At 40.3% G+C, this 72,089-nt stretch overlaps 1 pseudogene; it reads right to left on the bottom strand.

Annotated features, from left to right (window-relative positions):
• Positions 1-57,938: 57,938 nt before the first annotated feature.
• LOC136859355 (5S ribosomal RNA) lies at positions 57,939-58,057 on the bottom strand (annotated as a pseudogene).
• Between the last annotated feature and the right edge of the window lie 14,032 nt (positions 58,058-72,089).

Raw genomic sequence — 72,089 nt, 5'->3', positions numbered from 1 at the left:
TTTCATTCATCATTCACCGTTCTAATAATGTATAGCTTCGGGTCTTAGTGGTCAGCGCAGTGAAATTAATTACAGTGGGCCCCGGGTTCGATTGTCGATTTAGGATTTTAACCACGTCCCGTTAATTCCTTCATCTCGAGAACCGTGTATTTTTGATCGTCTAATACACATCTTCACTTACAACATACAGCCATACAACTACGCTTATTGCTAAATCCAGATATCTGGGAAAATGATCAGGGAAGGAGAAGGAGAATTCAACTTCCTACTAATGATCACAAGATGCGAGGCACTGCTAGTTCCGTGATGTCATTCATGTACAGAACGTCCAGCGAATACAACTCATTGAGCATGAACGTCTAGAAGCCGGCCTGCAATAAGCTATAATTGTACGAATATTTGATCTCGTGCAGAGGTTCAGTGAAGCATACACTATCCCACAGTGACTTTTACTGTGCTTTACAATTAATTTCCGTAGCAATATTACGGTATTTACCAGTAATATTTTTTCAACAGATATATACAAAGTGGTCCAAAAGTCAGCTTCTCCTAGAGGAAACTGCATTGAAACGCGGTATGCAGGATATTTGAGGTCGCCTACGGGAAATTGCGTTTCATGACGTCGGTAGTGTGCTGTTTGTTAGGCTAACAACTATATTTGCTAGTTGGCCATTTGTCTCCTATACGACATAGTGCGTATTTACCAAGTTTACTAAAGAAGATAGAATCTACATGCTGCAGTTTTGGTGGAAATTTGATAACCACACGGCCGATTTTCATAAATAATTCTGCGTATTTCCTTCAAGTCCGTCGCCACCACTAATACTAACGTAATTTCAATATGAAATTTGAAATCAATATTAGCGTTGCGGATGTTCCACGATCGGGGCGGCCAAGTTCTTCACTGACAGAAGAGAACACGGAAATTGTTGCACGAGCGCTATAGTGAAGAAATCAAAGAATCACCGGGAAAAGTATCGGCTGAGCTATAATAATACAGAGAACAAGTGTACACCTTATTCTGCCAATACTTAATCTCCTGGTATTTGACTTGGACTGTTGTTATTTATATGTATCTGATTTTGTATGAAAGGGCTATCATTCTTATATGAGTGTAATGTAAGGCTCATACAATACAGGGAAAATGTGATAATTTATATAAGCCTTGAATGATTTTCGGGAATGATTTTACTGCGGGGAAAACAATGTACTGCGTGGTCAGTGGTGCAATGGCAGCGAAACTCTTTGAACAATTCCGCACACTCTTGCCTTGCACTCATGAGCATAGTCTCCTACAATTAAATGTAAAGAGTCTTAAACATAACATCGAAGAACTGCAATTGCTACTACGGAGACACTGATAAGTTTCAACCTGAGGAAAACTCAAACCTATTTCCAATTACTTCTATTACCTTGTTCATTATGTATTTCGTAATTACGCTCTTTTTAGGGTTGTCAAAAGAGTGTCTCTAACAAGTAGTTTTTTAGTGTGGGTCGTCCGATGTCTTCTTTAGTTTACGGATGCTCATCATATAGCAATAAATCTTCAAACAACTTGTAGGCGCTACGATTTTGGATTTTTGACTGCTGTTAAGAGGCATAACACAGGGATGGTGCCATGTTAATTTAACACAAGTATTAAGGGTTCGTTAGTATTAACGATTCCTGATGAGACAGCCATTATGTTAAATTGTGTGTTAAGTCTAAGAAATTTGTCCATGGTGTATCGGGCTTGTATCCCAAGTACATGGTTTCACACCCGATAGACGTAATCTGTTTTAGAAGATTATAAAATAATAAAAATATTATTTTCTTTACGTCCCACTAACTACTTTTACGGTTTTCGGAGACACCGAGGTGTCGGAATTTTAGTCTCGCAGGAGTTATTTTACGTGCCAGTAAATCTACCGACACGAGACTGACGTATTTGAGCACCTTCAAATGCTGCCGTACTGTGCAAGAATCGAATCTGCCAACTTGAGATCAGAAGGCCAGTGCCTTAACCGTGTGAGCCACTCGGTCCAACAGGTTATAAAATGATGCCATTTGACACGCGAATGTCATAAGATGGCGACGTGTAAGAAATATTTGGCGACACATTCAGTATTTACGCAGCAAAAATAATAATTATTTAGTTAATAATAATAAGTTAATAATTATCAATGCGTCAACAAATTAAGTATTTGTTGCTATTTAACCTGAAAGACTAACGTGGAACGTTGAAATTGACGCGCAAGTATCCTAAAAGTAAAAATTTTAAATGTGAGATAATTTACATAGTGACATCGTAAGACATGAAATTCCTTCTTCTTATTCTCTATTCTACATCTAGGTGGGGTCGTTTTGGAGAACAGCGTCACACAAGTTGACTTAGCCCTGCATTACGGCTTAATGCATATCCTGACACCAAACCTGCAAAAAGGAACGTACTCACTACGGAGTGCTTCTCTGGTGGTTGATAGTGTGATGTGTTATGATTGTACATGAAGATGAATGTTATAATACAAGGACATACACCCAAACACCTCGACAATGGCCATCATCCAAGAATTCTGTCATTTTAAGACTTGCACATGGACTGCGGAATGCATTTTCTTCCAATCTTGAAAACTCGGATTACAACTGACGTGTTTCGTTCCGCGACCTTAATAGGTCCCACAGTTGTTTAATGGGGTATTTATTTATTTATTTATTTATTTATTTATTTATTTATTTATTTATTTATTTATTTATTTATTTATTTTAATAACTGCTGTGTGTCACCTGTTACCTTTACATTTAGCTTCTTAATACTACAGTGTGTTATATTGTGACTTCTAGGTCATATCTTAAATGAATGCCACGCTACTCTATTGTGGACGGAAGTCGGTTCTAAATGGGAGATCTCCTCTTCCCATTACTTCTTCCAACGAATTCATTTCATCAGGCAGTGTCCATCTTCTAATTAAATTGACTGAAGTTACTTCGAAACAATAGCTTTTGTTTCGTTTCAGTCCAATGTCGCCTCTGTGATATCATTACTTTTTAACAGAATGACATGTAACATTCCAATTAGTTCTCTGTATTTTGCTCCCCTTTCTTTATAACAGAATTGTTGTGATTTTTTAAAACTTATATTTACATCTGAGCAGAGAACACTTCAATAGATAGTGTTCGATATTATTCTCATATTTGAATGTTAATGCACAGTACATTGAATTCATCAGCGTAGAGAAAAATAACAGTAATATGCCTTGTGATATTTATTTATTTATTTGATATGCATTTATTTATATATTTATCCCTTCATAAACTGGCGAACTTACGACCCTTCTCCCTCTCGTAAGAACCACATACAAATTTTTACACTTTTACTGCATTATTTTAAATATCATGGTAATCAATTTCCGTTAATGAATAAAATATAGACTTTAAATAGCCAGTAAACAATGATGTAATAACCGTAATGGAAACCGAAGAAATTAAATTAAGAATAAATAATAATAGCAAATATCTAAATTTGTAATCTACCGAGTGAGTTGACCGTGCGGTTAGGGTCACACAGCTGTGAGCTTGTATTCGGTTCGAATCCCACTGTCGGTAGCCTTGAAGATAGTTTTCCGTGGTTTCCCGTTTTCACACCAGACAAATGTTGGGGCTTTACGTTAATTAAGGCCATGGCCGCTACCTTATTCTCAGCAGTAGAATAAATCAGTCGCAGTATTGTAGTACGTATAGTGCTCCCCAGCTAGTGTCAGGAATTTTCTGAAGGATTTTATTCCTTACCGTAACTTTACAAGGCATGCTGGACAAATGCTTACTGAAGGCAATGGTCCGGTAAACAGCTACACCAAGATATCTCGACCGGGCGAGTTGGCCGTGCGGTTAGGAGCGCGCGGCTGTGAGCTTGCACCTGGAAGATAGTAGGTTGGAATCCCACTGTCGGCAGCCCTAAAGATGATTTTCCGTGGTTTCCCATTTTCACACCAGGCAAATGCTAGGGCTGTACCTTAATTAAGGCCACGGCCACTTCCTTCCAACTCCTAGGCCTTTCCTATCCCATCGTTCCCATAAGACCTATCTCTGTCGGTGCGACGTAAAGCCACTAGGAAAAAGAAAAAAAGAAAAAAATACCTCGAACTGGAATTATACCCTATGAAGCAAGCCTTTCCTGTTAATTGATATGTAAAGGGTTGTCTGAGCCTGTGGATGGTTTAGGAGGAAGCAACACATCTCCGTTTCGTTAGTGCTGGGAATCAGACACGATTGCTTGAAGTACCGATTCAGAGTTTCAAGGTCGGCAGTGAGAAATCTCTCAATTTCGTCCATTGTATTGGGTGCTGGAAAACTACAGCAACGTCATCAACATAAGCGGTCCAACGGGAGGAAGTGCTTCATAAGTCGGTAATATACAAATTAAATAGAATAGGAGAAAAGATTGAGCCCTGAAGAAGAACGTTGTTAAGTATCTTTGGTTTACTTCATTCCTCGGCCACAACAATATGGAGGATGCTGTTCGACAGCATGTTAGTAATCGTTCATCAATTCACCCTTTAAGCGTGATTTTTTAAATCACCAACCTTCTGTTCTTCATTATCAATGAACTATAATGTAGATCAGGACCTCTCAAACACCCAAAATCTCGCGTGCAATGCGAAGCGCAGAGTTTCTGAGCACCGTGCATCGTCGGTCCGACTCGGCTCGGTTGGGATCAGCGTTTTGTCTCGCGGCAACTCGGCAAAGTTTGGCTTAACTCTGTTCGGATGGTGGAGCGCTCCAGAGTTAGTGAGGAGGGCCGGCGGGTGGGGGGGAGACAGGCAGAGCGAGCGAGACACCCATAGGGAAAGAGAGAGACAGTGCCATTGCTCAAAATGGAGGAGCGGGGGTGGTCTGCACTGTGATCAGCCTTGTGAAGTCGTCTTTTGCACCTTGCGCAGCGCTATGTACCGGTGCATGGACCCTGAGAGGCCATGATGTAGATAACAAAAGCCAATACGTCGATGAATTCAAAACCATATCGAAGGTTGGAAATGCCAATTGTATATAGCGAAATTTGATTTAAGACAGATTTATCAAAGGTTTAAATGCCAAATCAAATTTTTTTCTTTCAATATATTCATTTTTATAGATATTTAATACGTGGGTTTATCAAAAATATTACTTGGAGAAGAAGTCCTTTCTTTCTGTTGCGATCTTTTCTGCGAAACGTTTCTCCGCTTACCTCTGTGTTGGTGACTCTGCTCTGCTGTCATATTAACGACCTCATTTATGGGACCAACTTACAGATGACTAAAAATGAATCGTTTTTATCCAATACCAATATCTTGTGTATCCTGTAAAATCGCGCCTTGTTTGGTTTGATTTCCAGTGCACTGACACAAAGATGAAGCTGTTTAGAAAGTGAAGTGCCAGAATGAGGTTATTACATCTCAGACAAATTACGCTGTGTAAATAGCTCCAGAATATTTCCATATGTAAACAAGTACTTTTGAGTAAGACATGTATTACCAGCAAAATATGCTCTCTGTGCTGCGTAAGCTATGAATGCGCCATCGTCGTGTCGGTGATGGAACGACAAGGCTCGAGTTAATAAAGATCACAGTGTTATTACCCCACCTCCTTGAAGACTTGAGCAGCAGAAGGGAACGAGCAGGGGCTGAGACTGGTAACTAAATTAGCCGTCAGGTAGAAAACCACGTGAGCTGGGATGAAATTAATTGACTCAGTTAAATTTAGCGGTAGTAATTTAAATAGTGCTACCGCCTGAAGCGGCTCTGTGGATTACATACACGTGGTAGAACATACTTGGTGTTCGGCGGAACGTAAAATAATTTTGAAGATTAGTTTACCCAGCCGTAAGCTATTGCCGAGCTTTCTATGGATTTCGGTTTCAGTTCTTGTTTACGTCTCCGTTATCAATAAAAATGTTAGTCGAGCTTAAGCTAACAGCAACATATGCATGGCTGTGTAGATGTAGTCAATCAGAAACGTTTTCCACACCATAGATGAACGGATTATAGCAAGTCCGCAAAGCGAAGTCAGTGGTGTGTGTGGTGTGCTTGCGGAACGTAAGCATTCTAGTGTTTAATCGTCTTCCTGAGCGAAAACGCTGATACTCCATTTGATTATTATATTTTAAATTGATGGTGATGATGGTGCTTGTTGTTTAAAGGGGCCTAACATCCAGGACATCGGCCCCTAATTGTACGAAGTGAGACGACATGTAATAACAATTAAAAAGTCCAAAATCATCCACCGACTAGAATTCAGAGCGTGATGACGAAGAATGAATGGATGGATGGATATGAATTTATTACAATCAGTGCATCCGACCCTCAGTGTCCTACATTCCCAGAAACCAGCGTGGAACAATAGTATTACTGACCAAGGGACTGCGTCTAAAGCACAATCCTGAAATGATGATGCTTATAGTCTAAACGGGTCCAAAATCCAGGTCATCGACCACTCATAATGGTACCGATCGCTGATCGCTAGGAAAGTGGAACCATGATATTTGCCATGTTGCGGTACTAATCAAAAGTAGCGTAGACCCGCGGTAGTCCACACATTATGGTAGTTTTGTTTTTGCTAGGGGCTTTACGTCGCACCGACACAGACAGGTCTTATGGCGACGATGGGATATGAAATGCCTAGGAGTTGGAAGGAAGCGGTCGTGGCCTTAATTAAGGTACAGCCCCAGCATTTGCCTGGTGTGAAAATGGGAAACCACGGAAAACCATATTTAGGGCTGCCGACAGTGGGATTCGAACCCACTATCTCCCGGATGCAAGCTCACAGCCGCGCGCCTCTAACCCGCACGCCCAACTCGCCCGGTCATTATGGTAGTACTCATAGGTAATGTAATACGTACAGGTAACGCAAACCTATGGTGTTTCTCACATAGGTGTACTGACCACAGGGACTCGCACTATGCTGTGGTGTTCCTTACATATTGGGTACTAATTATAGGCAAGGCAGACCCACGATATGGCTCACCCGTTGTGTCGCACATAGAGTGGTACTAATCACAGGTACTGTAAAACCCTAAAATCCACCCTGATTCACATACTCTCGCTACTAATCACAAACCGATTGTGTACCTAACATAGTGGTACTACGCGCAAGTTAAGGCGACCCATGGTGTTCCCTGCGTGATGGTACTAATTACAAGTAGTCTCAAGGTTCTAATTCGATCATCCCATGGTCGCCCCTTTTAATCGCCTTACGACAGGCAGGGTATACCGTGGGTGTATTCTTCGCATGCGTCCCCCATCCACAGGGGGACGTGTGTTTGGTCCGCGAAAGCTATTTTATATTGCTCAAGTTCGCCGGCAACCAGGTGTGGACCACCCTATCCTCCACCTGGGACGCGTCACGTGGGAGTATCACCTCTCCCCCTGCTATCTTGCACTAAATGCATACCGGTACTGTACCGTACCCAGGGGTAAATACCCTCTAGGACGATGCCTCCATTCCTGTATGAACATCCGACTAACTCAGGGTTGGGCAGAGAGTGGGTTGGTTGTCGATTGGGTCAGGATAAAAGTCGAAGTTCTACACTAAAATAGCAATCAATGACAAGAAATGGAGGTATAACACGAATGAGAAACAATCATAGGGGGTAAGATAGATGTATTAATAAATATCCCCGATCAAATCACATGAAAATAGTTGAATCAAGAAAAATAATAATTTGTAAAAAAATGAACTCAAAGTATTGAAATAAATCGAAATTAGAAACGTTAATTAAATGATTATACAAATTTGACATTAAAAAAAACAAGTTCAACAAAGAACATTTATATAAATCAAGACTGAGGTTCTACTTATAGTCCAATGTTTATGTTGTATGGCAACAAGTGTACGCAAACACTGCCATGTGGTATTTCCGTATGGAGTTTCACACTATCGCATCCCAACGATACGGTTTCAAAGTCAAGTTACTCCCGAGAGTCGCCGAAATTACAATCAAATAAAAGTTACATTATACAGAAAATTACGACGGAAAGAAAAATAATTAAGACGCAATGGACGCTATGTAATTTATGCAAAATACTAGGGGCAAATCCTATACTGTATTTACAACAATTCAAATAATCAAACTAAACATATATATACATCGGATATCGAGTAAAATCTTAAATGCTACACTGATTCTAATGTGAATCCCGGTTCACAGCAAAAGATCTAGACAGAACTAGATAAACCAACAATACTTTAGCACTCGGGCTGTTCCCTTTAAAAACAACGAGACAAGGTATACAATCACAAAAAAAAAATGTAAGACATCATCCTGTAAGGGAAAAACATATAAATAATCCTTGATATCATGAAGAAAGCAATGGGCAACATTGCCTCCTTCTGCTGCGTTTACGCGCTCAACAGCGCGGTCATTCGTCATGTACTTCCGGGTAGATTACGAGCTGCAAAGAAATGTTGAACTCCACTATGCTAAAGATTGGATTTTGTCTCCCGAGGCCGCCACAAGGAAATACTGTCTCCTTCGCACATACAGATAAACACAGGCCAGGAATCAGCTTGCCATGAGATAACGCCTTTCATCAACGACACGGAAACTCACGTATATTCATTCCTTCTTAGCATGCTTGGGCCATTTAACGACATCAGACTCAATAGTCTGGAATTAACACTGTCCATTCTGATCACAATATACACTCAGAAGACACTAGGCAGGCACACACATCTGCACAATACTCTTTATCTTGTCAGGCATACAATCAGCCTGCACCAATACATTATAATTCAGCATGCAATTATCACCTCATTATTCCTCATGAATCCCACTGGCCTTTCCACATAATGAGACGCAGTTCGAGTCCTTGGCAGACCATCAGGCAAACAGAATCCAACTTAACTTCAAAGATCTTATTTTAACAACGACGTTCTGCAGCTCCTTCTGGCAGCTTCTGTAAAACCATGCATCATGCAAAATAGCTATACCTGTCTCTCTGAATAACCGAAATAAAGTAAACTCATACGTGTTTGACGTAATATAAAAATGAACCTGTCGATCTAGCCCTTCTAGCATATATTTAAGGAAAACTCGGAATATCCTACGCTAAGTAATATACACAAATAAACAACAACTGATCCTATCAATCCCTCATTTTCCCAAACATCTACTCATAAAGCAAAATGAAAATAAAATAAACATGCATTATTCTCGTATCCGAATCTATCATAGTAACAAAATTAAAAAAACACATGCCATCAGGCTTACTTTAAATGAAAATAAAAATTATATCTACACTGCCCTAGTACCTTAACATAACTTACATATCACGCCATAAATAATACATGCGCCTTGCTGTATATTACATGACTCTCGGGAAACCAGGATAGCAGCTTACATCCCCACTAATTTTGGGATCTACTCCATGTCAATCACAGCATTAACATGTGTGAATGCACTTCCTTCCTCTGCAGGCGTATCCATCATCTTGCTGGAAAATAATCCACTGGAACACAGAAGACTATAGTTGATAATCTCTTCGCTGCTTAATGCTGCGAGCCGAAATACCCTTCTCTTTACCAGATCAGCTAAACACACTGATTCACATATATATTACACACTTCACTTAAAGGGTAAAAATACAGTTTAAAAAGCAGCCCACGGTTCGGTACGAAAGTTCCACGCGAATACGCGCCCGTCGCGGAATAGTGAAACAATAGCACGTTTCCACTACACTTGTTACACAGCGGTCACTAAACACCGTCTTTATCAATTGAAAATAAACTCTGCCAAAATTATACTATTCATTTACTCAAGTACAGTAAAATATAGCAACTGCACATTTTAAAGTATCAATGAGAACCAGTTACTACTACTGGAATAACACCACGTTAATCACGATCACCAGTCACGGAGTTAATGCATCCGCACTGTTCAAATCTTTACCACAGAGTCACAGAGTTAGTGCATCCGCACTGTTCAAATCTTTACCACTGAATACAGAGTTGGTGCATCCGCACTGTTCAAATTTTTACTACGGAATGACGCTCTCCAGAGCTAGGGTTACTAAGGAGGCTTCGGTGACGCCAATAATACTGGGTTCCCGGGTGTCTGAACCAACCACCAATCAGAGAACGTCATATATGATGACACAATACTTACTGTGATATATTTACAAAACACAGCTCAAACACTAGCAAATCTCTTCCACCAATTTTTATAATACATCTCCAAATACATCTGACTTCTGAAACTGTGGAAAACCGATTACCTACAGAAACTGACTTTATCCACAGAGCACGTTGGTCATCCTGGAATTAATATTTGGCGCGGTGTAGCCTCCAAGTTTGCCAAATCCCTAAGTTCCCATTGGCTGAAATATCTTGCTTGGTCAGCATCTAATACACGTGTCGATCCTTGCCAGCGCTTGGGTACGCTATCCTTTCTCACGGTCATACGGAAATATGAAGCAACATCCAGCGACTTACTGTCTTGCTCAACATCCGGTATCAACTATCTTGGGGTACGATGCTTTAACATGTTAGACTGTAACTTTTATGAATAAATTTCACATATTTGGTCAAATAATATTCCAATTATTATTATGGGCCGGCAGGATACGGCTCAGTACTGTATCTGTCTGGTGGAATGCAAAATTATTTTGTCTGCTATTCTGCTTCTGAGAATGATGTCTAGTTTTCGTCCAGCGTTATGGCGGCCATTCCTTGCCTAGCTTTCTGTTCCGTACAACCTGTGTTTGGGGGCTGTAGAATACAACCACAATGTTCCCTCCTTGTCATAAGAGGTCACTAAATTGGAGACCTGAGGATCTGTCCAATATGGAACATGGATTGGTGACATCAGTTCCCTAGCTGAGCCTGGAATTGCTTCCAGGTATGTGACAGTACCTCCACACTGAACTTCCCCATCCGACCTCTCTTGGTTGAATCTTGTACTGTTCTGACTCCGATGGTATTGAGATTGTAAGACCTCCTGTAGGATGTCTTTCATTTCACGCCCTTCACAGGTATTCGGTTTCTTCTGCGGATACTTTCAATCAACGAAGGATCTGAACTCTTCCATTTTCATACGTGATTTCGGTTAAAAGTGGATGGCTGACCAGTAGTACTTTCTTTTGAAAGAATAATCACCATCACCTTCCCGTTCCATGCTATCCTCCTGTCCTACACACTCGCCTTCACCGCTGTACGCAGGAAATGATGCCCTGGACTCTACATGCTTCCTTAACTCACTGACATGCGATTATTTACTTTCCGCTTGAAAAAGGTACGTTGACTGCAATTATTTATTTACAATTTGCATTGTGATTGTTCCAACCAAAAATATTGTACTTATATTTCCGTTTCAGACCATAATTTGAAGTTTTTTATGCCTTTAAGTCCTTTGGAGGGAAGAAAATTCTTGTTCGAACTCTAGAGTGACTACGGTCCAATCGGTTTTGGCAAACAAATGGATGGCCACAATTGCTTAATGTTTCTGAGCTGCCATCATGCCTATCTTCAAGGAGTACGTTATTTCCCATGACTTACCATCTGTACACATTTTCGTTCTATTAGCAATGAAACAACGCGTCTCAGTACAGAGAAGGGAAGGAGTGGAGTTGTAAGGAGTCACCTTGCTGTCAGAATAACCTCCTACCTAATTTATTCCTATTTTAGATTTCGTTGCGTACGGTCGCTGATGTTTTAACTTTTACGTTACAGACTGTTTTGCTTATTTAATTCACCCGGGGTATTTACTATCCTGTTCATGAGAAGTCATTTACTCATCAACGACAGCAAGACGAGCTATAGGTTTTGTTAAGTCTTATTAAGCCTGTATGCTGGTAGGATCCACAGACTGCAGCACCAAAGGTAATGCGGTTATAGTGAATTCGCAAATACCCATGGCATTGCCATAATGTGGCATACAAGGTATGACGAGAAAGGTATTTTGCCATTTCTGTCCTCACTGGAGCAGAAAGTGTTAATGCAGGACGACTAGCCCTATGAATAGCATCTTCCATAACATCCAGACGCACTAGTTTGGTTCCCAATGCCATTCCTCAACACAGCCCTTACTTGAACAGCTTGCACCGAGTGAGCGGTTGCGTGGGTTTGGTCACGTGGCTGTCAACTTGCATTTGGAAGATGGTGGGTTTGAACCCCACTGTCGGCATCTCTAAAAATGTCATGGTTTCCCATTTTCACACCATGCAATTGCTGGAGCTGTACCATAAGTAAGACCACAGTCGTTTCCTTCCCACTGTAAACCCTTTCCTATCCCACAGTCGTCATAAGACGCATCTCTGTCGATGTGACGTAAAGCAAATGGTAACATTTCCTCGCCATACCTCAGACATCTGGGGGTTGGCATTAAGCCTAGTTTTATGGCCGGATGCCCTTTCAGACGTTAATCCTATGCGTGCTTTTGTGATGAATGATGAATGGTAATGACGTTGAAACAGAGAAAAATTGAACAGAACTCGACATAGGCCTTCTGTCTCTGGTATAAGAACGATGTAGGCCTATTAGGTTAATATTTACAACTGTCCAGACCTAAAGATGGTTTTAGCTTTCTAGAATCCACCCCACTCACACTGAATACCAGATGCACTGATCTACCGCTTCATGCATGTACCAATGCTAACGGGGGGCAAATTGAACATTTCATTATAAGAAAGAGTTTCATGTGGTATGTTGGTTCGTTCTGCTCCTGTGTGTTTCCCATAATTTATGTATTATGCAGAGTTGTATAAAATGAGTTCTAACGTGGGGAAAGCGTTTTCGGACCCGTGTCCATATAAAATGTTTTCTTCTCCTACGTGTGAGAAATGTGTCCTGAAAGTTTCGCCTACCTTACTATTACACCGTGTATAGACCGTATTTGTGATCGAACTTCTGAATTGGCTTCGAAATTGCACGTAGTATACCAACAAACAGGCTGGTTACAGTTATATCTCACATATTGTACTTATCTTTGTTGTTCATACAAGCTGTTGTAGTTGCCATTGACAGAACTATTACTCAGCATTACACGATTACATTTCTCTCGACTCCTCACATTGGCGCCGAGATTATGAGGTACGTAGTTGAAGAGCCTCTCCCTGTCAGCGGCTTTTCGTAGAGTATTCGTTTCCTGGCTCCTTCTGGCCCTGTTTAGTTTTCATACCTTTTCCATTTGACCTCTTCCTTTTAGTACAAAAGCCAATTATCAGGCTAGGATTCAAATTGTCCAGAGAGATGCACAAAACATTTTAAACATTGCTAATGATATTTCCATACAAAAACTCCATAGAGTTAGTCACCGAGTCTTGGGTTTTCAGGCGATCGCCACTGGTACTTCCCGTACTTCTCACTGCATCGGAAAAGTTTCGGACAAATGCATTTGCAAATAATATACTAACTCAGCATTGTCATGAATAATGTTCCTGTAAAACCAACTGTAAGGGAAATATATACAGTTTTGTGTTTTAGGATCTCTATCAAGCCCCCTTCCTGCTGAACAGATTTTATCAAATGATAGGTAAGATCTTACCCATCCTTAATCTAATCTTAATTGCAAACTTTCATGAAAATATCTCTAACCATCTCCTCATAACACTAAGATCTCTTCCATCCTTAACCTAAACTTAATGCGAAGTTTCATGAAAATCCCTCTAACCGTTTTCCCTCAAGACTGTACCAGACAAACACTGAAATTAACAAAAATTAAACTGAACCCGACATAGGCTATAATTGGTCCTGCCTGGTATAAAAACCAAGTATCAATCAGGTTGATATTAAAAAAGTACATTATTTTCGTCACTGAGAGTCCGCGCTTGTTTAGTGCCCTGTTAATTATTATTATTATTATTATTATTATTATTATTATTATTATTATTATTATTATTATTATTATTATTATTAATTTCTTCAAGTGATTTAAAGTGGAACTAACAGATATAAGTTTTTCGGTGACGGAAAGGTGGGAAAAGGATAGGATTGGGAAGCTAGCAGCATTGGCCTCAATTAAGGTACAACCCCAGCATTTGCCTGGTGTGAAAATGGGAAACCACGAAAAACCAGGGCTGCCGACATTGTAATTCGAACCCACCATATCCCGAATGCAAGCTCAGATCTATGGACCCTAACTGTACGGCCAACCTGCTCGATGCCTTTTCATAACGTCCATTACAAGCCCATATAATATGAAATTGTGGAACTGACAATTATATTCAAATGACATGTACAGCATAACCATTCGCAGTAAGACAGATCACCTCTTCGTGCACTCCAAGACATTCAATAATAACAGTGTTATTAGTTACATGTCCCAATAACTACTTTTACTGTTTCCGGAAATTCTGACGTACTAGAACATTTTCCCGCTGGGTTTCCTTTACGCAACGGTAAATCTACCAACTCAAGATTGCTACCTTCAAATACCACTAGACTGAGCCAAAACAGAATTCATCAGCTTGATATCAGAAGGCCAGCGCTGTATCATCTCAGCTACTTAGCCCTCATCAAGATATTTATTTCTCAACTCGGTGACTATTATTTCTCCATGCCGCAACAACCCCAAGGACCTTGGTCTACCAAGCGATCCCTGCTTATTCCGAAGGTCTGCAGGTTACGAGGTGTCGTGTGGGTGGCACGACTGGTCTGTTTCTTTCTAGACCAGAGCCGTTTCCTCACTACTACATAGCTCCTCAATTGTAATCATGTAGGCCAGACTTTTTCAGCTGCGCACCTTTTGAGGCTAGCCCAGTGCAGCAGGACTCGCTTGTCTGAAATGCAGGCAACTTACGTATCACGAAAGAGCACACACACTCGCCACGGGGCAGGCGCTGCGACGTATGATTGTAATTACAAAGCTCTCCTTTCACCATTCAACGAAATGTTCACTGGAATACTATACATCTACTTTACATACTTCAGCAAGTTTCATGCTTCATTTTGCACAGTGTTGAAATGCTATGTGACTTTACCTGTTCACTGAGTTTCTAAAAAAAGTATTTAAAACTTGTCATCAGATATCCCTTGATAATAGCTAGCTTCTCAATAGTGAGTGAGTTTCGTCTCTAGTGAGTACACATGCATTTATTAGTCAAGTACAGCACTGTAAATGCAATAACAAGTAGATATGTAGTATGTCTTTGAATACGTAATCTAACTAATGCTATTCCCGGTAAAAATAATTAATTGGATTGTTGATGAGTTTATCAGCAAAAACAAGCCACAGTTCATCCGCTTTATTCCTTATTACATTAGAGATGTTTCCAAAGCAAATCCATCCTAAAATATAATTGTGAAAATTGTAACTCAGTGCGTCTGAATACAAAAGTATCTTGAGGTACCGGTAACCTCTTTATTGTAGATCCAGTTCATATAGGCCTACGCAAAAAGAACAGGAATAACTAATCTCTTACAACGTAAGTTACGTTGAAAATTACCTGGATTTCTGTCCAGTGGAGATGAAAAAAACTCTATTCCTTAACACTCAAATGACCATTCACCGTTCATTGACCATCGCAGCTTGTGACATAACCACAAGGTTGTTATCGCTGAAGCGCCCATACTGATCGCTCACCCGGTGTCGTGCCAGATGCGACCGTGCCGCATGCGACCCGTGACACTAACGATCGCATAATCTGTAATTGTGCCGGATGCGGCCGATGTTGACAACAGCTGTGTCATCATCCAAGATAAACTAAATCAGAACAAGCAAAGGTTAGAAAATAGGCCAAATATTTATAGCACTCCTTACCGTGTTGGGAATGACATTGTTCTTTGTTCTGTTAAAATAGCCAACTACTATAACCACAAACCGTGCACAACATTTATTATGTACACGGAATTAGTCCGGTAAGACAATTTTAAAAAAATGAAATGGCGTAAAACTTTAGTGCCGGGAGCATCCGAGGACATGTTCGGCTCGCCAGGTGCAGGCATTTTTATTTGACGACCGTAGGCAACCTGCGCTTAGTGATGAGGATAAAATGGTGATGAAGACGACACATACACCCAGCCTCAGCGTCGGGAATCGAACCCTGGACCCATGTGACTAAAGGCCAGCACGCTAACCATTTAGCCATGGAGCCGGAGTCTTCGGTAAATGCAGCCGATATAAATCTTTAAGGAGAACAATTCCCCGACTGCGTGAAAGGTTTATAAATAATAATTAACGAGTACATTTCTATGACGAAAGTTCAAATAAAACATGCATACATTAGGCTATATTACACAAGGTCAAAACCCTAAAAAATGCGGAGGGAAATGTACAATCAGGTAATTCTATACTGAATACTACAATTACACAAGTTCAGTAATATTTTAACGAAGATTATGTTTGTAAATAATAATAATAATAATAATAATAATAATAATAATAATAATGTTGATGGCTTTACGTCCCACTAACTAATTTACGGTTTTCGGAGACGCCAAGATGCTGGAATTTAGTCCCGGATGAGTTCTTTTATGTGCCAGTAAGTCTACCGACACGAGGCTGACGTATTTGAGCATCTTCAAATACCAACGGACTGAGCCAGAATCGAACCTGCCAAGTTAGGGTCAGAAAGCCAGAGTTTCAGTCACCTGAGCCATTCAGCCCGAATGATTCTTGGGGATCATGAAGTTCAGTCCCTGGATTCTCGGGAAACAGAAATGACAGAACAGCATATTCCTAAGTTGCTTTTCAAAAATTTACTGCGGGAAACTGGTAATTTTCTACAACACGAAATATGGTGATGCGTTTACATTTTATCTTACAACATGCCCATGTATAGAATTGCGTTTCCATGTCTGGGAGAAGTTACCAAAACAGGCTATCTGCCTGTTATGGCTGTTTAGGTACACGCCTGTGTTCGAATCCCCCATCGGCCATCCTCGAAAATATTTCTTTCATGGTTTCCCATTTTCATTTCCAGCCAAATTACGGGATGGTACCGTTCTCATGGCCACGACCACTTTCTTAGCATTCCCAGCCCGTACAATTACACGCACAGACATCACCCTCACACAGTAGTACATGTAGCTCACTCCCATGGGGTGTACCGGGTAAAAAAACTACAGATCTGGTGAGCGAACATGTTCTCCTCCCAGCTTTACAAATCTTGCGGGGGGAAAAAAAATTGAAAACGTTCAAGGTAGTCAGAGGAAATGGTAGCAATTATTCAGATACTTCGAAGTTTTGTGAGCCCAGGATATACAACATGAAAGGTAACTGATGCACCAAACGAACACTATAGATCTTGGAGGGAGGATCACAATACCATAATTTGCAGGTCTGTAGCTTGCACCGTTACGCTACGATTTGGGAGAAAGAAGACGAGCTGCTCGACTAAGCGGTATGTTCCGAGTTGTCAGTGGAGAGACGGCGTGAAATGACATTAGTAGACGAATAGGTTTGAGTGGTGATTTTAAAAGTAGGAATGTTCAAAATATGAAGATGAAGTTGGAATTCAAGAGGACAAGTTGAAGTAAATATTGGTTTATAAGAAAGTGAGTTAGGGATTGGAATTTTTTTCTTTCTTTTTTCGTTAATCTCCAGGTTGGGGTTTTCCCACGGATTCAGTGAGGGATTCCAACTCTACCATCTTAAGGGCAGTGTCCTGGAGCATGAGACTTTTGGGTCGGGGTACAACTGGGAAGGAGGACAAGTACCTCGCCCAGGTGGCCTCACCTGCTGTGCTGAACAGGGGCCTTGTAAGGGCATGGGAAGATTGGAAGGGATAGACAAGGAAGAGGGAAGGAAGCGGCCATGGCCTTACGTTAGGTGCCATCCCAGCATTCGCCTGGAGGAGAAGTGGGAAACCACAGAAAAACACTTCGAGGATGGCTGAGAGGAATCGAGCCCTCCTCTATTCAGTTTACCTCCCAAGGCTGAGTGAATCCCGTTCCAGTCTTCGTACCACTTTTCAAATTTCGTGGCAGAGACGGGAATCGAACTCGGGGGTGGCAGCTAATCACACTAACCACTACGCCAGAGAGGCGAACTTGGAATAATTTACCAAGGGAAATGTTCGATTAATTTCCAAATTTTCTGAAATCATTGAAGAGAAGACTAGGTAAACAACCGATAGGCAATGTGCCACATCGGCGATTTCTTAAATACACAACAGTGGTGACTGACTAACAGTTTGGTCCCATGCGGCACGATGCCTACCTACTCGGTCGCTAGCGGCACGATATCAGCGTGGTCGCAACTGGCACGGTCGGTTGTGGCATGTAACCGCTCACCCGCTCGTCCGCCCACTTATATTCTATGTGCTTGCGGGGCGAAGAGACCAGCGTGAGCAACTCTGAGTTGGACCTTGAACCAGCCTTCAGATCCAGGTAAAAGTCCCTGACCTGGCGGCCGATTCGAACCCGGAGCGTCTCGGTAAGAGGTAGGCGCGCTACCCCTACGCCACCGCGCGGGCACGCAGTGTCTGCCTGAGACCTAAGTGTTTGATGATTGTGAGTGCAATTGATCTTACCTATGTTTTGTATACTGATTTTTCATCTTATATAAGAGTTAAACTATGAACATCCGGACTTAATTCTATTTCCAAAATTATGATTTCAACTGTACTAGAGGAATATACTGTGATATGTTTATGTAATTTCATACTGTTTGTTATTTTTGGCCATAATGCCAACTGGGAGTGTATCTAACCCTATATTTCCTGTCAACCGCGCAAACACTCAATGGAATCACCACATGTCAACGGAAAACAATCACGAAACCATCCTGTGGTGCAGAATTACCTTATTTCAAGTGAAAATAATAGGATATTGTTGGGTGGCGGTAGCCAATTCAGCAATTGTGTAGGCTTGTGACAAAGCCTAATTAAATTTTCTGCTCCTTTTGTCTGCATATTCTCGCGAATTGTTTTTAATTCGCTGTGCAGTAGCAATGGAGAGGTTTTTAAATAGATGCATGACATACCCGGTGGACTGGTGGCAGCTGTATAATGAATCAAATTGACAGACATGCTTATAACATACTTGTAGGATTAGATTACTGTGTACTATGTTTTATTTTCTTTTTTGGCTAGTTGTTTTACGTCGCACCGACACAGATAGGTCTTATGGCGACGATGGGATAGGAAAGGGCTACGAGTGGGAAGGAAGCGGCTGTGGCCTTAATTAAGGTACAGCCCCAGCATTCGCCTGGTGTGAAAATGGGAAACCACGGAAAACCATTTTCAGGGCTGCCAAGAGTGGGGTTCGAACCTACTATCTCCCGAATACTGGATACTGGCCGCACTTAAGCGACTGCAGCTATCGAGCTCGGTGTACTATGTTGTAAAGAATACTGACTTCGATCATGGAAAAAACAGAACGAGAAAAATGTGGGTGGGAACATGCGAGTTAATGTCCACTCAGGTTTTCGTGACAATGTCACGCGGCGCAACTGTGATTTCAAGTGAAATGGAAGGACACTTTTCAATTCAATACAATTTTACTTACAACTGGTCGATGATAACTACTGTAAGAGATACTGATGCTAACGACACGCGAAGATGCTTCATTTCAGAATCCTCATGAAATACGGTATATCAGCATGGCTACGCCGCTAACTAACTAGCCCATACAATGTAGTGTCTAAATACGAAAACGAACGTAGAGTCTAGGACGAAACCCTGCGTCAGGGCAAATCAGGGAATGTCAGGATCAGTATAATAGACAATTTATTTAATTTAGGCTTACTTTTCGAAACTGCTCTACTTCCCTAAACAATTCAGAAATTACATTGGAAGACGAATTAGCCTGAGTTAAGTTTTTAAAAGTAAGAAATGTCACAATATGAAGTTAAATCACCTGATGTCGATTTGGCTCGGTTTTACTGACGGATGCACTTCCTTATGTCAAGCCTATCTCAAGGGCTGTGTATTTACGGTTGCATGAGTCTGTACTGACAGGTCATGTGATGTCCTATAAATAGATGATGGGGAGTATAACTTGACCAACACAAAACCCAGACACTGAAACCGTGAAATTAACCATAGGCCGTTTGAAATCATCGACTCGACCGAGATTAGAATCCAGAGCCACCTGAACCGAAGACCAGTTCGCTGAACAATCAGCCGTGAAGCCGGACTTGCTACAACTAGATACGATTTTGATTATCCTTCACTGACAACCTTTGTATTATACACAACCTAATTTTTAAATATCATCCTTGCGCCTAGAAAAACTCCTATGTGATAACTGATAACTAGCAGTTTCCCGCTGGCCCCGCCCGCAATTTACAAACGGTGGTGTTATTCGTTGCTATCCTCACGGATGTTTTTGCAATGTTTCGAGTTAATGAAATAAAGCCTATGATCTGATGCGGTAATATAATGTAATATTATGTCAACAAAGCACTTGAAAATACATCACACAAAGACATTGAATTAAACGTTCCTTGGAACAACACTACGCACCGAACTGTTAAAAATTCCTTCAAAGAACATCATGGAGACAAATGTACTCATAACTTTTCTCAGAATCTACCAATTTAAGTAGTTATAACCTCACAAGATCCACTGTGTGTTTTTAGACCAAAACAAACTGCGTATCTCAACTGGAACCAAAGATATGATTGCTTCAGAGACAAAAATTTGAAAAATCAAATAATTTGAGGAAGGAGAAAGTTAAGTGATTTATAGTACCTGATGACAAATATGTGCATGAATACCTTTCAGTTTTAAAAAGAGTGAAGGGAATCGACCGGATAGAATGGCCGGACTTACTGTAGTTTTCATAATTTTTTAAATATATATAGATATTTCAGCTTAGAACTTTGACCAGAATTGTTCTGTCATTTAAAGTTCAGTATTGCATGAACTATATCAATGATTTTATTAAATTATTGTCTTTACGTCCCACTAACTACTTTTAAAGTTTACGGAGACGCCGAGATGCCTGCAGGATTTCTTTAATGTGCCAGTAAATCTACCGACACGAGGCTGACGTATTTGAGCCCCTTCAAATACTACCGGACTGAGCCAGGATCGAACCTGCCAAGTTGGGGTCAGAAGGTCAGCGCCTCAAAACGTCTGAGCCACTCAGCCAGGCAGATTTTTTTCTACGTGACACATGTGCTGCTGGTAAGTATCACTCCCCTGAACATCGCCACATAACGGCATTTCGAGTTACAACGATGATATACTCCACTTGCTTTTATTCCTTAGGAGTAAGAACCTACTGATTCAGGCGTAGAGTTGAAGTGGCGGGAATAATTAAATACCACTTCATGAGTGAGTTCCATGATATGTAAAACGCGGATTGAATTGTTAAGCGGTAAAAATGTTCTTACATATATCTTGGGCCTGTAGGTCAACGGATTAAAATTTTAAATTTTCAATGACGCTTGAACTCCGGAGAGGCTCAGCTGCAGGTCTTTCGAGGGCGGGGCCCTAACTATGGTGAAATCTAATGTTGAAGACGTAAAATCCACCCAGCCCTCGAAAAAAACGCTAGTGACCCAGCTGGGAATGTAACTCTGATCCATTCGGTTCAAACACCAGCTTGCTTGCCAGTCATCTGATGATAATGATTTGGGTGTGTTCAAACAGCGTGTAAAGCAAAGCAAAGCAAAGTCACCTCCGTACAGGCCATGAAGGCTCTTGGAGGAGTGGAAGGTAAAGGCTTCCACCATTGTTAATACCGGCACGTGATGGGGTAGAGTGGTTAGCTCTATGCCCGGCCGCCTTTGCCCCCAGGAATTAACCTGGTACTCAGTTTTGGTGTAGGCCATATGCACCTCCGGAAGAGGAAATCTCGTTTCTTAAATTTTACGGCTTCCTGACGGGGATTCGAACCCACGTCCTTCCGGGTGAACCGAGCACACTTTTACCGCCTCGGCCAGGCAGGCCCTCTCAAACAGCGTGTACAGTATTAAAATTGCGTCCAGACAAAGGTGATTAAAGTGGCAATTCTAAAGATGACATTCCTCCTCCTCCCCATGGCACTACAACCCTTGAAGGCCCTTGGCCTACCAAGAGACCTCTACTCAGACGGAAGGCCTGCAGATTACGAGGTGTCGTGTGGTCAGCACGATGAATCTTCTCGGCCGTTATTCTTGGCTTTCTAGACCGGGGCCGCTATCTCACCGTCGCATAGCTCCTCAATTCTAATCACGTAGGCTGAGTGGACTTCGATCCAGACTTCAGGTCCAGGTAAAAATGCCTGACCTGGCCGGGAATCGAACCCGGGGCCTCAGGGTAAGAGGTAGGCACGTTACCCCTACACCACGGGGCTGGTTAAGATAACGTTACGTTATTTAAATATATATGTATATTAGTAAGATTGAATGAATGAATGAATGGAATACTTTCTCCCTCAGTCACGGATGACCGTCAACTGGGGAGAGAATGTTCATTTTTAATCATAATTACTACATGCAGTTAACTTTTGTAACACAAAATATTTGCAATATTCCAACTAAGAACCCCCCCATGGCGTAACAGCCCCGAAGGGCCTTGGCCTACTTAGCGACCGACGCTCAGCCCAAAGGCCTGAAGATTACAAGGTGTAGTGTGGGCAGTACGACGAATCCTCTCGGCCGTTATTCTTGGCATTTTAGACTGGGGCCGCTGTCTCACCGTCCGATAGGTCCTGAATTGTAATCACGTAGGTTGAGTGGACCTCGAACCATCCCTCATATCCAGGTAAAATAACCCCTGATCTGGCCTGGAATCGAAACCGAGATTTACAGGTAAGAAGTACGCACGGTTCGATGCCAGCATTCCACGTAAGAAAATGTTACAGAATCATGCATATCCGTATTACTCCAACAAAATGTATCATCTTTGTTCTCACCTACTTATTTCCTCTTATAATGTTACGTAGTTTTTCTGTTCTCCATAGAGTCGTTCATTGTCTCTCTAATAACTTGGCAAGAGTGTAACGTTAAAGCTTATTTTACCTTTCCTATATATCTCTCTGATCTTTCTTGTTTATCCTTCAGTAGGTGTGCAACTTCAATAATTTATCTTCTTCTTCTTCATTATCTGTTCATTCTCCGGGGTCGGTTTTCCCTCGGACTCGGCGGGGGATCCCACATCGACTGTCTCAAGGGCAGTGTCCTGGAGCTTCAGTCCCGGTCGGGGATACAACTGGGGAGGATGACCAGTACCTCGTCCAGGTGGCCTCACCTGCTATGCTGAACAGGGGCCTTGCGGGGAATGGGAAGATTGGAATGGATAGACAAGGAAGAGGGAAAGAAGCGGCCGTGGCCTTAAGTTAGGTACCATCCCGGCATTTGCCTGGAGGAGAAGTGGGAAACCACGGAAAATCACTTCCAGAATGGCTGAGGTGGAAATCGAACCCACCTGTACTCAGCTGACCTCCCGAGGCTGATTGGACCCCGTTCCATCCCTCGTACCACTTTTAAAATTTCGTGGCAGAGCCGGGAATCGAATCCGGGCCTCCGGGTGTGGCAGCTAATCACACTAACCACTACACCATAGAGGCGGACCCATAACTTTATAGTGCATAAAATGCAAATCAATATGAGTACAACAGGTTACAATAGTGGTGGACAAGGCACACTCTACACATCTTATGCATATGCTACACAAAGTTTCTATTGCATGAGTAAATCAATCTTCACAAATCTCATTGGGCCGATTACCTTAGATGTTAGGCCCCTTTAGACAACAAGCATTATCATCATTAGCAACCTAATTATAATATAATCGATCTGTGAATATCTGATGACTATCACAACTGCCCCATGCTGTTCGTACTTTATGAACATCAGCGTACTTCTGCACACTGATAACAGTTACAATATCACAGTTCTAAAAACACGTGGTTACCTTCATTTCAATTAGAAAATATTTTGAGAACAATTCTCTCAGCTGTTATCAGTTGTACTTAGAAACTACTACTTTTTCTTTTTCCGATGCTTTTCCTACATCTTGGTTCGGTCGTGGGAATGAGCAGTGTAACATATGTGGCCGTGGCCAAGTTTTATCCAGTTTTACGGCCGGATTCCCTTCCTGACGTCAACCCTATTTGGAAGGATGTATCACATTTGCATGTTTCTCCGCTGGTTGGTACTCTCTCTCTCTCTGTGTGTGTGTGAATATAAGGAGGAATGTATGGGACTAACATAAGGTCTCGATGCTACCGATTAAGGAGAGGAATCAGATTCCTCAATGCAGTGCCTTCGCGGTCGCAATCAACAAGAGTAAGAAATAGGTGAATAAACAGATGAAAATATTCGTACATCACACTTGAAATATAATTTTAGCTTATTTGGTCGTTCCGAATGCAAATAAGGAAAAATCGCATAGAACAAGAATGATTGAGACTAACGTAGCTCCGTTCAGCTAACATGAAGTACGAAGATTGTTGATTATGTTCCCACTGGTGTCCACCGAGCTGTCAGCAGAGAGATGGCGTGGAATGACATTAGTAGACCAATAAGTTTGAATGGCGTTTATAAAAGTAGGAAAGATAAAGTTGGAATTCAAGAGGACAAACTGGGGCAAATATTCATTTATAGGAAGGGGAGTTAGGGATTGGAATAACTTACCAAGGGAGATGTTCAATAAATTTCCAATTTCTTTGAAATAATTTAGGAAAAGGCTAGGAAAGCAACAAATAGGGAATCTGCCGCCTGGGCGACTGCCCTAAATGCAGATAAGTATTGATTGATTGATTGATTGATTGATTGATTGATTGATTGATTGATTGATTGATTGATTGATTGATTGATTGATTGATCTCTTAGGTATTGTTTGTATTTCCATTTCAAATAAAATGTGGCAGCGAAGGCTAAGTGAGACCAAGTTTCCTCGACAGGAGTGAACTTGGTGGAGTAATGCCATGAATTATCATTTATAAGCTGTAACAGACATGAAAGTAGTGACACTGATTTCTTGTACTTGCAGGTGGGAACAATGTTGCAAGATGGCACTCGTAATGTAGGTTAATAGTGAAAGACAAGTGAATATCGCACTGCATCGGACGTACACTTTACGTACGACTTATAGACCTAAGATGGCATGTGAGGTCTTCACTACTCGCAGCGTGATATTCCTATGTAATCGCGGTTGGTTTGCATGAACAGAATTCGCTATGGTACTCAGAATGTCATTGATATCCTAGACACTCGTTATATTAGTACAGATACGCACTGCAGGCAATTTTCTGACCATCCAATAACATCCCAGTCTTTAATGCCTTACGTTGCTGAGCGTTGCCTTTTGTAAATGCAATCCTGTTGGTACGGTACACGGTCATCCGGCCATCCGGTAAATTTGTCACACCACTACTATTTTCAATCTTTTGTTTCTATATACTACTTCCTAAAGCTTAATTTTTGCTAAGGATAATTTTTCCTAAAATACATTTTAATAGAATCATTTTTCCTAAACTATGTCCGACTTCTTGGCTGAATGATCAGCGTTGAGGCCGTCGGTTCAGAGGGTCCCGGGTTCAATTCACGGCTGGGTCGTTGATTTTAATCGTATCTGATTAACACTTTCGTCTCGGCCACTGGATTTTTTTTGTTTGTCCCAACAGTTTCCTCTTCATATTCAGACAACACACTACAGCACCAACCACCACAACACGCAATAGCGGTTGCATCCCCTCCATATAGAGTTGGCGTCAGAAAGGGCATCTGGCTGTAAAGCAGGGTCATATCCACACGTTCGCCACAGTAAAATGACCTGGTTAGGAATATTGAGTTGAATCGAAAGTACAATAGATGAATTTAGGAAAGTTTTTCTTTTTCTTCTTCTCCCTCTTAATCTGTTTACCCTCCGTTTTTTTCCTCGGACTCAAAGAGGGATCCCACCTCTACCGCCTCAAGGGCAGTGTCCTGGAGCGTGAGAATTTGGGTCTGGGATACTACTGGGGAGGAGGGCCAGTACCTCGCCCAGCCGGCCTCACATGCTTTGCTGAACAGGGCCCTTGTCGGTGAACGGGAAGATCGGAAGGGATATGCAAGGAAGAGGGAAGGATGCGGCCGTGGCTTTAGTTAGGTACCATCCCGGCGTTTGTCTGGAGGAGATATGGGAAACCACGGATAACTAATTCGAGAATAGTTTACTTCCCGAGGCTGAGTGAACCTCGTTCCAGCACTGGTACCACTTTTCAAATTTCGTGGCAGAGTCGGGAATCGAATCTGGGCCTCCGGGGGTGGCAGCTAATCACACTAACCATTACACCACAGAGACGGAATTACAGTACATACAGGATTAATGTCAGCTCCATAACATTCAGTTAGATCCATATAATGATTCTGGTCTACCTAACCTGGTGTGCGTTTAAACACACTTACAAAATGCGTCTTTTATATATCCACAATACCGGGCTGAGTGGCTCAGACGATTGGGATGCTGGGCTTCTGACCCCAACTTGGCAAGTTCGATCGTGGATCAGTCCGACGGTATTTGAAGGTGCTCAAGTACGTTAGCCACGTGTCGGTAGATTTACTGGCACGAAAAAGAACTTTTGCGGGACAAAATTTCGGCACCTCCGAAAACAGTAAATGTAGTTAGTGGGACGTAAAGCCAGTAGCGTTATTATTATTATTATTATTATTATTATTATTATTATTATTATTATTATTATTATTATTATTATTATTATTATTATTATTATTTATTAATCTTCAGAGTTTTAATATACAGGTCAGGAAAAGATCTGATAACTTGAAAGTTGTAAACCGAAATTTGACATTAGGCAAACTAGGAGAATTTTGTTGCAGTTAACACTTATATGAAGGATCATTCACAAATTCCTCTAAAAATTCTAGAAGAAGTGCCACCTTTAAATATGTCTTCAACTGGTTATTGTCCTCCGCGGCTACACAAGGTGGGGAGTGGCGAGTACTGCTGGGTCGATAATCCAGTAACTGTGTGAAGCCCCAACGGAAATTTAGTTCATAACAAGTTGCGAAGCAAGCAATTACTGACTAGTGCTACGTATTTGCTTTCGAAATATCTCTTCGTCTCGTAACAAATGGAGAGAATAGAGTTGTAACTCATTCTCTATTATCATTGAGCAATCGAAGCTTGTTCTGGTTGATACTAGAAAGCAGACTGTGTGATGGAGTTGACGCAGTTGACACAGCTATGAAATTTTGCAGAGTAATGACTTCAGTATTCATCGATTTACCCCAAGGTGAGGGTGACGGTACACTGACTCCAAAACAGTGTCACATAATTTTGGCTTATTTATCGATAATACGGTCCGACGATTTATTCTCTCAGATATCTTGTTCAAATCAAGTCAAGGCAAAACGAATCAAAGACACAATTCAGTATATAATAACTGTGAAATTATAACGTGGTTAGAGTTTGTTCCAAATTAAACATCAAATAGATCGTGTTTGAAAGTAGCTTGTAAGATTTATTTCAATCAGGACAAAATGTACTATGTATGTACGTTCGTTCGTCAGCAGCCAGCATTTAATTTTCTAATCTGTTGACATTATTTCTAATATGGTTTACTAGTTCCTTTTGGAAAAGCATGTCTAATTATTATTTTTTCTTTTAACAATTTGCATTACGACACACAGACACAGACAGGTCTTATGGCGACGATGTGATAGGAAAGGGCTAGGAGTGAGAAAGAAGTGAGAGTGGCATTAAATAAGATACAGCCCCAGCATTTGCCTGATAATAATAATTTCGTGTGGCTATTTCTAGCCGAGTGCAGCCCTTGTAAGGCAGACCCTCCGATGAGGGTGGGCGGCATCTGCCGTTGGTAGGTAACTGCGTGTTATTGTGGTGGAGGATAGTGTTATGTGTGGTGTATGAGTTGCAGGGGTGTTGGGGACAGCACAAACACCCAGCCTCCGGACCATTGGAATTAACCAATTAAGGTTAAAATCCCCGACCCGGCCGGGAATCGAACCTGGTACCCTCTGAACCGAAGGCCAGTACGCTGACCGTATTTGCCTGATGTGAACATGGGAAACCACAAAAAAAGATCCTCAGCATTGCTGATAATGGGGTTGAAAGGCACTACATCCCGAATAGAAGCTCACATCTGCACGATCCTAACTGCATGACCATCTCGCTCAGCTGTTGAAAATTTAATTTCAGTATGTTTATCTTTAGGGTCGATGCTTCTTTCAGTAAAGAAGATTGTTAGCAAGTAACGAACAACGTCAATTTTTGCTTTGTATAATATCGTCCACCTCTGTGGTGTAGTGTTTAGTGTGATTAGCTGCCTCCCCAGGAGGCCCCGGTTCGATTCCCGGCTCTTCCACGAAATTTGAAAAGTGGTACGTGGGCTGCAACGGGGTCCACTCAGCCTCAAGAGGTCAGCTAAATAGACGGGGTACGATTCCATCCTCAGCCATCCTCTAAGTGGTTTTCCGTGGTTTCCCACTTCTCCTTCGGACAACTGTCGGGATGGTACCTAACTTAAGGCCACAGAGGTTTCCTTCCCTCTTCCTTGTCTATCCCATCCAATCTTCCCATCCCCAACAAGGCCCCTGTTCAGCATAGCAGTTGAGGCAGCCTGGGCGAGGTACTGGTGCTCCTCTCCAGTTTTATCCACACGACCCAAAGTCTCACACTCCAGGACACTGCCCTTGAGGAGGTAGAGATGGCATCCCTCGCTGAGTCCGAGGGAAAAACCAACCCTGGAGGGTAAACAGATTAAGAAAGGAAGGTAATTTATTATCTCCCAATTACCTCATATTACGTTGCAATATGTAAGAAATGTTCCAGTTACCGCAACATTAAAAATGTATCGAACGTGATTTTATGTCTGTTAACCAAAGAATATGGAGTCGTACATAACCGCTCTGTGTACCACTGAAAATAAAAGGTAAAATATAAAGGTAAAAGCAATTCCTTCCAACAGCGAAGTGCATATGAAATTGCAAAATTGTATATTCAAGTAAGGAAATCATAAATAAAACAAAAGAGAGATGTAAACATGGACATCAAATGTGAAAGACATAAAAATCTCTCCTGTTCGGAGAACTCCGTCTCGTAAATGACAAGTGATGGAGAGCGATCTTCAAAATGCGATTCTACGCAACAGCTGTATTGACATTTGATTGCAGCCATCTAATAAAAATACAAGATCGCATTTTCTGAGCCATGATATAGCAGATAGCGATGGTTTTATCAGTTCATGTTTCACAAAGAACTTACCCGTGAAACCTGTTCGCCGTCTTACTCGGAAGCATGAGGACCCAGGCAACTTTGAGAAGATGAATCTCTTAAATGTCGTACATGTTTTATCGCCTCCGGCCATATAAACTATAAAATTTTCGAAAATAAATGCATTGCGTGTAGCATCTTATGTGCGTTTTTTATGAGTGCGGACAAATCATATGGTCAATAAAACACATTTACAAGCTTTTGCAGTACATGATGTCAGTTGTGAAATGCAACACTTACGGCGTAAAATTTCAGACAGTATGATTTTCTATTCCTCAACTGATGACCGCCTTCAGTAGTTGCAGTGTGCTTTCTGGGAATATTTTCTGGAAATACACGGAAAGTCTATAAATATAACCAAAAACGTCCTTACTAGAGAAATATGCCAAGCTGCCCACTTTTTACTGCAGAATCAATGGCCTCATTGGTCATTCATATGTTTTAGAATGGAATGTATTTACATCCTAACGAAAGCATTTTCAGGAGTATCAATTGAGACTGTGTTCAGTGTTATCATCCTGGAAACAACGCCATGACTAACTTACGTATGGCTCATAATGTCATTAAGAGAATGCTGATATCCTATCTTCTAATATTACGGCTGGAGTTGCGAATGTACCTTCCAGACGAAACTCTCATTCTCAGATACAATTTTTCTTCGAAGAAGGCTCGAGTTGGATAAAAAGTTCATAATAACGTTTGGTAGAACAGTGATTTCCACTTACAGTAGTTGGCCTCCAATCTACGGGTATAATTATTATTTATTTATCGTTTGGCTGTACATATCAACATTAGTCAAAAATAAAATACGTATTTACATTATTTACAGTTTGACTTTCAAGTTGTTAATAAAGTCTATTACAGCTGGACCTGCTTCCACAAAGTTGCCACTATAGGAATGCGTCGGACAGTCATTCACTGGGAGTAGCACAACTGCATTCTGGTGAACGTATATGTCCCCACTCGTAGAGGATATCTGCACATCTCTCATGGTTTGTTCTTATCCTGTTCAGCGTTGACCACGTTTCCTGGGGTAGGTTAAAGCCACTTGGTGGTGTTGTGGTGCTTGTGATGTCTTGCAGCTGACATGGAATGTTTTTTACCAATTATTCCTTCCAGGTTTGCAAGAGGTTGAAATTATTGTTCACCAGGTGCCTCGCTGTCCGGATGGAGGGGTTCCGGGAACGTAAACGTCTGGCTTCAGCAGCAATGATGTTCTGGTGTATTGGTGGCTGGTCATTTCATTTATCTTCTTTTACTCCCGGAGTAAGGCGTGTTTGCTTTGTTTGAGTTCCGCTGGTGGAATGTCACTCAGTGCTGGTAACCAGAATGTCGGTGTTAATTTTACTGTGCCAGATACACTTCTCATTGCCTGATTCATTTGGGCATCGAGAAGTTTGGTATAGCTGCTATTGAGCCACACCAGAGAACAGTACTCAGCTGTTGAGTACGGGTAGACCAAACTGAGGGCGGTGGTTCGTAAAGTTTCGGCTGACGAACCCTATGTAGTGCCACACAGTTTCATAAGTAAGTTGTTTCTAGACTTCAGTTTTTCTGCCGTTTTCTTAAGGTGTTTCTTGAAGGAGAGGGTTCTATCTAATGTCATCCACAGATAGTTTGATTCATTGGTGTGGATCAAGCGATTTTTACCCAGGTACACTTTTAGTTCACGGGTATAATAGGAGCAAGAGATCAGGCAGCATATATACTTTTAAAGGCTCCGTACACACAGTTTTTCTGACATCCTTGCACACTATATATTTTAATTAAACTACACGCTCTCCTGATAAGATACCATAGTTACCACCATCACGAGCATCATCCCCACTGTAGCGTCGCCATCCTGGACGGTCCTCAATTTTCCTCAAAGCACATTGGAAAGATAAGTCGGTGATAGCTTCACTTGTGATTGCAGTCCTTCGCCGTGTCTGTTCCGTAGAACATCGATGCACTGTCCGGTAATTTTACATAGAGTTGATCTCAGTCATCAGGAGGTGTGGCACATACCGAAGAAATGACTTAACATGAGAAAAATTGCGTCCTGTTGGGTTCCACATAAACTCACCAGCATACAGGAATGACACCGGTATGCACTGGCTGGCATCCACCTGGACAGATATCACAATGAAGGAGACGCATTTCTGCAGCGTACTGTCGCCAATTATAAGACCTGGGCATGAGCCTACGGGCCTCAATTAAAACGTCAATCGAATGAATGGCGTCACCCAAGTTCGCCACGTCCACATAAATTTCGACAGGAATCCAGCCGGGTGAAGCTTATGCTGATTGTGGAGTACGACTACGACGGTATCATTCTTACGCGTGCTGTGCATGAGGAACAAACCGTCAACATTGAATTCTGTTGCCAATTACTGGAGCAACATCTGCCTCCGGCTATGCGGTGCAAAAATCTACGTTTATTGCGAGACGATCGCCTTATCGTGTTGCATGGCAACGCACGTTGTCATATCGCAAGCGATGTCAAGCTCGTATTGCAACGTGGCATTGAGAGGTCTTGGAACACCGTCCGTACTCACAAAACATGAGTCCTTGTAACTTCGACCTGTTTCCGAAGTTGAAAGAACCCCTCCGAGGCCACCGATTTCCTGACGTGGCATCTGTACGCCACGCACTAGGGCGCTCCGTTGTAGTCATCAACAGAGTACGCCTTATAACGGTCTCCAAAGGCTTCCTGACATTTATAGCATGTGCCGTGACTAAAATGAAGAAATGTAATGCAATTGTACTTGTTCATTAAATAATACCTTCTATCTATATTTATTTACATACATACATACATACATACATACATACATACATTATCATTATAGACTGTTATGCCTTTCAGCGTTCAGTCTGCAAGCCTCTGAGAATTTACTAAACGTCGCCACAATCCTCGATTTGCAACTAGTGTTGTGGCCTCATTTAGTTCTATACCTCTTATCTTTAAATCGTTAGAAACTGAGTCTAACCATCGTCGTCTTGGTCTCCCTCTACTTCTCTTACCCTCCATAACAGAGTCCATTATTCTCCTAGGTAACCTATCCTCCTCCATTCGCCTCACATGACCCCACCACCGAAGCCGGTTTATGCGTACAGCTTCATCCATCGAGTTCATTCCTAAATTAGCCTTTATCTCCTCATTCCGAGTTCCCTCCTGCCATTGGTCCCACCTGTTTGTACCAGCAATCATTCTTGCTACTTTCATGTCTGTTACTTCTAACTTATGAATAAGATATCCTGAGTCCACCCAGCTTTCGCTCCCATAAAGCAAAGTTGGTCTGAAAACAGACCGATGTAAAGATAGTTTTGTCTGGGAGCTGACTTCCTTCTTACAGAATACTGCTGATCGCAACTGCGAGCTCACTGCATTAGCTTTACTACACCTTGATTCAATCTCACTTACAATATTACCATCCTGGGAAAACACACAACCTAAATACTTGAAATTATCGACCTGTTCTAGCTTTGTATCACTAATCTGACATTCAATTCTGTTGGATTTCTTACCTACTGACATCAATTTAGTCTTCGAGAGGCTAATTTTCATACCATACTCATTGCACCTATTTTCAAGTTCCAAGATGTTAGACTGCAGGCTTTCGGCACAGTCTGCCATTAAGACCAAGTCGTCAGCATAGGCCAGGCTGCTTACTACATTTCCACCTAACTGAATCCCTCCCTGCCATTTTATACCTTTCAGCAGATGATCCATGTAAACTACAAACAGCAAAGGTGAAAGATTACAGCCTTGTCTAACTCCTGTAAGTACCCTGAACCAAGAACTCATTCTACCATCAATTCTCACTGAAGCCCAATTGTCAACATAAATGCCTTTGATTGATTTTAATAATCTACCTTTAATTCCATAGTCCCCCAGTATAGCGAACATCTTTTCCCTCGGTACCCTGTCATATGCTTTCTCTAGATCTACGAAACATAAACACAACTGCCTATTCCTCTCGTAGCATTTTTCAATTACCTGGCGCATACTGAAAATCTGATCCTGACAGCCTCTCTGTGGTCTGAAACCACACTGGTTTTCATCCAACTTCCTCTCAACGACTGATCGCACCCTCCCTTCCAAGATGCCTGTGAATACTTTGCCTGGTATACTAATCAATGAGATACCTCGATAGTTGTTGCAATCCTTCCTGTTGCCTTGCTTATAGATAGGTGCAATTACTGCTTTTGTCCAATCTGAAGGTACCTTACCAACACTCCACGCTAATTCGACTACTCTATGAAGCCATTTCATCCCTGCCTTCCCACTATACTTCACCATTTCAGGTCTAATTTTATCTATTCCTGCTGCCTTATAACAATGGAGTTTATTTACTATCCTTTCCACTTCCTCAAGCATAATTTCACCAACATCATTTTCCTCCTCCCCATGAGCTTGACTGTTTGTAACACCACCATGATGATTTCCTTTTACATTGAGAAGATGTTCAAAATATTCCCTCCACCTCTCCAGTGATTCCCTGGGATCTGTTATGAGTTCACCTGAATTACTCAAAACACTGTTCATTTCCTTTTTCCCTCCCTTCCTAAGATTCTTTATTACTGTCCAGAAAGGTTTCCCTGCTGCTTGACCTAGCCTTTCCAGATTATTACCAAAATCTTCCCATGACTTCTTTTTGGATTCAACAACTATTTGTTTCGCTCTGTTTCTTTCATCTACGTACAAATCCCTGTCTGCCTCGGCCCTTGTTTGGAGCCATTTCTGATAAGCCTTCTTTTTACGTTTACAAGCTGCTCTCACTTCATCATTCCACCAAGATGTTCGCCTTTTCCCATCTTTACACACAGTTGTTCCTACGCATTCCCTTGCTGTTTCTACTACAGCATCCCTGTATGCCACCCATTCACTTTCTATATCCTGAACCTGCTTACTGTCTACTGCTCGAAACTTCTCACTAATCATATCCATGTACTTCTGTCTAATTTCCTCATCCTGGAGATTTTCTACCCTTATTCGTTTGCAGACAGATTTCACTTTCTCTACCCTAGGCCTAGAGATACTTAGTTCACTACAGATCAGATAATGGTCTGTATCATCGAAAAATCCCCGAAAAACTCGTACATTCCTAAACGATTTCCTGAATTCAAAGTCTGTTAAGATATAGTCTATTATGGATCTGGTACCCCTAGCCTCCCATGTGTAGCGGTGAATAGCCTTATGCTTGAAGAATGTATTTGTAACAGCTAAACCCATACTAGCACAGAAGTCCAGCAAACGCTTCCCATTCCCATTAGCTTCCATATCTTCCCCACATTTACCAATCACCCTTTCGTATCCTTCAGTTCTATTCCCAACTCTCGCATTGAAATCGCCCATTAGCACTATTCTATCCTTGCCGTTGACCCTGACCACGATGTCACTCAATGCTTCATAAAACTTGTCAACTTCATCCTCATCTGCACCCTCACATGGTGAATACACGGACACAATTCTTGTCCTAATTCCTCCAACTGACAAATCTACCCACATCATTCGCTCATTTACGTGCCTAACAGAAACTATGTTCCGTGCAATGGTATTCCTGATAAAGAGCCCTACCCCAGACTCTGCCCTTCCCTTTCTAACACCCGTCAAGTACACTTTCTAATCTCCTATCTCTTCCTCCTTATCTCCCCTTACCCGAATATCACTTACTCCTAGCACATCCAGATGCATCCTTTTTGCTGACTCAGCAAGTTCTACCTCAGCAAGTTCAGCCCCATTAATATTGATAGCTCCCCAGCGAATTCCATTTCGTTCGCCAAGTTGTTTCCAAGGAGTCCCTCGCCTGTCAAATGGGAGTGGGACTCCATTACTCCCATAGGTCCGAGGCTTGCTTAAAGTGTTCTGAGCTCGGTAAATTCATGAAGCAGGATGCTGCCCTACTTGCACATAGTCCAAGTGAGGATCTCTCCTCTAACGGGTTATGGACCACCGGTGAATTGTGTAGTCCTGGCCGCCTGAGCACAAGGAGGGCCACGACTCAGAATATGTCCGAGATGCCCACTCCCATTCCATAGCAACTGGTATCCCGACTCTCAGGACCACTTACTAGGCCACTCAGCCGTTGCCCATGGTTCACGAACTAGGACGTGACTACAGTAACCCACAAACATGAACCACAGCCCTCGTCAAAATATTCTGAAGTCAGTGATGCTTGTCTGCAATTATTATTTATGGAAGAATCTAGTTTCTTGTCTTATTATCCACAACACACCACTGCACCCATATGCATACTTCATAAACTCAATGGATCTAACAGTTGTTGTGGAGTATTTTGAATTAAATGATACAAACTTTTCAATGTATCTTAAATTGCTTTCTTCTCATCTGTTTAACTATCAAAATGAAAGATGAAATAACATATTTTAGTACAATGACACTATTAGACTAATGATATTTTAAAATGGTCACAATGGCAAATAAAGCGCAAACGTAATGTCTAGAATATTATGAATACAGGCTTCACAAGGAGTAACAAATACCGTTCTGGATAACGGCAATGAATGAGTGGCAAGGTACCATGCACATCAGAATAGCTGCCTCCCAAGGCTTTATGGATCGTCCAAAGTGGGGAAAAAAGTTTTAACTCGCAAAGTCCCAATCACGGAAGAGGGAATAAAAATGAGTTGTACCGACATCGAACTGTGACTCCAAAAATTATCTTTAGGAAGTATAAATCTCATGCCATTCAGTAGACCCATGTTATAACTTATGAATACAATTACAATTTCACCTATGGGTAGGGGTGGTAAAGTACATCGAGAGTATTCCATACCTGTCGTGAAAGGCAACTGAAAGTACATTCCTGTGTCTCTCAATTTGGAGCGCGGATTGACAACCATATTAGCCTCTAGCTGAATTTGGCATTACTTCCACTTATTTGTGAGAGTCTATTCAATATTTCATTTTCCTATCTGACCTCCTATTATCAGCTCTTGTTCTTCCTACCCCGACAGTAGTAAGTTTGCTAATCCTAGGGAGTCTTTCGTTTTCACGTCCCTCGTGCCCTTTGCCTATATTTAGCCAATATCTTTTTCCTTTACAGGTTTATACAGCTTTCATGTTTCCCTCGAATTAGAATTAAGAGACCGAGCTCGATAGCTGCAGTCGCTTAAGTGCGGCAAGTATCCAGATTCGGCAAATGTTGCGGCTGTACCTTAATTAAGGCCACGGCCGCTTCCTTCCCACTCCTAGCCCCTTCCTGTCCCATCCTAGCACTAAGAACTATGTGCGTCTGTGCGACGTAAAGCAATTTGTAAAAAAAAAGAATTAAGAGAGGATGGTTTCCCAGTTGACTGCAGAATCAATGGCCTAATGAGTCATTCGTCTGTTTTGGAGTGGAATGTATTTATATCCTAACGAAATAATAATCACCATTACCACGACTCTAATAATTAACATTCTCTAAATATTTGCCGAAAGTGAAATTATATCTTCACTGTATCTTTAGTGGACAGCTAAGTGTCGGCAGAATACATTTCGGGAAATGATGTCGGTTTGCATCATCTGAAAAGTTGTCTTTCAAAGTGAGTTAGGATCACTGGTTCAGGTAGAAACCTTTTCATTATGGCCTCAACTACACGCCGCGCACACTGTGTGGTATCAGGATAGGTGGGTTGAGTGGTGAAGCATTACATTCAGTGACAAGAGCAGTTTCTGCCTCGATACTAATGATGTTAGTCTTCATATGGACGTCGTTTGCGTATGCGTCGTGGACCAGGCTTTCTGTATCTTCTGCAAAATAAACGGCAGCGACACATATAATCACTTACCGTTTGTTATTTTCACTCACTGTTGTAAGTAGCAAAGCAAAGCAAAGCAAAGTCACCTCCGTATAGGCCATGAAGGCCCTTGGAGGAGTGGAAGGTAAAGGCTTCCACCATTGTTAACCTCGGCACGTGATGGGGTAGAGTGGTTAGCTCTACGCCCGGCCGCCTTTGCCCCCAGGAATTAACCTGGTACTCATTTTTGGTGTAGGCTGAGTGAACCTCAGGGCCATACGCACCTCCAGAAGTGGAAATCTCGTTTCTTAAATTTTACGACTTCCTGACGGGGATTCGAACCCACGTCCTTCCGGGCGAACCGAGCACGCACTGTTGTAATACTCTGGCCCAATATAAGGAATTTCCTTCAAAGTGTCCATTCTCAAGGAAGGTATTAAATTATAAATAAATGAAATATACTAGTATACTGAAATGTCAAAGTCGTTAATGGGTATTTGTATTTGGTTATTAATGCCTTTGCTGGCGGGACCTAGTGTTTACAGTGCACTAAGTATTCTGGTATGGGCTAGAGCAATTTTGTTACTTTCATTGATCTGTCTCTGTCTTACCCTTTGCTTTGACACTATGAAAGTGACTGAGGTATGAGCGATGCTAGTAATGCCATTCCTTATGCAGCCAGTCCCTGCTATGAATGGTGTGAAAATGTTGCTCATAGGGTCGGTTGGTGCATACATTTCAGTGGGCTTGGCAGACTGATATGTAATACCGACTTCTGGCTCGGTGAGGAAAGCAACGGGAAACTACTTCACTCCTCACTTCCCTAGTACGCCTCTTCAGTGATGCCTAGGCCATCTATGACAGCTGATGGCGGAGCTGCTGAGGATCCAACCAGCCTTAGGGCTGATGACTGAAAATACATCAATAATTGCTCAAAGCCTGAGGCAGAGTGCATGAGAGGTGCATGAGAAGTTCACTGTGTTTCCGCCGACGACTCAACGAGAAGAGTGGCCATCATTAAGAGAGAGAATAAAGCGATAGTGTTAGATCCTACCATTCGCTTCGAAAAGAACTTGTAATAAGTTCAGGATGTTGATCTGAAAAAACAAGCCATTTATATGTCATTTCTGCTATATCTATGAGCCAAATATAATATTCCTCTTGGTCAGTGGGTTGTCAGAGGCCTTTTGTTTGGATCCAGAGGTATTCTGCAAAAGAACACAGCCATTACCCTCCAAAATTTGAAAATTCCATTTTATGACGTAGAGAAAATCTTATTACAGATAGTAAGAGATTCTCTACTAATTATACAGTTGCTTTTATACTAAGTATATTAAGTATAAAGTCATTATCATAATTATATACTGTAAGATATGTATTCCTAACATTTTTGGTCACCGTCACTGGAGGACGGATGATTTATTTCTAATAAATCTTATTGCTACAAAGGACTTGTATTATACCTTTATATTAACTAATTCCATTATTGTAAATGATAAGAATTAATTAGACGGTTAGCAGTGTAGAGCATAACTTAATCCATGCAGGTAGTGAGTTGAACGGAGTAAATCACAGCCTCAGAAAATGAACTTTTAAATTAAAGGTAGAAGAACGCTGAAGCCGTAACCCTACCCTGTCGTCTGTACTTGTCTATGCGTCAGGTACAGAGCAGCAAGCTCGGAGTTAATTCTGTTGCTTCAGCGCTGGGATTTCGTTGTGGAATGAAAAATGAAAGAAACGACGGATAGCGAATTACTCTGCATCCATTAAAGAGGAATATCAACAGAATACGTTCAGAGTCGAGCAGATGGACGTGATACTGTGTGCAAACTGAAGTAAATATTGTTTCAAAAACTCATTGGAATTGAAACTATGGGTTTTTAATAAGCGAGCAATGCTTGAAAAATGTTTTATTTTAGTTACTTTGGTTACAAACAAACCGTATGGCACAAGAGCTCAGAAAGCCCATGGCCTACCAAACGACCGCTGATCAATCCGAACGTCTTCAGATTACGAGGTGTCATGTGGTCGGCACGGTGCATCCTCTCGGCAGTTATTCTTGGCTTTCTAGACCAGTACTTTGGTTACAGTACGTATTTTCCACCAATTACTACCAGAACTCGGTCGACTGAATTTGTTTGACTTCAACTTCATTTCTTCGCGTAAACAGATAATGACACCATCCTCGTGTCGTAGTGGTAGCGTGCTTGCTTCTTACCCTAAGGCCGCCAGGTTCGATTCTATACCAATCCATGGATTTATATTCAAGGCTGAGGGCAGTGATAGGATTCACTCAGATCAGCTAAGGAGCTATCTGGTACGAACCGCCATCGATCTTGGTCAAGAAATCCAAGCAACATGACTCCGATAATGTTTGTGTCACTCTAGGGCATGCAGGTGATCTAGCTGGGCAGCAGTCCTCTTGGTAGGACAAGGCACTACTTCACTACTGTCTCCCTTTTTTATTTTTGTAAGCAGCACTGGAGATGTTATACATATCGACATCATATACTACAGAGTGCCGATTTGTATATTTCGAATTTAAAAATCTTATTCCACCGGGTTTGAACCACGAGCATGGGATTAGGAGGCCAATACTCTTATCACTGATCCACAGATTCCTTTCCTGGGAATCCTAACAACGGGTTAACAGAGGCTGGAAATTTTACACTCACAAAATATGGAGGATCTAAACAGTGCAATTCAAGTCGACTACAGTTATCTAAACCCATGAATACAGGCATAATCACATAACGTGAACATGTGAAAATTCTATCGCAAGAAGAATAATGAAGTTACGAAGGAAGCAGGTTAATCTTAACACAGAGTAGAAAAGAAACTGAATGCAGCGTAGAATAGACAACTGTTCATGTATTATTGGCGATACTGAGTTAGTAATGCGGTAGCTTAGATGTAAATTCCAGAAGTGACTCGGCGATACATTTTGACGATACATTACATAGTAATATCACTTTTATAGTTCTCGTTGAGTTAAACCAATCGAGACAAGTTTAACTAAAGATACGTCCTTTTAGGACTCGAGGACCATATTTATGGACAAATGATATAAATTTATGGAGTTTCAATGTTTTTTTTTTTTTTGGTTCCGAAAACTTGTGAAGTTATAAGAGCTTGGACGGGACAAAGTAAGCTATAATAATCGGCAGAAAAACGTACTGTCGATATTTTCAACTGTAGCTGCAAATTTTGCCCGTACTGAATATTGTAATTCTTCGGAACGAGGTCGCTTTTCGCCTCACAAATTCTGTAATTTCACCGTTCCAAACAGAAAGTATTTTAAAAAAATGTCTGTGAAACTGAACTCTGTACATTCACTTACTCGCTGAGAGCTTGTATTCGGGAGATAGTGGGTTCGAATCCCACTTTCGGCAGCTCGGAAGATGCTTTTTCGTAGTTCCTCCATTTTCATCACAAATAGTGGCCACGGCCGATTCCTTCCCGATTCTGGCCCTTTTCCATCCTTCCGTAGCCGAAACCCTTCGATGTGCTATTGCGACGTTGAACAAACTTAATTCACTCACTTCTAACATCAACCCAACACCCATGTGATGTATTCTATGCCCAAAATACCTGCAACCGTGGCTTCAACGCAGTCTGCGCTTATTTCCTTCTACTTTGAGACTTACTACTATAATTCGACCGAGTACAAACAGACTTTCTTTTCAAGTTAATGTTTTCTCGGACTTAAGTTTATTACCAAGAAGAGAATTCATTGCTCGGGTTTGAGGCTTTTTTCAACAGCCAGTGTCCATGAATGCATGTTTCATTATAGAATACGATCGTTGCTACCGAAGCTACAACCATCGTACTGCGAAACGGGTAGGTATTGGCAGCTGTCAAAAGGGCCTGTGCAGCTTAACAGGTCACCAAGTGAAACCTGCCAATAATAAAAGCTATCAATAATACACAATGTGGTGGACTGATCGTACAGATTCCTGTGATTAGTTTGATCATATTTTACGTAGTGATGTTCCAGCGTCGGAACAAAGTCCACTCTGGAATAAAAAATAGGATTCAGATTGTTTTCATTTATGCTCTCATGGGAAGGGATATTTGAATCTTGGGTCTATGTTGTGTGAAACGAAACAAACTGAAAAAAATGTGTATAATTCACGAACCAATTTCTTTGCATAATATAAAAGTAATCGTTATTATTAAGAGTGCTCTGGGTTAAGCCTGATTAAGTATAGGAAAGGGAGTACATCCCTTTGCCTCGATAAATAAAACATATTATCTTATCATGGAACTATTCAGTAGTTTGGCTATTTCTTGGACCCATAAATCATAATATCACCATCACTTTCTTTCTTTCCTTCTTTCTTAATCTGTTTACCCTCCAGGTTTGGTTTTCCCCTCGGACCCAGTGAGGGATCACACCTCTACCGCCTCAAGCGCAGTGTCCTGGAGCCTGAGGCTTTGGGTTGGAGGGATACAGCTGGAGAGGATGACCAGTATACATCGCCCAGGCAGCCTCACCTGCTATGCTCAACAGGGGCCTTGTAGGGGGATGGGAATATTGTAAGGGATAGACAAGGAAGAGGGAAGGAAGCGGCTGTGGCCTTAAGGAAGGTACCATCCCAGCATTTGCCTGGGGGAGAAGTGGGGAAACCACGGAAAACCTCATCCAGGATGCCTGAGGTGGGAATAGAACCCCCTCTACTCAGTTGACCTCCCGAGGCTGAGTGGACCCCGTTCCAGCCCTCGTACCACGTTTAAAATTTCGTGGCAGAGACGAGAATTGAACCCGGGCCTCCGGAATGGCAGCTAATCACGCTAACCACTACACCATAGAGGCGGATATTCTTCTTCTTCTTCTTCTTCTTCTTCTTCTTCTTATTATTATTATTATTATTATTATTATTATTATTATTATTATTATTATTATTATTGTGCCCGTTGCATTTTCGGACGTGTTCAAAAATGGTGCCTAGCAAAGGTATAGACCACTCAAACTAAAGAGAGTGTACAACGAAGTCTTAATATTTAGATACAACAGGAGGCCATGACTAACTTGGAACGACAACATTTCAAAGGCGGTGCAGAACAGAGCAAGGTCAAGCAAATTGTTTCAAAAAAACAAGTAAAATAGAATAGATTATTGTAAAAACTTACTTGGAAAACTGAACTCGCGGGAATAAGAAGTGAATTGCTGTTGCTCTGTAAAAGTAAGAAGATTGTCAAGATTGTGGCGGAAATTTTGAGGAAAAACGACTATGATTTAGAAGAAGACGGTAAAACAACCTGTTAAAACACTGTGGAGGATATAAATACGGCGAAATATACCATAATTTATTCAAATACGTATACTGATAGACCCGAGGCGCAAGATCAGCGATACTTCAGAAAACGTAAATTGGAAGCCACAAAAGGAGGAAAGAATAGGTGAGAATTACACCATTAAAAGAAAAGAAGAGGAAGGAGTAATAGTTTTGAAAATTAAATCATATAAATTTGAAGATTTTCGCAAGATAAGGCGAAAATATCTTACGCGGACTTAGAGAATTGGTCGATTATATCGCAAATGAAAACTAAAAGAATAGCTTAAAAGAAATATTAATTTAACAAGAATATAAAATGAATATTTACTTCTCGGAAATATTTGATCTTATTGGCAGTTATTCCAAGAACATGATGATCTTCTAAGCAAGCACCCAGATGGACCAACCTGGAGGGAGATATCATCCGAATAGCTGAACCTACCCGAGATGAGAGGAGGAATTCACCCAGCCGAACCAACCTAAGATGAGATAAGGAGTCCAGCCGAACCTCGAACCATTGCCGATGAACCAGCGATGTGACGAGCAGAAGGAGAGCAACTGACGGCCGATATGATGAAAGACGAGCTAAATGTTTACGATAAGTAACATAATTCTTAGTTTAATTTGGCATATGCCGTAGAATAGAATATTCTAAGGATAAAATATTTAAGTGTGCAAGTGAAACAGTGAAGTGCACTATATTTAAGCTGCTAATGTTATATTAAGTCAGTGTAGAATTAGATAGATATCTCGTGAAGGATGACTATGAAAGAACAAGTAATTCAACGAGGTAGTTGAGAATACGATTAGGAAGGAAAGTAATATAACAGCTGATCGCAAAGGTTGTCATATGATGAAGAATGTCTATGAATCTCCACAGGGGGATCGCGTGAAAGAAGTGATTATGAAGAGTCGAGTTATTCCTTGCAAAGCAATATTGTTGAATGCACAAATACGGCATTTAAGATTATGTATCGTAATTTTTGGAAGAGAATTGAGCAATGTAAAGGAGTATTTACGTACAGAAGAATGTTATGTCTCAGTAGTTGCAAATAATATGAAGAAGGTTATGAGTAATGAGAATAGATATTTAAGAGGCAGTTGAAATGGAATTAATTGAAGGTTGTATAAGGTAATAGGAAGTTATGTGAGTTGATTTGAGTATTATAATGTGCGTCGTGGTAATCATGAGATGTATGGATGATAGACATCAAATATGAATTATACTGAATCAGTTAGACGATGCAAGTACTGGAAAGGAAATACGCCGCGGGAGTGACTTGAAATAAGGTATGGATGGTGAATTTTCGTATATATTTGAGATTTATGAAGTGATATAGTAACAAATACAGCTGTTAATATATTGGTATATGAGTTTTGTGACGTATTCTCAAAATATATGAAATGTGAGGTAGGCAAGAAGTTATATATAGTGGAGCCGACATATAAACATAGTGTTGAGATATCATATCGCAGATACTTGTTGAAATTACTTGCACACACGATATATTTGAGTTAAACTTAACGGATGAAGGCATATCGAGCCAGACTGCAATAAATTAAAAATTATGTACATAGATATAATAGGGAAATAGATTATTTTATTTGAGCATTGTTTTATAATTTATTATATAATTTTTAAATGAGAAGATAGTAGATTAGGAGCCGTGATTTATGAGGCAGTAGGGTCGAAAACCTTAGCACCTCAGTCGTCATAATACAGTTCTCCAGAATGATATTCTACGTTAACGAATTCAGATTTCAAGACATATAAATATATAAATTATGAGGAGGAATTTAAATTTTCCTAATGCTAATGGAATTGTGTCACATTGATGCATGTGAATGATTAATTTGATTTCTCAAGGATGACTATAGATAATTTGACTTCATTTCAGAAAGACTGAATTCCTAATATCATGTTATTTATTAATAAACCAGCGCTGACTTAAATATTGAATTTCACGATTTATTAATTTGAACAACAATTGTGGAAGTTCATAATGATAATAGTTCTCATTTCTTTCAAGATTTTCTTAGTTTAATAAATATGTTTCTTCATTATTTTATAATTCAGTGAGTGATAATTTATAGTAATTGTTAGTAGATTGGTTAGTTTGTAAGGTGATTTTCATATGATTTACGTTAAGAAATTGTTGTTGGCGATGAAGTTATAGTTTATATGCGATAGGATGGAGACGTTCATCGGTCATTATTGCGTACGGTCGCCTCGTCTTTCTCGGAATTCACGTAAAGCCTAACCTACAGAAGAATTAAATATTTTTCTTATTCGATGGGATATCCTGAGATTACATCTGACTAGCGGGAGTGATAGCTGTGTCGTACCTGAACGCGGGAAAGGCTCATTATTATTATTAAATATTGAATTTTCACAGTCACATTTTATCGAAATGAACTTCCATGTTCAGTACAAACAGTATGTATCGAACGGATGTTAAGTACAGAACAAAAATGGCCAACTGGATACCAACCTCTAATCTTCCGATGTCGCGTCGAATGAGCTCGCCAACTGAGCTATGGTGGCCTAGGTCATATATGTAATGTTGGAAATTGTTTATATGGATAAAATTGTATAAGGCCAATAGACAAGGTGATCATCATTCCTAAATTTAAGCATAAATGTTTATATTACATTACACGCTACTTACAGAACGAAATGTTATTAGAGGTTAGTTTACAGCTCAACAATGATCACGTGCTACTCTCCAAATATTCCATTTGCACTTGAAATTTTAATGGCAAGTATATTTTTATTTTTGCAGTTCTTTTGAAGTGACGTCTATGAAAGCAGGCTATATGCATTCGAACCTTCGTGTAACGAAATCATGTACTCACATTCCGACTTATATTTCGGAAAGTGAATGGTTGAGATACTCTTTGATTGAAGAAGTCAAAAATGAGAGCAAATAGGACACTCCACAACCCTCACTTAAATTCGCCTGGTGGGAGTGGGGCAATTAAATACTGACCACTTCGAGGTATTATTTTCCGTGATTTTCGTGGACTTCCCCTTGCTTTCGCTGATACCTTTATTCTTGAAAAATCTTATTTCTCTAATAAGTAGAGTTTCGTTCAATATACCGGGTGGGCAAAATAAAACTGGCCCAGAAAATATTTACGTAGGACTGACGCGGAATTGACCCTTGTTCATGAACATCACAAAAGATGCCGGAAATGGCCTCATCTGAAGAAATGAAAAACTGAGGATGAAAGATTTCTGACACAACTTCACTCTGAAACCACCGGCAGAATCACCATGCGAATATTTGTCTGGACACTCTAACACATGCACAACAGTAAATTTGTGAGAATACAGTTGCAGGTTCTTTCCGATAATATTTCGCCTCGACGATCTTGTAATTCCCGCTTGCACAGATAAACAGCGTGGAGATTTCGTTCCAGGTTTTCCTTTACTCAAGCATGTTTTCTTGGTTATCGAACTATTTTCGGATAGTTATGGATTTTATTCACTACAGTGCCCGTTTTACGCTATTTCGCCTCTAAGATTTACATTGCAGACTTTGTTGGAGGTTTTACCAAAACATTTCGAGTCTTAAACTCTTGCGCAGGTTTTCCTCGAATCGTGCCTCGCATAACACTCGACAATGAATACCCGCTGTTTTATTATGAGCACAATTTTGTGTTGCATTCAACTGGTCAGTAAACAGGTCTGCTCCTTCACTCACCCGTAATGACACATCGACGCACTCGTGAGATGCGGAGATGTGCACCTGCAGACATGTGACAGTAACTGATTGGTGAATCGAAATCACGGTTTCCAGTGTTTCCTGTGACTGGAAGTCCTCTTATTCTTTAACAAGGATCAATTCCGCGTCAGATAAAAGTTTTTCCAGCCAATTTTGTTTTACCCAACCGGTATTTTGCTTTAGAACCATGATCGTTTCCTCTACACCATTATCTTCCCGGAAACGTTTTCTAAACAGCCTGTCTACAATCGCACCTTTGAGTGTCAATGCAGTATAGAATACGGTTACTAATCATTCTTCCTGTGCTAGAATGGATTAACATCCTTGTCAAGAAATGCGAGTTGTTTTACTGGACCACCAACATCATTGAAAGCTTTCTCCACTGTACCTCAAGCCCTTCTCCTTCTTCCAGTTTGTTTCCTCGCGGTGTTTAATTGAAATTATCAGATTATTGAGACGCTTTAAATTTTCTCTTCATTGTTACGGTGTGAAAAAGGAACAATTCCTTGTTGAGCTGTGAGGTTTATCACTGCTATCAAAGCCAGGCGCCAAGACATTGTTTGTACCTGTCTAAACACAATGAGGCTTCACCTCGCTGAGCTCCACTGTGGGTTGGGTTGGCTGATTGACTTGGCTGATAAAATGTGGATGGAACATCCGCATACTGAGCAGAGAGGCCGCTCTATTTTATACTCTACAGAGACAAATCCTATTATTCTCATTAATTGGAGTATATGATATTACTTTGATTTTATCGTCGTGAATTTGAACAAATCGTTCAAAAAAAGAATTTATCTCATTATTGTAGTACAGTACAAGTAAATCAATCAAATTTGTGAAGTTGTTCTTCAGAGTTCTGTTATTTGTTATTTTATTCACTAAGGTTCGGATGTTAAGGACAGGTTACATTTCATTCCTGCGGTCATTTTACTTGAAACCTGAAATATAACTGTGAATGATGGATTCCTAACCCCATTTAAAGCAACCTTATGATGCATATAAATGCATATTTGGGCCATTTTTGTTTTTGCTTTAGAGCTTGTTTTTAACAAAGTAGGTATTATCTGTGTCGATTTTCTATCAGAGGATTTCAAACTAATTCATAGATGTATTTTGCTTCCTTTTCCAGAAATAGATAGGTAGCAGGTTTAGAAGACATGACTCCGAGGAAGAGATGCTGTACGAATTAACGTAGACATATACCAAAAAGTATGTTAATATTTAATTTTTGGTTTTTTCAGGAAAACAGAATGAGGACTATGATACAGTTTTCATGATTAAATGTGTCTGCTGTATTATCACTAATCACTTTTTGACACGTGTAATGTTAGTAATACTCTAATACTCGCTACCTATCCCTAAATACCGGGCGAGTTGGCCGTGCGGCTAGGGGCGCGCAGCTGTGAGCTTGCATCCGGGAGATAGTGGGTGCGAACCCCACTGTCGGCCGCTCTGAAAATGTTTTTTTTTTTTTGGTGGTTTCCATTTTAACAACAGGCAAATTGTGGCTTTTCTTAAGGCCACGGCCACTTCCTTTCCATTCCTAGGCCTTTCCTATCCCATCGTCGCCTTAAGACCTATCTGTGTCTGTGCGTCGCAAAGGAAGTTGCAACAACAAAACTTACCCCTAAAATGCTTAAGTCATATGTTACCTATATTAGGTCATTTTTAACTAAATTTTAGGACAAATTTTGTTCTTCTTTAGGTCGAAAAATTCTGAAGCTTGGTAATCAGTATATCACTTATGGGCGGCAATAGTGGCGCAACTCAAAATCTACGAACTTGGAGTTAATGCACTCTCCAACATTGCATATTGGTCTTCCTTCCAGTAGCAACAGTGGAATATTTTAATGTTCAGTATTCCACCAACAAATGGCTGAAGTGCCAGTGTTGCATTCTCTGCTTTCTTGTTTAAATTGGCTGCAATACTGGTGCTGCGCAGTTTGCACCTCTAGCGCGACAGTCGCGTAGCGCATTCTGTTCTTCAAAAAGTGACGCATTATAAGCTGTGCCAGTGTTGCAGAAGAATTTAATTACCGTATTGTCTGCGGTCCGCCAGATGCTTTGAAATAATTTGTCTCAGAACGTGTTTTAGAGTTGTGCCACTATTGTACCTCACAAGCTATATGATTCACTGACAGACCATGAAAGGAAACTTGTTTTCTTTCTCGTGTATTGTATGATATTGTTTTGTACATAATGTAGTTTTCATATACTTTATGTTTGGAATAGATAGTATTCATTTTATGAACTCCCTATTTTCCGTATAAATGGTCAACGTGAAAGTTTACTGCCCGTTTGAAATGGCTGTTTAGTTCGCAGTAGTTCGCAGTTTTCTCCTATTCAACACGTTGCCAATTTTCCGTGGTTTCCCATTTTCACACCAGGAAAATGCTTAATTAAAGGCCACAGCCGCTTCCTTCCCAATCCTAGGCCTTTCCTATCCCATCGTCGCCATAAGACCTATCTTTGCCGGTACGACGTAAAGCAAATAGCAAAGAAAAAGAAATATATATTTTGTCCAGTATATAAAATATTTGGACGGATATTTATATTACACCAGATGTGACATATCACGTGCCATATCCGGTCATTTGGACTCTAGCGGTTACAATGGTGAAATTCGTATTGTTCGGCTTATGAAATAGCAGCTGGACACTGCATGCGAACATCATCCAGCAATGAATATTGCACACGCCCCACATCGTGCTGACATCAAATTGCCCTTGTAAAATAAATTTCAAAAATTGTATTTGATTCTTCGAATGAGATAAATTTCAGAATTCGTGTATCCATATTATACAAGGGTAAGTTCTGACCATACTTTGTCGTAATTCAAAGTTAACTTTATCACACTATTAAAGAGTTCACATGCTTTGTAAAAGCTGACTTCCTTGCTTCAGTTCGTTAATATTTTCTTCATCATGATCAAGTTGAGTGGGCGGTGGACACTCTCCTAATTTAAAATATCTTCAGATAAGTATTGTCCTAAACCTCCCATTGATAAGTAAAGGACTGGAATATATTAAACAACCCTCGGTACTTATTCCCTGAATATTCTACTTCACGAATAATAAAATATTAGTTCAAGTATAATGGCAGAAGCACCGCAAGGCAACCTGTTCAGTTCCTGCACATTAAATAATAAGAATTTTATGCAACCAGGTGGCCATATAATGGGATGCAACAATAGGTTTCAAGGTTACGAAGTAAGCATGAAATATTGTCACACAACATACTGCGATTTACAGATGCTCGAGGCGGTTTAGTTTAGTCTTTGCTATAGTCAACTATGCTCTTTTCCCTCTTACTACACAGTGTTATGTGGTATTTGTCACATGGATTCTCACACAGAGAGCATATACATTCTTTGTTCGGTTCATGATATTTTATGTTTTTGTAAATTTTGTGATGGAAGCCGTGTACGGCGAGTCTAGTGATTACGTATCTTAGTTCCTGATTTTCCTGTGTCCATCGTCTATCGGTCATTGCTTCCGTTGCGTAAAAATCCAGTGGTATGTCCTGTTGCTTCAGATGCCTCTGCTCAAGTACCTTCTCCATTTGCAGGGTAGATGGCAGGTGTAGTTTGAATCGGAGGTCTTCTATATAAGAAGGTTCCCTTGCTGATTCATAGATTAGTCTGGACGATGACGATCTTGCCACGCCCAGTGCTCTCTTTAAGAAATCGTGCTTTCACTTTTTCTGTCGTGGTGAGGTCTGTTGTGGTTAGTCTTTCCCATAGTATCTCTAGGCCGTATGAGATAATGGGAGCTATTTCGGTGTTGAAGAGTGTCATTGCTGTTCGTAGTGAGAGTTTGGTTATGTTTTTCAGATCGTATATTCCTCTGATGGCAGCTGTTGCTCGTTCCTTTATGTGGTGTCTGAAAGAGTGGCACGTTGTTTGCAGGGTGACGTCGAGGTATTTGTAGGTATTTACCGACGTGAGTTCTTCTTATCTGAAACCATATAAAAAGTAGAAACCGAATTACCGTGCTTCAAGAAAGCGACAGGTTTCCACTAGCACTACAACAGAATCTGATAATTTCAGAAATAATGAACTACAGTAGTTGTTGAAAACCTATGGTACTCTAATGCAGTTTTCAAGTAGAGTCAATGCAATACAAGCATTTATTTCATGAAATTTAAAAGTATAATTCGTAAAAATAACAACGATATCCATCAGACCTAGATCCGTGACCAAATTGAAAGACAGCAGGTAACGGTATCCCGTAATATTTTCGTAGTTAAGCAATATTTGGCGTTGTAACTGTTTGGATGTGACACGTGCTGTTAGATAAAGGTATAGTGAAACAAAAACTGAATGACACTGATCCATGGCCCTATTTCCTAACTGAGACCACAGACTGGGCCACCAACGATCATATTGGGATAAGGTACTACCATGGAGACCTACATTTCGAATTGAATTCGTGATTATTTTAATGCAGAGAACTAAATTCTAAAATATAATGAATATGATAGTTTTGGATCATGAAGATATTATTATATCGGCCATTTTCCACCGCATTAGCCTCTTGAACGTCCATTAAAAGCGAGGCTGTATGCAGACTTTACCCAAGTAGAAACAAGAGAGAGAGAGAGAGAGAGAGAGAGAGAGAGAGAGAAATTTCTGATGAATACGTGCGTATGTGTGTGAAGCAATAAAAAGTCGTCATATAAACAACATTACTGAGATGTGACTGCTTCTGTGAGTCGTAATCAAGTTTCCTCATGCGGGCGTTATTAAAGGATACTGCATCTAAAAATGTACATACTGTTTTAAAGTCCCGACTTAATTTTACGCTTGACTTTGTCCCTTTCCACTACTTCCCAACACATTTTCTGTTTCATGGGAGTAGAGGAACTCTCTTGAAGGCGTTCTTAAAGTGGATGGCAGGGGGAATCTTTCCAAAGTATTTTCACAGGAAAGTTATAATAGAATATAACGCATCAAAGGAAACGTTAAAGGTGTATGGTAATTGTTCTCATGTGGCACAATCATAGGAAAGGAGTGAAGTGACTCAGATGAAATGATGCGAGATCGGCACAATTTTTTAGAATTTCATTTTCAAATACAGTGTGGGATGCTTTCACGTTACCTCACCGATGGTAATTGATACATTATGAATATTTTACAGAGTAATACCATTCCAATACTAACAGTTTTCAAATGTTTATTGGTTGTGGGAGGGATCGTACAGACTAAATATTGAGATATATATGAATTATAGGTTATTTGGAACGTTGCTGAAAACTGTCCTCGTAAGTCCAAAAATACTTTTTTTTTTGCTAGTTGCTTTACGTCGCACCGACACAGATAAGTCTTATGGCGACGATGGGACAGGGAAGGGCTAGGAGTGGGAAGGAAGCGGCCGTGGCCTTAATTAAGGTACAGCCCAAGCATTTGCCTGGGGCGAAAATGGGAAACCACGGAAAACCATTTTCGGGGCTGCCGACAGTGGGATTCGAACCTACTATCTCCCGAATACTGGATACCGGCCGCACTCAAGCGACTGCAGCTATCGAGCTCGGTCCAAAAATATTTAACAAAGATTTTAGAACAAGGTCATTACTGCATGGAATCTTAGCCTACATAGTTAAAAAAGTGACTAAAAGCAGAGCAATATGTTCTCAGCAAAGTTCTTCCTTAGTAGTATCGAACAGCCTCTTATGTCTGACAGTAGAAATACTTGTAAAGTGGTTGCTACGAAATTATTTATCATCAAAGTAAGGGATGTTAAAACCGTAGACATACGTGTGAAGTGGTTGCTACGAAATTATTTATCATCAAAATAAGGGATGTTGAAACCGAACATGTATAAGTGAAGAACTCGCTCATAGGAATCAAATGACACCTCATACGCTACTCATATCTTACTTCAATACCACTACGACCCAGAGGAATGGAAAAGTATCTGATTATTTGTCTTGCCTTGCACGTCTCATTATTGTGCCACCGTCAGATTTTTTCGGTTTTCCTTTAACTTTATCATCTTTGATGATACCTTGAGGATCTAACCAGCGTCTTGGCTCAAGACTTAACAGACTAATGACAAGTTTTGATCACTCATTGAGGAGAATAATAGAATAGTGGCGAGAACGTTATTTATTTATTTATTTATTTATTTATTTATTTATTTATTTATTTATTTATTTATTTATTTATTTATTTATTTATTTATTTATTTATTTCTCTAAGGACACAGTATCTAAATTAAGTCATATGGGTTCTGCACGGCAGTGTTACTAAATCTACACGTAAAGACAGGCTCGAGAGCCATGCTGAGAAATCAGCATCAAACACAAACACACCAGTGGTTTCAGCCAGTGTCACCGTGGCGTACTTGCTTTGGGACGATCCTGTAAGCTGAGAGGTCTGTATTCAAACCACTACCATGACGAAACGTTATTCTTCGACTGGTGTCCTCATGCCGGTCTTAGAACACCGCCAGGAAAAGCCCACTTGAATTCGCCCGTGAAGACATCTGATTGGCTAAATTTAGCAGCTGATGAAATGACGATGAGTGATATTGAATTATTTCTTTCGACACCTGATTGGCTAAATTTAGGGGCTGATGAAATGACGATGAGAGATATTGAATTATTTCTTTCAAATTATTTATAAAAGTGAACAACCATCTGAAGCTTACATACTTGATTCACGTTTTTCCCAGCACCCTGGCCTATATATGATTTCATGTTTGCGTACGCTGATAAAATATGGCATTTGGTTGACGGACAATGATATTACATACCACATGTTTTATAAGATTAGTAAAGATGAATAGTACAGGAGGTCGCATTTGTGTGACCCATTGTGAAGCAATATCCGAATATACCAAACACTGGCTAACTCCCATAAAACCTAATTAGATATATACAACCGGCTGCAAATAAATAGACTCGAAGGTGGAATTATAAGTAAATGATCCTTACTTGGAGACTTCATTTGTGAAGTAAGCGTCATGGCTTTGGTATTCAAGTTACCAAACATAATTGGACGGTAAAAAGTTTCTACTCTTCTTAAAAAATCATCTCTACTACTATAGTCTTCAGGAGAACTAGGTGATATTTTCCCCACATTGAACATTGCTGACAACAAAAACTGAAGTTCTCAAAAAATTGGTACTGAATTTTGAACATACAATGAAATCAGATTAGTCGATATACGAGGGCCATCCAGAAATTAAGTTTCCCTACTTTTTTAAAAAAGACAACATAGTTACATGAAAATCTTTATTGGCACCTGATACAGTAATGTTGGAGCTATTTTCCGACATAATCACCACCAGAATTTAGGTAATTATCATATCGTAGGATCGACTTTTGAATGCCGGTGTCATAGAAGTCTGCCGCCTAGGAATGCAACCAGCGTGTGCCATTCGCCTTCAGCTCTTCGTCCGTATGAAATTGCCAACAGGAGGATAGGAATTTTGTTTACAAGTTGCTGTAAGTCGCACTGACACAGATGGGATAGGAAAGGCCTAGAAATGGGAAGGAAGCAACCGTGGCCTTATTTAAGGCACAGCTCTACCATTTGCCCGGTGTGAAAATGGGAAACCACGTAAAATCATCTTCACGGCTGCCGACAGTTGGGTTCGAACTCACTATCACCCAGATGCAAGCTCACAGCTGCTCGCCCCTAGCCGCACGGCCAACTCACCCGGTTGATAGGAATTTCTTGAGGTGCAAGAAAAGATTAATAATAATAATGTTATTTTCTATACGTCCCACTAACTACTTTTACGGTTTTGTGAGGCGCCGAGCTTCCGGAATTTTGTCCCGCAGGAGTTCTTTCACGTGCTAGTAAATCTACTGGTACGACTGAACCTGCCAAGTTGGGGTCAGAAGGCCTTTCTTTTTTTTCTTTTTTCTTTTTTCCTTTTTTGCTATTTGCTTTACGTCGCACCGACACAGATATGTCTTATGGCGACGATGTGATGGGAAAGGCCTAGGAATGGGAAGGAAGCGGCCATGGCCGTATTTAAGTTATACCCCCAGCATTTGCCTGGTGTAAAAATGGGAAACCACGGAAGATCAGAAGGCCAGTGCCTCAACCGTCTGAGTCGCTCAGCCTGGCAAGGGAAGATTAAAATCACTGGGAGCAAGATCAGAACTGTACGGTGGATGAAGAAACACTTCCCAGCTGAAGTCCAGCAGAACGGTAGCTGAGTGCCTAGTCGTATGTGGGTTAGCATTGCCGTAGAAACTTTATCACAGACCGAACGTCATAGGCGGCGGGAAAAGTAATACGAGCCGCCATTTCGAACCACTGCTGCTGCGCTGCTGACACCAGGCGGAACTTGTACGGCCGGCATATGATTCCTACGTCATAGATCTGTCGTGCATTTCCGGCTAAATACGTTCGATTCTTAGGAAAATAAATATGGAGACTTAATTACTGGATGTCCTACCTGTACCTTCCCATGCCTTCCTACTTGTTCTTGGGTAACTCCCTTTGTATCATGGATATCTTCAGTTTCCTCCTGGCTATATTCTTCCAAGAAGGGCCAGACCGTCGATTGACATATTTTAAATTTTTGTCTCTTCATGTAGCTAATTTCACTCATTTTTCGTCAAAGTTCTTCAATTCTTAGAGCCACTCTTAGTATCAGTGTAGCTAATTTCATTCAGTTTTGGTCAAAGTTCTTTATTTATTAAAGACACTTACAGTTCCTGTGCTGCACTACATCCCATGCTAAATTCTCCAATGACCTAGGAAACAGCTATGCCTAATCTTTTGAATGATACGAAGACCTCATTTGGATATTTTCTCCGTATCAATGCATGTCTGGTTTCATATGCTTTTAGTGCAGATCTTCGTCGACTTCTTGAAACAAATTCCTTTGAAGCCAGTCTCCTGTAGCTATATAGGTAAAATTTTGAGTAGCACTGATGCGGGAAACTGAATACATTTTTATAGATGTTAAGAGTCAGCCCAAAAACGGAGGTGTGATACAGAGATTATTTGGCCGTGCAATGAGCAACTTACTCAGAAATGGACGCAATAGTACAAAATCAACTTTTTCGGATACAAGAAGAAACTGAAAATCTGAATATGTCATCCATTTTCACCAAGAATGTGTCCGTAGGTCCCTGGGTCATGCATACGACGAAAATGTAAAATATGATGCTGAATCAATTATTATCAGAATATACGATCTGCCATAATACAAGCACTGCGCATCAGTTCTCCTTTATGGAAATAATAATACGCACCCGCATCACGGCTGTATAGTGTGTCTCTCATATAAAATAGACCGAACGCACGTTGTTTGTAATCTGCGCTAGGGCAGCTGCCTCAGCTGAACTTAGTTAACTTAATCAAAAATGTATGAAATCTTACCTAATGAAAGATGCTGGAAGTGTCATCCTTCTTATGTTAGGTACAGAAGCACTGTATCTGGTAACTATATTCTGGTTGACGCGAGTGAGTTCTGCCTCTGTAATGTTTCTCATTTCATTCGTAATGTTTTCTTTCAGTTTCTCCAATGCGTGAGAATTTGTTCGATACCTTTTTTCTCTCAGTTCACCCCGCAAATAAAAATCATACACTGTTAGATCTGAAGAACGAGGGAGAAATAGACCAGCACTGATCACTCTGTCTGCAAACACTTTCGAGATTGTAAGAAGGGAATCTTATGCTGTATGAGCTTGGGCTGTATCTTGTTGAAACCACGCAAGCGATTTTTCTTCCGTTAACTGATGGAGGAACGGTATCAAAAATGTCATCTTGGTACCTCTCTGCTTTTACTGTCGTCTCGAAGAAATTAAGCCCAATTATTTGTCTCACACTAACAGCATACCGAACACCAATCATCCTACCATAATAAGGGACTTCATGAACACCATTAGGATTTTCTGCACACAAATATCGAGACTGTTCACACGAACATTAAGGTGAAACCAGAACAGAACACAAACAGAACACAAGCTGTGGGTCGAATAAACGATCATTCAATGATGCAAGATACCACTCACAATATCTCACTCTAGTGACTGAATCAGCAGGTTTTATACAATGGACTCGTATAAACCTGCACGGTTTGACGTGCAACAGCTTTGTAGCTCTGTATGCAGAAGAAACCGAAACCCCTAATTATTACGCTAATTTTGTGAGTGATTTATACGGTGACCGTTCAAGATTCGCACCAATGACATCCCAGCTTTTCCTCTGTGCGCGTATGTATTTTATTGAGAACTGGGCCAGTAATTTCAAATTGATTTACAATTACGCTAATTTGTGCTCGTGAAGGTGGCACTTCACAAAGAAATTGATGAACAAATGCGTCACGTACCCGTCGAGCTGATTCGTACTTAAAATAAATTTTACATACGAAAATACGGTCTAGCAGAGATAACTATCTCACCATGTTAACAACTGAGGTTCAAACTGGCGACTCATGCTTGCCTGGTCGTACATGTGCAGGCTGCTTGCAAGGTCAAGAACTATGCGCGTGCCTTCCACACTGCAGCTGCCGTAACGAGAGTAAAAACACCGTGAGTTCGGTCAGGATTTATGCGAGAGACCCTGGATATACACAGTAGCTATTTGTTTTGTGTAAAAGTAATACATCGAAGGTTTTCGGCGACACGCTGATAAAGAGGGGCTAAGATTGGGTAATTAGTGGCAAAGGCCTTAGTGAAAACCCAGCTGAAGGATTTATCTTCTGTGAAAATAAGAAACTACGGAAAACTATCTTGTCGACGGTGAAAATCGAACCCACTTCTTCAAATTGCAAACGCTGTAGCTTCGAGATTCGAGCCGCGCAGCCAAACCACCCGGTACACCGAAATATGTACAATGAACAAATTGTGAAGGATTAATGCAAAAATCATTGATATTCTACAGTTGAAATTATATTAGTTTCCCAAGTGATGAATGTTCTGTTTTCTGTATAGGTTATGAATACATATGTATTTTAATTTTTTTAAATATTGATATGTTATGTAGGGGAAAATTCTGGATGATTTCCATAGCACTCCATACAATGATACTAACATGTATGGAAAAACAATAGCTTTAGACAAAGGTTTGGAATCCTATTTATCTACGACGATGAGTAACATGTGTCGGAATTGTCCTGGTAGGATCGTTTACTCCTTCTGTGTTTGTCCTGTGTTCCAAGTCTTTGATCACCTGTATAAACTTTCCTTTCTTTTCCTTCCTTCCAGCTTTCTTATTATCCTGTACATCTCACATCAAGACTCAACGTCTGGCGATGAGTGTTGATGACCGTCCTCTTGATGAATGTAGGAAGCAGAAACGAGCTCATTGGGTGCTGAGAATAAATGGATGTAAGGGAACTCGGATTGAAGTGGAAAGAGAGCCCGTTTGTATGGAACGAAAATAGCATGGAGATGTGCAGATTGTAGATTGTTCTTGTACTTTAGTGTTTTCATCTTCGTCCTTTTATCCTCTTTCTCTTCCTTTACAAAATTGTAATTGTGTGTATGCTAGAGCTGTACCTTAATTAAGGCCACGGCCGCTTCCTTCCCACTCCTAGGCCTATTCTATCGTCGCCATAGTGTCAGTGTGACGTAAAGCAAAATAAAAAATAGGGGGGTTGTATACTACTGCGTGCTCCTCCTCATGTTCTGATCATTCTATCTAATATGTGGTGTATCACTTACCATCATTTCTATTCCTTATATTACGGAATTGATACCTCCCTCTGTTGATCAGTGGTAGAGTGTCGGCGTCAGGATTCCAACATTGCGTGTTCAAATTCTTCAGAGGTAGTCGCATTTTTGAAGGGTGGAGAAAAGTACTTTGACAATCGATTCTGTACGATGTCACCAAGTAAAGGATCTCTGTTGACATATTTTTAAAAATTCATGGCACCACAGCCCTTGAAGGGCCTTGGCTACCAAGCGACCGTTGCTCAGCCCGAAGGCCTGCAGATTACGAGGTGCCGCGTGGCCAGCACGACGAATCTTCTCAGCCGTTATTCTTGGCTTTCTAGACAGGGGCCGCTATCTCACAGGCAGATAGCTTCTAAATTCTAATCATGTAGGCTGAGTGGACCTCGAATCAGCGCTCAGGTCCAGGCAAAATTCCCTGACCTGGCCGGGAATTGAAGCTGGGCCCTCCAGGTAAGAGGCAGGCGCGCTACCCCTACATCACGGAGCCGGCAAAAGAGGAATTGAGCCAACGGCACGTAGTGTTCCCAAGCGCTCACCCGTCCAAGTACTGACCACGTCCAATGTTGCTTAACTGCAGTGATCGGTCGAGAACCGGTGTATTCAACATGGTATGGCCGTTGGATTGACATATTTAATTAATAAATTTAATTAACAAATTAACAAATCGTCGGACAGAGATACGGTTTATTCTTCCATCTCATAAAGTACAGCAGAACGTCAAAACTGACGCCTAGTTGGCGTCAAATTAAAATATCTCCACACAGCAGCTGAGACCATACATTATTATTATTTTACGTTGTACTTATTCAGTTCTAACTATCAATAATCAAAAATTGTAAGCTATATAAATACGTTCTCCAATTGTCTTATTTTCAAATTTCTAACATACACATTACAAAATAATTATCTTTTCTTACAGTTTGACTGTTATCTTCTTCATCAGCTTATTGGTGAATTACATGCCTCTGAGACTTAAAAGCTCCTTTATGTATCCTCTACATCAAATAAGATACAGCTATAAGAATATACAAAAAATTATAATATTAATTTAAAGACAGTAAATCATTAAAATGAATTTTGTTGGGGTAGGTGGCTCAGGCGATAGAGCGGTAGTCTTCTTAGCCCAATTTGGCGGGTTCGATCCTGACTCATTTCGGTGGTATTTGAAGGTACTCAAATACGTCAGTCTCATGTAGGTGGATCTGCTGACACGTAAATAGCTCATGCGGGACAAAATTCAGGCACCCCGGTGTCTCCGGAAACCGAAAAAGTAGTTAGTGGGATGTAAAAGAAACATTAATTGCAAAATTACTTTCGAACTAGAGAATAAGACAAATTGTTTAAGAAATAAACGGCATTCTGATTGAGGGACAAATGTTTTGTTAAATATTTTAAGAACTGCTGTAGATTATTACAAGGGCTGCCTGGCCAAGTAGTGCTCGGTTCGCCCGGAAGGACGTGGGTTCGAATCCCCGTTAGGAAGTCGTAAAATTTAAGAAATGAGATTTCCACTTCCGGAGGTGCATATGGCCCTGAGGTTCACTCAGCCTACACCCAAAACTAGTACCATGTTAATTCCTGAGGGCAAAGGCGGCCGGGCGTAGAGCTAACCACTCTACCCCATCACGTGCCGAGGTTAACAATGGTGGAAGCCTTTACCTTCCACTCCTCCAAGGGCCTTCATGGCCTGTACGGAGGTGACTTTGCTTTGCTTTTGTAGGTTATTACAGTTAAGTCAGAGATATTTGTGATATTTGTTATACGGTGAAGGTTAAAGGCGTTAAGGATACGCGATGCCATGAAAACAAGAGATTTATTAAGTGTATTAATACGATAGATGGGAATTTGAAAATTAACCTTTGTAGACCTATTATCTCTGTAATGCACTGTCTTCAGAGGTTTAAATACATTATAAAATTAGAAAGGAGTTTATATTTTCGGAATTGTGTGCGTAGCAATCCCTATATTCCTCACGACTGTCACTCGTAAAGTAACGAACATGTGCGGTTTTTATCCTCTCTACCTAAGTAGTTTGATATTCGAAAAATGATATAAATTGTCACATACATCTGAACCATATTCAAGGTTCGGAATATCAGACTCTTAACGAGTAGCTTTCACATTTAGAACGATATAGGCCTACATGGGACGTTACGTTACTATTATGCATAGATGACACAACTTTTCTGATCACATTTGACGTAGGATAAGACCATGATTAGGTTATATTGAAAAATAGACATAGATTGTTAACGGTGTCGTTATAAGGGATGCATATGTTTAGAATCGTTATCGCAGGAGTGATGTGAGATCAACATTGTTCAGGAGTTTGGTGTACCCTATCGGTCTTAGCCAAATTTAATTGGAGGTTATGTTTTACACTTATTTTCCTCAAGCTCGTGGTAGCGAGATTAATTTGTTAGAAGATTTGAATTATTGTAAGGAAATATGTATAGCGGAAAATCCGAGCCTTGAGGTGCTATGATTTCAGGTAACACCTATCATAAGCCAGGGTTGGGGGACTTTAAGTCAGGAGTGATATTCAACGTCATAGAGTTGCTATTAACGTCAGTTTGTCGCTTCATACAAATTGGAGTGCCTAGTATTTGAAATATCGGCAAAATAGCAATATGTAAAGACTGTATAAAAATTTTTCGATCACATGACTCATTCAGGGAATCTTGGGAAACTTAGAAATACCGTGGACTAGAGTAACAGACAAGAAAACAGAATTATGCACGTTGTTTTTGCTATTCACGTGAGTGTAAGTATAAACTACTGCACCTTAAACTGTGAGAAATAATCAGTAAATCCGCCACGTTGAACGGAAAATTATAGGAGTTACGATGGTCAGGATTATCAGTTAGAAATATTGATGTTCTTCACGGTAACTTTAACATACATTTCATTCTACGATTTATAATACAGACTGTTGAACATAGAACCAGATACCCTATCATTATCGTGTATAGAGACGCTAATATTGGACAACACAAATCATAGAAAATTGTATACTTCATGCTACTTATACAAACCATGTTTCCCGTGTGTTCCGAACATCCGCAAAACGAAATTATTTGCCAAAACTCGCACACCAGATACCATGATTACGTGAGCATAGTAAAGATATAAGTTTATTGATATGAAGGCGATAGCCGAGCATGGTGAAATTACTTCAGCCTCTGTAGAGGTTTCCTGTACTAAAAATTATTCCTTAGTAAACTATCTCTCAAGCCGGCCCCGTGGTGTAGGGGTAGCGTGCCTGCCTCTCGCCCGGAGGCCTCGGGTTCGATTCCCGGCCAGGTCAGGGATTTTTTTCTCAACCTGAAGGCTGGTTCGAGGTCCACTATGCCTACATGATTAGAATTGAGGAGCTATCTGACGTTGAGATGGCGGCCCCGGTCTCGAAAGCCCAGAATAACGGCTGAGATGATGCGTCGTGCTGACCACACGACCCTTCGTAATCTGCAGGCCTTCGGGCTGAGCAGGCTAAGGCCCTTTCAAGGGCCTTAGATGCCGTGGGGTTTGTTATTTTTAAAATATCTCCCGTAATTCATCTAAGATTTCTAGCATAGCAACTTCAAGAGCATTGAAAGCTCCAAGGCTATTCAGAAGTCTAGAAAAATGAAATTAATATTTACGCCTTCCATTATACATTACTTAATCATTTTAAAACGCAATAGGAGTCTGAAATTCGAACCGTATTAGTAGTTCATTAAACCTTTGTGATATATGCGAAAATCTGTTACGTTTTCCTAACACTTTAAACTGACGTTATGCAGGCATATGCTTTGAATATCACTATTTTTCAAATTTACCAAAGATTATTTGGAAGAACTCTATGCTGCCAGACAATCGTATGAAACTGTCTTTAGATCAATTTTATTTTCATTCCGACGTTGCAGTATGGGAGTAAAATATGGATGGACTCAGAATATCTTATTCATAAGTTGTAACATACACAAAAGGAGCGAGAATGATTTATCATACAAACAGGTGGGAATAATGACAGAAGGCTACTAGAAATGGGAAAATAAGGGCTGTTGTGAAAAAACTCTCTGTATCAACGGTTATTTGGCGATATGATCATGTGAGGCGAATGGAAGAAGATGGGTTACCGAGGTGAATAAAAGACTGCGCCTTGGAGAAGAGGAGAATGAGACGAAAGCACGATGGCGAGATTCTGCTATTTTCGCTTCAAGATACAGAGCTGAAAATACAATATTTGCAAAATCATGTTTAAAATATCGCATAATAGTTTAAAAAATGTTGATATCTATTCATTTTCCGCTCAATTGCCCCTAATCCGCTGGAAAAATTAAGCTGACATTTTGCATGCCTACTGTATATCCCAAATTTCAGATCAAGTTTACAACAGTTAACCTTTTCCAAATAGCGGCCACATATACGTTTACTGAAATTGCGAATGTTATGAACGCTAAACCTAAAATAATGGACAAATTTTCAGCGTTATCTCCAACTACGACAGAGCGAATTTTCTTTCTAACTTCAAGGTTTTCCAGGATATTCGGCTTCTCGCGTTCCAGAGCATTCGCTGGACGAGCGCAACCCGGTTGCGTATTTTGCCGGTTATTGGTAGATTCTGCTAATTCGTCTGAGTTTTCGAAGATCGCTGCTTAAAAACGAAGAGTACAAACGGAAGTCAGTGACATTACCAATATAGGCCCGTCAAACACGGGCACGATTTGCTAGTGAAGTATAAAATACAAAAAACATAGCTTCCAAACTTACGATGAGTTTCATCAAAAACGAACAGAATACGAGAATCCTTAATGAAATTCTGGAAAGTGGGAAACCACCTAACATAAAGTCATTCTCGTAATCGAAGAGTAGAAATGATGGCCGTCTATTGCCTTCAGTAGGAATATGACGTTTCTCTTTCTACTCATCCATGAAGTCGACATCATTTCGTATTTTTGTGCAAACATTGCATTAAATATATACAAAAAGTGTTTAAAAATATTTTCGAGTTCTAACAGAAGACAATCAAACACGTTAGAAAAGTGGCTTACGGTTCATTTATTTTCCTCACGAATCTCTGTCAGAACTGGTGACGTATAAAGGGACACGTCACACATTGGGGTAATTGCTTGGAGTGGTTAGACGTGATTTGAAAGGAAAGGAAGCTACTTTCAAAATTAATAGGAGTTTCAAGGAAAGGGAAATGGAGCAGATTTTAAAAGTCTATTAGTTTCAGATTATGAGCTCTTTTGTCTCCTGATTACGGTCACCATGTTGACAATAACATGTAGATGGCGTACTGTTCGCAAATATAAATTTCCCGTTGTGGGCTTAGAATGGCAAATTAAAGGGAAAAGTAGCAGAGGATATCGAAGAGAAGAGAAGGGGATTCACAATTCAAATCGAAATTCCACCGGGCGAGTTGGCCGTGCGCGTAGAGGCGCGTGGCTGTGAGCTTGCATCCGGGAGATAGTAGGTTCGAGTCCCACTATCGGCAGCCCTGAAGATGGTTTTCCGTGGTTTCCCATTTTCACACCAGGCAAATGCTGGGGCTGTACCTTAATTAAGGCCACGGCCGCTTCCTTCCAACTCCTAGGCCTTTCCTATCCCATCGACGCCATAAGACCTATCTGTGTCGGTCCGACGTAAAGCCCCTAGCAAAAAAAAAAATCGAAATTCTATGGAAAATAAAAGAGAAAAAAGAGGATAGGAAAGAGATCTGAACATCTGGTGGGTCTCAATAAAACGTTACTGGGCGAGGTTTTAAACGACTCCCTCCTAGAAAAGACAGAAAACGAATCAATGCAGCAGGGAGAGGCATACTGAACCGTAAACAAGTGGCATTGGTTATAGTCCGTAACGAATAACTGCTGTAATTAGACAACAAAGGACTCTTCTTCATAAAATGAATGAACTAATGTTATAATTGTGTCGCAGGGAGTACCGTAGACATTCGTGTATTAGTTACTCGTGTCAGAAGTTCGGCAATATTTACTGGCATTCATGTGTAATGCTGATCCCTCCTTTCATTATCTTCCTGGACTTCTAATTAGAGGAAACTTTGGCTGACTAGTGGACCTCGGTAGATTGTATTGATGTGGTCATTAAACAAGGAAGTGTGACCAATATTAGATAGTAAAATAATAATAATACAAAAATAACAGACTTGGATTTTGACATTTGTTGATGTTTGTACAATAAAGTAAATTTGCACAAGTTTAATCTTTCTGTTCGTAAATTCAGTTATTTGTCTCAGTTTTGAAAGGATTGACTGAATATACGATGTGGAATACAGATGATATCTATCAATTTTTTTTTTTTTTGAAAAATTTAGTCTGTCATTTGGTTTGGATTGGATAAATGTAAAAACTGCTAACCCGTTATTCATGAAATTTGCCAGGATCGGAGACATCCATAATTTCTTTCCGTTTAGTAAAAACGGGGGCATTACATTTTTAACCTCCGGAATACCGCCTCTCAGACAGAAAGAAGCAATCAATCAGCGTCTTCACTCACGGGCCACTAATATCACGCCCAGGTCTACAGCACTGTTGGTACTTGCTAACGATAGAGGTTGTTTTCGGTACTTTCCTGCTTTCTGTTCGCCATCTAACGCACTTTACTGTAGCACCACATATACTGTCTTGAGACCTCAGTTCTAGTGGTCAACCACTTGGTGGCGCCGGTATTATTTCTTGCCGATTGTGGTGTTATGTGCCCAGTTTCAGTGATTTTCTATGTGTTGATTGCTTTAACTGCTCCTACTGTCGTCTTTCTAAAATTATTCAACTTCTCACCACAAATCAAAGGAGTCTAAACGTTTCGTATATTACTGAATACAATTTGATACAGTTTCGAATGTTCATCAGATCTACGTACAATGGCCACAAAATCCTTGCATGAGAAAAGATGATAAATTCATAATATTAATAACGATAATGATAATGATCGTATGGCCTTATCTACCGAATTTCAGACCTTCAGAAATGCTGTCGTCTAGATGGGCTTCATACGAATCTTGAGATTACGATTGTAAAAAGGACCGGTAAACAGGTACAGTGTCAAACGGAAATTAAAAATTGAACAGTTGTCTCATCACGTTGAATGAGTGGAAAATAGCGACGATGTATAAGTGTTAGTGCTTCTTGTAGGGACCAACGATCTTAGAAGAAAGGTGGCAGTAGACTATTTAATGGGAAAGGTGTATGAACTGACGAGTCCAGCGAACAAAATGTTTATGAATGCGAATATCATACTTAGTGGCGCAATACGAAGTAATAACGTACGTCTACGGCGGGTGAAGGTTTTGGACGATCGGATGGACTGGGTGTGTCAGGAGCTGGGCTTAGTGTATGTGGAAAAGGGTTGCTGGATAGGAGACCGGGACATCGCGCGGAACGGACTGCACCTGAACAGGCGAGGTTCCTACGAGTTAGGAAACCTGCATGACAGTCACTGAGTCGTGCCGGGAAAGGTGAGGAAGATTGGAGTCGGAGTAGGGCTGCCAACTGGTGCTTCCGACGGGCAATGAGCAGCCACGGATAGAGGTAAGGCCCTAAGACTACTGCAGGTACATTGTCAAAACGTGCAAAATAAAATAATTGAATTTTGGAATCTTACTGAATCATACCATGTGGATGTTGTCATTTATACAGATTCATGTCTGAATGGGAATGTAAATAGTAGCGAAGTAAATCAGGGTGATTTCATTATATGTAGAAGGGACAGAGAGTCTAGAGGTGGCGGAGTATTTATCTGTGTGCGAAAGAACATACGCAGTGGTTAAAAATGGGTTGATGGGGATCAAGAAACCCTGTGTGTGCAAATCATGATCAAAGGAATGTCAATCCCATTCAAATAATAGGAATGTATAGGGCGCCTGGTAAAAACTCCTCAGTACTCGGTAGGCTGTACGATGTTACGTGTATAGGCAACAATATCCACAAAAGTTTTGTAATTCCGCACATAAACTGGTCTGGCGAGGCTATGGGATGGCGCTGCGGTCAGGTAGCGGTAAACCAGCTAATAGGGATGGTGGGTTTACCCAAGAAGTGGACTTTCCTACTAGACAAAACCACGCTTTAGATTTTCATCTTGTAACACCCGCTTATTTGCACATTAGCTGTATGGTAATACCAGGAATTAGCGACCACTCTGCTGCATAATCAAATATTAGATATCGCTCAAACACTAAACTAGATCATGAGAAGAAAATAAAAGTGTACCAGTATATTAAAGCTGACTCCTTTAAGTTCCAAGAGTTTCTATGGCAAATACTTCCCAACGGGGCATCACAAGGCGGGCACATAAACGTAATGTGGGATAATTTCCTTAATATTATGAATAGGGTTTTTGAGCAGTTTGTGCCCCTTAAATTACTAAAACATAACCCAGATCCGGAATACTGCAATAGAAAATTACGAGACTTAAGAGGAAAGTAAGGGAAGCGTACAACACAATTCAATTTAGTTCGGAGCATATGAATAGGTTTCAAATGCTGCCCAAAGAACTGGCTTTTGAAAAGGAAGCTGCTCATGACAAATATATTTCAAAGGTATGATTTTTTTCCAGGGAAAATGGGTGGAAAAATATCTGTAAGTATGTTAGGATAACGAAATGAGGCATCCATATTATGTCAATGGTAATGTTCAGAGAAGGTGAGGTAATTACTGACAATCTACTAATAACTAATGAGCTCCATAGCTAAATGGTTAGCGTGCTGGCCTATGGTCACGAGGGTCCCCGGTTCGATTTCCGGCAGGGTCGGGAATTTTAACCTTAATTGGTTAATTTCGCTGGCACTGGGGCTGGGTGAATGTGTCGTCTACATCATCATTTCATCCTCATCACGACGCGCAGATCGCCTACGGGAGTCTAATCAAAAGACCTGCACCTGGCGAGTCGAACTTGTCCTCGGACACTCCCGGCATTAAAAGCCATACGCCATTTCATTTCAATAACTAATGAATTAAATCATTTTTATGGGAACTTATTTAATAACCAGAATACCTTGGCGGTAGACATTATCGATAACCCCGATTGTTCTCCCTTCTAAATTAGCCATAGAAAAATTCAGGAAAGAATTAAGAACTTAAGGAGAAATAAGTCGACAGAGTCTGATAATATTGCTCGGGAGGTTCTGATACTGGGGGGTAAAGCTATTCTACTAAGGTCGTATGTCTACGGTGGGTGAAGACTGTTGACGACTGGATGGACTGGGTGTGTCAGGAGCTGGGCTTGGTGTATTTGGAGACGGATTGCTGGATAGGAGACGGCAGATCGCGCGGAACGGACTGAACCTGAACAAGCGAGGCTCCAGATGACTGGAAGAAAGCAACTGTAGTCTTGATTTTTAAAGGGGGAAACAGGCTGCTAAAGGACAGCTATAGACCTATTAACCTTACGTCTATTGTATGCAAACAAATGGAACACCTCATTTCAGAATATCTAAGGGAGCATTAGGAGACCAGTTCTTAAATTGATATCATTCAAAATATTGTCTTGGATAGGACGCTGTGGTAGAGAGTGACTCGTCCAAGTACCTAGGAATCCACGTAAAGAGAGATAAATGGGACACCCACGTAGGAAATGAAATTACTAAATAACACGGTTATGTTCCAGGTATAATGCCTACAGGAATAAGCCAGTTTGGGGAGAGTAGGATAGTCGACTAGAAAAGCCCTGTTACATAAGCAGGACAAATCACCCACATAATGTAAAAGGTAGATTGCAGAAATCTAACTATGGTAAATATTCGTTTGTAAATAGGGAAATTGATGATTGGAATTCATTACCTGCAGCTGTCTTAGAGCCAAAAATGTAAGATGCTTCAAGAATAAGACTCCGGCATTCAATAAATTGAATGTAAATTTCTACTGTATGTTACGACGTCATGTTTTAATTCAGCGCTCAATCGACTGTAAAGTGTAGTATTAAGGCACCTGCATTATTTTTTAATTATTATGTGAATTTGTATATTAACGTGCTGTATTTACAGTGACAATATAATAGAAATTGGACTGCACAATGTACTGTAAATCATAGTGTAAACTTTTGAAATACTTTAGGTACGGACAAATTTGTATTTGACAGTGTTTTAAGGTCAAACTGGTAGTAAGCACGACCTATATTATTGCAAACCGTAGTGTTAAGCACTGGATTCATAATGTTAAACTGGTAGTAAGCTCGACCTGTAGTATTGCAAACCGTAGTGTTAAGCACTGGATCACGAATCTTAAACTGGTAGTAAGCTCGACCTGTAGTATTGCAAACCGTAGTGTTAAGCACTGGATCACGAATCTTAAACTGGTAGTAAGCTCGACCTATAGTATTGCAAACCGTAGTGTTAAGCACTGGATTTATAATGTTAAACTGGTAGTAAGCTCGACCTATAGTATTGCAAACCGTAGTGTTAAGCACTGGATTTATAATGTTAAACTGGTAGTAATCTCGACCTATAGTATTGCAAACCGTAGTGTTAAGCACTGGATTTAGAATCTTAAACTCGTAGTAAGCTCGACCTATAGTATTGCAAACCGTAGTGTTAAGCACTGGATTTATAATGTTAAACTGGTAGTAATCTCAACCTATAGTATTGCAAACCGTAGTGTTAAGCACTGGATTTATAATGTTAAACTGGTAGTAAGCTCGACCTATAGTATTGCAAACCGTAGTGTTAAGCACTGGATTTATAATGTTAAACTGGTAGTAAGCTCGACCTATAGTATTGCAAACCGTAGTGTTAAGCACTGGATTTATAATGTTAAACAGGTAGTAAGCTCAACCTATAGTATTGTAAACCGTAGTGTTAAGCACTGGATTTATAATGTTAAACTGGTAGTAAGCTCGACCTATAGTATTGCAAACCGTAGTGTTAAGGACTGGATTTATAATGTTAAACTGGTAGTAAGCTCGACCTATATTATTGCAAACCGTAGTGTTAAGCACTGGATTTATAATGTTAAACTGGTAGTAAGCTCGACCTATAGTATTGCAAACCGTAGTGTTAAGCACTGTATTTATAATGTTAAACTGGTAGTAAGCTCGACCTATAGTATTGCAAACCGTAGTGTTAAGCACTGGATTTATAATGTTAAACAGGTAGTAAGCTCAACCTATAGTATTGTAAACCGTAGTGTTAAGCACTGGATTTATAATGTTAAACTGGTAGTAAGCTCGACCTATAGTATTGCAAACCGTAGTGTTAAGGACTGGATTTATAATGTTAAACTGGTAGTAAGCTCGACCTATAGTATTGCAAACCGTAGTGTTAAGCACTGTATTTATAATGTTAAACTGGTAGTAAGCTCGACCTATAGTATTGCAAACCGTAGTGTTAAGCACTGTATTTATAATGTTAAACTGGTAGTAAGCTCGACCTATAGTATTGCAAACCGTAGTGTTAAGCACTGTATTTATAATGTTAAACTGGTAGTAAGCTCGACCTATAGTATTGCAAACCGTAGTGTTAAGCACTGTATTTATAATGTTAAACTGGTAGTAAGCTCGACCTATAGTATTGCAAACCGTAGTGTTAAGCACTGTATTTATAATGTTAAACTGGTAGTAAGCTCGACCTATAGTATTGCAAACCGTAGTGTTAAGCACTGGATTTAGAATCTTAAACTGGTAGTAAGCTCGACCTATAGTATTGCAAACCGTAGTGTTAAGCACTGGATTTAGAATCTTAAACTGGTAGTAAGCTCGACCTATAGTATTGCAAACCGTAGTGTTAAGCACTGGATTTATAATGTTAAACTGGTAGTAAGCTCGACCTATATTATTGCAAACCGTAGTGTTAAGCACTGTATTTATAATGTTAAACTGGTAGTAAGCTCGACCTATAGTATTGCAAACCGTAGTATTAAGCACTGGATTTAGAATCTTAAACTGGTAGTAAGCTCGACCTATAGTATTGCAAACCGTAGTGTTAAGCACTGGATTTAGAATCTTAAACTGGTAGTTAGCTCGACCTATAGTATTGCAAACCGTAGTGTCAAGCACTGGATTTAGAGTCTTAAACTGGTAGCATTTCTTGTATGGTTTGATTTTCATAGAATTGCCGTTGTACTCTTGTTGTTGTTGTTGTTGTTGTTGTTGTTGTGTAATTATGTTTTTACTTTACTAATGTAAGTGATCATCGCCACAGGTATATTTCTCAATTGCGATGTATTCGTTAATAATAATAATCTACAAGCGAAAGTTTAGTTCAAATTTAGGGATAATATGGCTGAGTTATTTTAATTTTTTCGAGTAACACTGAATGCGCTACGTGGGATCCTTAACATACTAACAACAATGACTGGGTGTGTCAAAGATTTTGCCAGTCCTACGGAAGTGAATTACTTCAGTAGGGATCGAACTCACAAACTAAGATCATGAGTCGGATGAGTGTGATCCATATCACACAAAATCTTTGTAAATATTTACATCCACTGTCGGCAGCCCTGAAAATGGTTTTCCGTAATTTCCCATTTTCACACCAAGCAAATGCTGGGGCTGTACCTTACTTAAGGCCACGGCCGTTTCCTTCCCACTCCTAGCCCTATCCTGTCCCCTCGTCGCCATAAGACCTATCTGTGTCGGTGCGACGTAAAGCAACTAGCAAAAAAAAAAAAAAATTTACATCTGCTAAGCACTTGTGTGATTATCTGCCAGTAGATATACCTTGTTTTATTTTATTTAAAATCTTTCTGTAACAAGTACAGGCTGCTAAAGACACAGAGTACCGTCGACTTTTTTGGAAAACTTTAATGGATCATTTACACGACTTTAATTTTATAGTTCCACAATAGCACAAAACGATGAATATGTGTATAACATTGTTATACACACTTTTTATTTCTCCTAATGTGCAAACTTCTCTGTAACAGGACTTGATGCTTGTTGTTATTGTTGTTGTTTGGTGTTTAATAGGGCCTAACAGCTAGGTCATCGGCCAAACAGGGACTTGAAGATCAATCTACGTCTCCGTTTACTTCGGTGTTATGTATTTTCTCTCTTACTTTGTAGTGCCGAGACTTGGACCCTAACAGAGAACACTACCAAACCACTTCGATCCTTTGTGATGTGGTGCTACCGACGCGTCCTCATAATATCATGGGTTGGTAGAATACGTAACAATGAAGTTCTCCACTGCCTGAACAAAGAGCTCGAGGTCATGCATAACATCATAAAGAAGAAACTTGAGTACTTTGGCGATAACATTCGAATTGATAAATGCAGATTCCTTCAGCTTATCTTACAAGGTAAAACTGAAGGAAGAAGAAACCTGGGTACGGAATTTTCGAGAATGGTTTGTGCTCACTACCCCCACTTTTTTCCGAGTTGATGAGAACAAGAACCAGATTGTCCTGATGGCAGCCGACATCCAATGAGGATATGGTACAAGAAGAAGGAGAAGAATGATTTAGAACCTTTGAAAACTACGGTAGCATTATCATATTAAACATATAGACATATTTTCTCTGTTGTGAGGTTTTATAGCTTAAATATTAATTTTCCATAAAATAAAGCAATAAATCAATTAACCAATCAATCTGTATTCACAGCTGTCATCCAGATGGAAGGTGCCTTAAAAATTGTTTTTCTAGTCCTTTCTCAAGAGAGTTCTAAGAAGATAGAAATCTCTAATTGATCTTTCTCTAATCAAATATTTCCCCAGTATGTCCTCTTGAATTTCAACTTTATCCTCATAATATTACGATCTTTCCTAACTTTGAAACATCCACTCAAGCTTATTCGTCTACTAATGCCATTTGCCTATGTCTATTCTTGTCTTTCCATTAATGAGCGAATATTTATGCTGAAATATAATTTTCTATGACCATATTTACATGATGTTTTCAAACCCGGCGGAGATATACTTTTGACGGTGGAAAAACATTCACTCGGAGCTCCATGTCATTCGATGTCGAAATGTACGACATGGAGTGCCGAGTGAATTGGTGTTTATCTGAGAAAATTAATTAAAACTAAGCAAGCAACCAAAATGGCGTCTAATAAAAATGCATGCACACGGTGAAAGAGGTCATAAGATTATTATTATTATTATTATTATTATTATTATTATTATTATTATTATTATTATTATTATTTATTATTATTATTATTATTGTTGTTACATGTTCCTTTAATTGATATTTTGATCCTATGTGAAACATATCTAAATTGAATAACAACTAATACTACTAGCAGTGTATTCTTACACATTTTATAGTTTGCAAATGAATGGTGGTTTCTCTGGTGTACAATTACCTTTACACTGTGTCCTCTGCATGGCGAGCCTCCTATCCCATTAGTAACGTTCCAATGTGCAGACATGTGTGTGCGCTAGAATATATAAATATTTTAATGGTCCGAGTCCTTTGTGCAGTATCACGCTGCGCCGTCTAATGATCGTTCTAAGAGGAGGTATCTCGGCTCACAAGCACGATAAGACGTATCATTAACATCTGCCCCTCACCTGTATTATGGCAGACGTCCAGAGAAACACTGCATCAACATTCTCTTAAATTTAAAGGAGGAACTTGAAGTATCAGCGTCAACATGAACGTTTTCTTAATGGCCTTTGCCTACGAAGCAACAATAATAAACTACTCAAGTGGTTTCTAATAATAATAATAATAATAATAATAATAATAATAATAATAATAATAATAATAATAATAATA

Source organism: Anabrus simplex, chromosome 1, assembly GCF_040414725.1.
Source record: "Anabrus simplex isolate iqAnaSimp1 chromosome 1, ASM4041472v1, whole genome shotgun sequence".
In the NCBI taxonomy this organism is placed as follows: Eukaryota; Metazoa; Arthropoda; class Insecta; order Orthoptera; family Tettigoniidae; genus Anabrus; species Anabrus simplex.
Note: the sequence above shows the minus strand (reverse complement) of the source record. Positions and strands in the feature narration are given on the sequence as shown.